This window comes from Salvelinus namaycush, chromosome 14, assembly GCF_016432855.1.
Source record: "Salvelinus namaycush isolate Seneca chromosome 14, SaNama_1.0, whole genome shotgun sequence".
NCBI lineage: Eukaryota > Metazoa > Chordata > Actinopteri > Salmoniformes > Salmonidae > Salvelinus > Salvelinus namaycush.
The window spans coordinates 13084149-13156237 of record NC_052320.1 but is presented as its reverse complement, the minus strand read 5'-3'; the positions used below and the strand labels follow the sequence as shown (position 1 = coordinate 13156237).

The 72089-nt window shown below is 44.0% G+C and overlaps 2 protein-coding genes across 3 annotated transcripts; one reads left to right on the top strand and one right to left on the bottom strand.

The window, feature by feature from the left end:
* Positions 1-17102: 17102 nt before the first annotated feature.
* Positions 17103-39570, top strand: LOC120059164 (kelch-like protein 21). The gene is made up of 5 exons (XM_039008006.1): positions 17103-17214; positions 33687-34797; positions 36033-36444; positions 38597-38669; positions 38769-39570. The coding sequence occupies exons 2-5, from the start codon at positions 33738-33740 to the stop codon at positions 39087-39089; spliced, it is 1866 nt and encodes a 621-aa protein (XP_038863934.1). The 5' UTR covers positions 17103-17214; positions 33687-33737; the 3' UTR covers positions 39090-39570.
* A 3585-nt stretch (positions 39571-43155) lies between these two features.
* LOC120059163 (telomere zinc finger-associated protein-like) lies at positions 43156-55312 on the bottom strand. 2 transcript variants are annotated; one of them, XM_039008004.1, is made up of 11 exons: positions 55181-55312; positions 53922-54742; positions 53350-53678; positions 53035-53152; positions 47532-47624; positions 47099-47185; positions 46805-46959; positions 46537-46673; positions 46107-46271; positions 44823-44911; positions 43156-44687 (listed from the first exon to the last, which is right to left on the bottom strand). In XM_039008004.1, the coding sequence occupies exons 2-11, from the start codon at positions 54681-54683 to the stop codon at positions 44151-44153; spliced, it is 2472 nt and encodes an 823-aa protein (XP_038863932.1). In that variant the 5' UTR covers positions 54684-54742; positions 55181-55312; the 3' UTR covers positions 43156-44150. The 2 variants fall into 2 exon arrangements, with proteins under 2 accessions (XP_038863932.1, XP_038863933.1); XM_039008005.1 differs by having other exon boundaries at positions 43158-44687; positions 54672-54742.
* Positions 55313-72089: the final 16777 nt, after the last annotated feature.

The window sequence follows — 72089 nt, the reverse complement described above, 5'->3', positions numbered from 1 at the left end:
TCACCTGGAATGCATTTAAATTAACAGGTGTGCCTTGTTAAAAGTTAATTTGTGGAATTTCTTTCCTTCTGAATGCATTTGAGCCAATCAGTTGTGTTATGACAAGGTAGGGTTGGTATACTCAAGAAAGCCCTATTTGCTAACAGACTAAGTCCATATTATGGCAAGAACAGCTCAATTAAGCAAAGAGAAAGTCCATCAACTGTTCAGAGGAGACTGTGTGAATCAGGCCTTCATGGTCAATTTGCTGCAAAGAAACCACTACTAAAGCACACCAATAATAAGAAGAGATTTTCTTGGGCCAAGAAACACGAGCAATGGACATTAGACCGGTGGAAATCTGTCCTTTGGTCTGATGAGTCCAAATTTGAGATTTTTGGTTCCAACCGCCATGTCTTTGTGAGACCCAGAGTAGGTCAACGGATGATCTCTGCATGTGTGGTTCCCACCGTGAATCATGGAGGAGGAGGTGTGATGGTGTGGAGGTGCTTTGCTGTTGACACTGTCTGAGATTTATTTAGAATTCAAGGCACACTTAACCAGCATGGCTACCACAGCATTCTGCAGTCATAGGCCATCCGATCTGGTTTAAGCTTAGTGGGACTATCATTTGTTTTTCAACAGGACAATGACCCAACACATCTCCAGGTGTGTAAGGACTATTTGACCAAGAAGAAGAGTGATGGAGTGCTGCATCAGATGACCTGGTTCCACAATCACCCGACCTCAACCCAATTGAGATGGTTTTGGATGAGTTGGACTGCAGAGTGAAGGAAAAGTAGCCAACAAGTGCTCAGCATATTAACTCCTTCAAGACTGTTGGAAAAGCATTCCAGGTAAAGCTGGTTGAGAGAATGCCATGAGTGTGCAAAGCCGTCATCAAGGCAAAGGGTGCCTATTTTGAAGAATCTCAATTATAAACTATATTTTGTTTTCACTTTTTTTGGTTACTACATGATTCCAAATGTGTTATTTCATAGTTTTGATGTCTTCACTACTTTACTACAATGTAGAAAATATTACCAATAAAGAAAAACCCTTGAATGAGAAGGTGTGTCCAAACTTTGGACTGGTACTGTATATTTCCACACTATGAGGTTGGAATATACTGTGAAATTGTGAAAATTATGATGATTTCAGCCTGAAAAAAACCTCCAACCCTGGGTTACGGCCCTGGTTCCTCACCTCTCTGCCAATAACAGATAGTTTTCAGTTTTCCTCTCTCCACTCCATGACAGTCCTAGCAAAAAAATACTTTAAAAATTGCTTCTCTTAGAATCTATTTTTGTTTATTTTTGACAATTTTAATTTAAAACAATCACAGTAAGGTACTTAATTGTTACCCAGTAATAATTTGATATTGAGATAAATAATGGCTGCATTGGACCTTGAAGTAAGTGAGTCAAATAGATATTGGATTCATTCAAGTTTCCAATAGGAAGTGTTATGACAACATTGTAGAAAACTAAGCAGCACTGAAATCCAGACTGTGCAAATAGTTAGGCGGTAGGCTATTTTATGAGGGTTTTACAGACACTGCAAGTCCTTCTATACATGGGAGGGAGGTGAGTACACTCTTGGGGGGAAAAAGGGTTCTTCCACAGGGACAAGGATCAAACAAAAAGGTTCTAAATGCATGTATTTGCTGGGAGAAAAGATTATACTGTACCTAGAACCATAGAGGGTTCTTCAGAGATATGCTGAATAAACCTTTATGGTTGGTTCTTCCTTTTTTTTTTTTTAAGTGTAGACCCTGCTTGCCCTAGCTCTACCTGATGCATCATTTGTAATCTCTGATTTTCGGTGTGTGAAATCACTCTGGCAGAATGATTTGATGGTTGGCTCTGAAGCAGAAGTGTGAGATTTGTTTCTGTGTTGATAAACACAACCCTCACTGTTGTCTGACACTGTTGCAAACACTTTCATTTCAATTTTGGCAGGAAGTAATCACATCTTCCACAGACAGGAAAACAACTCACCTAGTCATTGTGATGTTGTTTTGCAACTTTTTCATTTGAATATTAAATTATGTGTATTTTGTGCCTAGCCAGTTGGCCTCTTAGTCATCCCTTAATATTGTTTTATTATGAATCTGCTCCACATGTACTAACAAAATATGCAATGTTTTGCCATGAGCAACATTTTACAATACTGCAGTACTAAGAATTTGTAAGCACCTACCCAAAGGGTACAAAAAGGGAGAAACTATTCAATATCCTAATGTTGGCCTACTAATTATTGACTTGCTTATAAAACAAACAGTCATACATTTTTCATGACATAATAGTCTATTGTCAGTTGTAATTTTGTCATCTAGTCACATGTTTGACACCAGTTGTAAAATATCTACATTGTAATCTCCAACGGTACACTCTTAGAAAAAAAGCTGCTATCTAGAACCTAAAAGGGTTCTTTGAAGAACCCTTTTGGTTCCAGGTAGAACACTTTTGGGTTTCACGTAGAACCCTTTCCCAAGAGCGTTCTACATGAAACCCAAAAGAGTTCTACCTGGAACCAAAAATGGTTATCTTATCGGGACAGCCAAAGAACCATTTTGGAACCCTTTTTTCTAAGAGTGTATAAGAGTTCTTCTGAGAGCCCTTGAAAGCTAATTGTACCCATGCAGCACCTCATCACAAAACACACCAGTACTTAGATAAGCAGTGTTCTTTTGTTCCTCGTTAATGACCAGTTTAGTCTGTCTCCAACCCACCAAGACTCAACCAGCTCCATCCACCATCCTAATAACACAGCTGCCTCTGCAATGTGGCAGGAGCCACAATGGTAAGTGTCTTTAGGGTGCGTGTGTGTACGTCTCTGGTGATAAGAGGCGAAGCTGCAGTCTATAGACAGGCTGTGAAGCAGAAACATATGGCTCTTGACGCCTCCCGGGGTTTAATGTCTTGGTTTTTTCCACAGACTGAACCGAAAATGAACACTTTGGCAGCAGGGCCACTGTCAGGTTGCCGTCACTTCCTTTCACATGCAGGGAGTTAATCTGTTAGGAGGAACGCAGGGAACATATTTGCCTCGTGATTATGAGCTGCTCATATGGTTGACGTAGCATAACGAGGTCCAGCAGAGTTGTGGTTTTGCATAAAAATCTGGGATATTTGTTGTGAACTAATAGTTAGCCACTGAGAACACACACTACATTCCACCAACCTAGTAGCTTTCATTCAATGACTCTAAAGTTTAATACAGTGTACCATGGTAGTGTCTAATGCCCCTTTTCCACTGTGGAGATTTACACCAGTACTTGGCCAGTGTCAGAATGACATACAGTATAATGACACCCCTCTGTCTGTTGACCTTTACTGATGCCCTGTGTTTGGCCAGGTCATTGGCCGGGTCAGAGTACGTCAGTCAGTCAGCGTCCTTTGTAGTGGACGTTCGTTATTCTGCATCAGGTGAGTCATGGCAGAGGCTGGAGCTCAGCCCCATGCATCACTGCACCTTACTAAGTGGGTTTAACATGGTGAGTATTAGAAGCTCACACATCTCCTAGCGATTCCTTTCATTTTCCTTTTGTTTCAGTCAACTTCCTTCTCATTATACAGTCGCTTGACTTCTTCATGGAGTTTGATGTAAAAAATTGACTTTCTTTCACCTTGACTGTTGAGTGTTCCGTGTTCTGAATTCTGTAAATTCCACATTCTGAGGCGGGTCAGAGACGGAGTCTCCATTTATTAATCTCCTCAGTCGTTATCTCTCATTAAAGCGTCAATCAGCCCCTGTTTCGGTAAAAAGCTGAGGGATAGGGCTGGAGAAATGTAACAACTCTCAAATTCATAGACAGAGCTATGGATGCAAGTACTGACCATCCGTGATATCAAAATTATAGTTTTAACCATGTTTTGAAGGCTATATAGTGTTTGTTTACATTTACTTTGTTTACAAACATTGGAGTGTAACAAGCTTATATTTTGAGTTCTGATGGGATACAGCAGTTGAATTAAGCTCATGAGGCATTTAAAAGTTATATTCTTCAATAATAAATGGGTACATTTCATTAATTCAGAAATCCTAAAATGTATCAATCAACTGCGAATTGCCCCTTTAAGGCAAAATGTATAAATATGAATACATTGGATGTAATTATGAAAATTATGATGACTGACTTCATAAACTGCATACAACTATACAAGACTGTATTAGATTGTAACTCTTAAAAGGGCAATCTGCAGTTAGAACAATAACAAACAACACCCCACCATTGATTTGGTAAACAGCTGAGGGATGGGGCTGGAGAAATGTAACCCCTCTCAAACTCATGGACAGAGCTATGGATACAAGGCCTGACCATTCATGATATCAATATTATAGATTTAGCCATGTTTTGAGGTTATACAAGTCTTTGATTACATTTACATTGTTGACAAACAAAGGAGTAAAACAACCTCACATTTGGAGTTCTGATGGGGTATGACAGTTGAACTAAGCTTATTGTACTTATAAGTTATATTCTTCACGAATCAATGGGTAAATATGATTAATTTAAATGTGTAAAAATGGATGTAGCAACTTCAGATTGCCCCTTTAAAGTCACAGTCACTACACTAAATTCCACTTAAGGGTATAGTCACTATAGTGGTTGACCTCCCTTCACTATGTTGTATAATGTGTCACTCTGAGCTAGGTTACCCTGGGCCATCCACTACAGTTGCATTAATTATGTGACATGGATGATTAATTGTGCAGTGTTGTGGGAGAGGAGATAGGGATAATGTAAGCGATGGATGTCTGTTGAGTCTCTGTAGTGGGTGGGAGGCGGGACGGGAGCAGCAGTTACTCTTTAATCCCCATGTATAGATGATTGCTATTATGATAAATGTGTCTTTAAAACAAGAGAAAAGATTTTGGTGAGGTTTCAGAATAAAGCTATTGGGACTGGAGATAATGTAAAAAATATATAGGATACCAGTCAAAAGTGTGGACACACCAACACATTCAAGTTTATTATTATTATTATTTTACTATTCTCTACATTATAGAATAATAGTGAAGACATCAAAACTATGAAATAACACATATGGAATCATGAAGTAACCAAGTGTTAAACAAATCAAAATATATTTTATATTTGAGAGCTTTGCCTGGAATGCATTTCAATTAACAGGGGTGCCTTGTTAAAAGTTTATTTGTGAAATTTCTTTCCTTCTTAATGCGTTTGAGCCAATCAGTTGTGTTGTGACAAGGTAGGGTTGGTATACAGAAGATAGTTCTATTTGGACATGAAGCACAGTCAATACGGAAAATGCCAAGAACTTTGAAAGTTTCTTCAAATGCAGTCGCAAAAAACATCAATCGCTATGATGAAACTGGCTCTCATGAGGACCACCACAGGAAAGTAAGACCCAGAGTTACCTCTGCTGCAGAGGATAAGTTCATTAGAGTTACCAGCCTCAGAAATTGCAGCCCAAATAAATGCTTCACAGAGTTCAAATAACAGACACATCTCAACATCAATTGTTCGGAGACTGTGTGAATCAGGCATTCATGGTCGTATAGCTGCAAAGAAACCACTACTAAAGGACACCAATAAGAAGAAAATATTTGCTTGGGCCAAGAAACATGAGCAATGGAGTCCAAATTTGAGATTTTTGGTTCCAACCGCCATGTCTTTGTGAGATGCAGAGTAGGTGAATCCGCATGTGTGGTTCCCACCATGAAGCATAGAGAAGGAGGTGTGATGGTGCTCTGCTGGTGACACTGTCAGTGATTTATTTAGAATTCAAGACACACTTAACATGGCTACCACAGCATTCTGCAGCGATACGCCATCCCATCTGGTTTGTGCTTAGTGGGACTATCATTTGTTTTTCAACAGGACAATGACCCAAGACCCAAACTGTTACAGACCTATTTCCGTCCTGCCCTTTCTTTCTAAAGTCTTTTAAAGCCAAGTGAACAAACAGATCACCGACCATTTTGAATCCCACCGTACCTTCTCTGCTATGCAATCTGGTTTCCGAGCTGGTCACGGGTGCACCTCAGCCACACTCAAGGTACTAAACGATATCATAACCGCCATCGATAAAAGACAGTACTGTGCGGCCGTCTTCATCGACCTGGCCAAGGCTTTCGACTCTGTCAATCACCGTATTCTTATTGGCAGACTCAACAGCCTTGGTTTCTCTAATGACTGCCTCGCCTGCTTCACTAACTACTTCTCAGATAGAGTTCAATGTGTCAAATCGGAGGGCCTGGTGTCCAGACCTCTGGCCGTCTCTATGGGGGTGCCACAGGGTTCAATTCTCGAGCCGACTCTTTTCTCTGTATATATCAATGATGCTCTACGCAGACGAAACCATTCTGTATACTTCTGGCCCTTCGTTGGACACTGTGTTAGCAAACCTCCAAACGAGCTTCAACTCCATACAACACTCCTTCCTCCAACTGCTCTTAAATGCTAGTAAAACGAAATGCATGCTCTTCAACTGATCGCTGCCCGCACCTGCCCGCCCGACTAGCATCACTACTCTGGACAGTTCTGACTTAGAATATGTGGACAACTATAAATACCTAGGTGTCTGGCTAGTCTGTAAACTCTCCTTCCAGACTCACATTAAGCATCTCCAATCCAAAGTTAAATCTAGAATCGGCTTCCTATTTCGCAACAAAGCCTCCTTCGCTCATGCTACCAAACTTACCCTCGTTAAACTGACTGTCCTACCGATTCTTGACTTCGGCGATGTCATTTACAATTTAGCCTCCAACACTCTACTCAGCAAATTGGGTGCAGTCTATCACAGTGCCATCCGTTTTGTCACCAAAGCCCCATATACTACCCACCACTGCTACCTGTATGCTCTCGTTGGCTGGTCCTCGCTACATATTCATCGCCAAACCCACTGTCTCCAGGTCATCTATAAGTCTTTGCTAGGTATAGCTCCGCCTTATCTCAGCTCACTGGTCACCATAGCAACACCCACCCATATCACGCGCTCCAGCAGGTATATTTCACTGGTCATCCTCAAAACCAACACCTGCTTTGGCTGCCTTTCCTTCCAGTTCTCTGCTGCCAATGACTTGAACAAAATGCAAAAATCACTGAAGTTGGAGACTTATATCTCCCTCACTAACTTTAAGCGTCAGCTGTCAGAGCAGCTTACCGATTGATGCAGCTGTACACAGCCCATCTGTAAGTAGCCCATCCAACCAACTACCTACCTCATTCCCATATTTGTTTTTGTTTTTCTGCTCTTTTGCGCACCATTATTTCTACTTACACATCCTCATCTGCACATCTATCACTCCAGTGTAAATTTCTAAATTGTAATTATTTCACCACTATTGGCCTATTTATTGCCTTACCTCCTTACTTCATTTGCACACACTGTATACAGATTTTTCTATTGTGTTATTAACTGTACGTTTGTTTATCCCATGTGTATCTCTGTGTTGTTGTTTTTGTCGCACCGCTTTGCTTTATCTTGGCCAGGTCGCAGTTGTAAATGAGAACTTGTTCTCAACTGACCTACCTGGTTAAATAAACGGGAATTTTTTTGTTGTTGAAATAAAATAAAATAATTAAAAAACACTGTGTAAGGGCTATTTGACCAAGAAGGAGAGTGACGGAGTGCTGCATCAGATGACCTGGCCTCCACAATCCCACGACCTAGACCCAATTGAGATGGTTTGGGATGAGTTGGACCACAGAGTGAAGGAGAAGCAGCCAAAAAGTGCTCATCATATGTGGGAACTCCTTCAAGACTGTTGGAAAAGCATTCCAGGTGAAGGTAGTTGAGAGAATGCCAAGAGTGTGCAAATCTGTCAAAGCAAAGGGTGGCTACTCTAAAGAATCTAAAATCTAAAATATATTTTGATTTTATGTGAGCGCTATCAGAGTCCAAAAAATGCGACTTAAGATATGATTCCTCATGATAATAAAGCAGTATCAGGAATCAAGGTAAGACCCAGATGCAGACACATCGAATTGACAATGGTTTAATATTCCAACAGGGGCAGGCAATAGACAGGTCAGCAGGCAGGCAGGCTCAGGGTCAGGGTAGGCAGAGGTCAACAATCCAGAGGTGGGGCTAAGGTACAGGTTGGCAGGCAGGCTCAGGGTCAGGCAGAGTGGTCAGGCAGGCGTGCTCAGAGTCAGGACAGGCAAGGGTCAAAACCAGGAGGGCGAGAAAAAGAGAGACTGGGAAAAGCAGGAGCTGATATCAAAAACGCTGGTTAACTTGACAAAAAAGACAAAAAGAGAACACTGGTATAAATACACAGGGGATAATGGGGAAGATGGGCGACACCTGGAGGGAGTTGGAGACAATCACAAGGACAGGTGAAACAGATCAGGGTGTGACAAAGCTGTCATCAAGGCAAAGGATGGCTACTTTGAAGAATCTCAAATATAAAATATATTTAGAGATTTGTAAAACACTTATTTGGTTACTACATGATTCCAGATGTGTTATTCCATAGATTTGATGTCTTCACTATTATTCTACAATGTAGAAAATAGTAAAAATAAAGAAAAACCCTTGAATAAGTAGGTGTGTCCAAACTTTTGACTGGTACTCTATATTTTCACTAATTCCATCTATTCTTTACTTCCATGCAGTAGGACTCAGTGGCTGCAGATGTACCAGCAGAGAATATCCAAAGTGTTGTTTGGTATGATATCACAGAGGTAATATTAGTGGTGTAAAACGATATCACAGAGGTAATATTAGTGGTGTAATATGATATCAAAGAGATCATATTAGTGGTGTAATATGATATCACAGAGGATATATACCCAAGGTGTAATATGATATCACAGAGGTAATATCCAAGGTGCAATATGATATCACAGAGGTAATATTAGAGGTGTAATATGATATCACAGAGGATATATCCAAGGTGTAATATGATATCACAGAGGATATATACCCAAGGTGTAATATGATATCGCAGAGGTAATATTAGTGGTGTAATATGATATCACAGAGGTAATATTAGTGGTGTAATATGATATCACAGAGGATATATACCCAAGGTGTAATATGATATCGCAGAGGTAATATTAGTGGTGTAATATGATATCACAGAGGTAATATTAGTGGTGTAATATGATATCACAGAGGATATATCCGAGGTGTAATATGATATCACAGAGGTCATATTAGTGGTGTAATATGATATCACAGAGGATATATCCGAGGTGTAATATGATATCACAGAGGTCATATTAGTGGTGTAATATGATATCACAGAGGTAATATTAGTGGTGTAATATGATATCACAGAGGTGTAAGTTGATATTACAGAGGTAATATTAGTGGTATAATATGATATCACAGAGGTGTAACATGGTTTTTACGAGGTAATATTAGTAGTGTCATGAAATGCACATCAACTTGTGTGCAACTTTAGAGTCCAGAGTTCAGAAAATCTGACATAAGATATGATTTATCATGATAATTAAGCAGACTTGTGTCCTTTTTCATGAAAGACAACATTAGACTAGATTGTTGAATGGTTGTACTGAGATAAATAATTTCCATCCCATGTGGATGTGTCTAGTTTGAATTTAAACATGTACAGTCTATTGCCTTTAGGAATAATGAGCAATAAAGGTTAATAATGACTTTAAAACCAAGGACTGACAGTCAGCAATAGTCCACAAGGGTACAGATCTTTGGCTTATGATTGTCATCCAATGAGGCAACGCGAAACAAAAGCAGTGGCTTTGCCCTCTAAATGAAAGACATCATTTGTGACATGCTTGACAGAAAGCTAGCAGTATGGGCTAAGGCAGCACGGATCAACAAACAACCAATTGAGCACACAGGTTGCCCACCTGACCCTAAAGTTCAACAGCACATACAGTCATCGTCTTACTCAGGTGAGGTGGCGTCACTCCAACGCAATGTTTGTCCCTCAATCGACAGTTACAAGCGAAATCTTTGCGCTAAGACAATGCACATACACACAAGGCTAGTCAATAGCACTGGCTGAGCGCTATCCTCTTATACATACATGGCAACTATGGTAATTGAAGACATTAGGACTATTGTAAAGTATAAACATAAGTGCCTTATTATTATTAATAATAATAATATTTTCTGGGGTGCTTATATTTGTCCCGTTACAAACAAGTGTGTAACGGAAATGTTTTATCATTTATTTTTTTGCATATCCCAACTCTGTCACGCTCGTTGAGAGAATGAGACCAAGGTGCAGCGTTGTAGGCGTACATTTTTCCTTTATTAAAATGACACCAAAAAACAACAAAAAACAAAAACGAACGTAAAGCTATATGCAGTGCAGAAAGCAACTACACACAAACAAGATCCCACAACTGAAGGTGGGAAAAAGGGCTGCCTAAGTATGATCCCCAATCAGAGACAACGATAGACAGCTGTCTCTGATTGGGAACCATACCCGGCCAACAAAAAAATAGACAAACTAGAATGCCCACCCAAATCACACCCTGACCTAACCAAATAGAGAAATAAAAAGGCTCTCTAAGGTCAGGGCGTGACAGTACCCCCCCCCCCCCCCAAAGGTGTGGACTCCGGCCGCAAAACCTGACTCTATAGGGGAGGGTCCGGGTGGGCATCTATCCTCAGTGGCGGCTCCGGACGCTTATCCCTCCACCTCCGGACCGTGGATCGTCGCCGGAGAATCCGGACCGTGGATCATCGCTGGAGACTCTGGAATGCAGACCGTCTCAGGAGGTTCCATACTGTGGACCGTCTCAGGAGGTTCCGGACTGTGGACCATCTCAGGAAGTTCCGGACTGTGGACCGTCTCAGGAGGTTCCGGACTGTGGACCGTCTCAGGAGGTTCCGGACTGTGGACCGTCTCAGGAGGTTCCGGGCCATAGATCATCACTGCAGGCTTCGTGCCATGGATCATCACTGGAGGCTTCGGGCCATGGATCAACACTGGAGGCTTCGGGCCATGGATCATCACTGGAGGCTTCGGGCCATGGATCATCACTGGAGGCTTCGTGCCATGGATCATCACTGGAGGCTTCGGGCCATGGATCATCACTGGAGGCTCCGGGCCATGGATCATCACTGCAGGCTTCGGGCCATGGATCATCACTGGAGGCTTCGGGCCATTGATCATCACTGGGGGCTTCGGGCCATGGATCATCACTGGAGGCTTCGGGCCATGGATCATCACTGCAGGCTTCGGGCCATGGATCATCACTGGAGGCTTGGGGCCATGGATCATCACTGGAGGCTTCGGGCCATGGATCATCACTGGAGGCTTCGGGCCACAGAAACAGATATTATTATTTTTTACCTTGTAGTCTCCGGTATTCGATTACTGGCCCAATGTTGCAGCCAACACCAATGCCTTCTCTTGAAGAGAATTATGTATTTATTAAAATTGGAATGTTATCCTAATAACAGGTTTGCTTAGATGACACTGTATGGACAAAAGAAGGAACCACTGGTAGGCCTAGCATTTGATGTTAAGTGTTTCAATGTCAAAGACAACACAATCATCTGTTCAATCTTCCCCCCTGTGTACATTCAATCTAACCTTTTACACAGATTGTCAATGTGTTTACAGAGGCTGCCATAGCGTTGTGGTGGAAATCCACACACTGCTTATTCCTCTTCTATATTGAACTAAGACACTATGTGCATCTATGATGGCAGGTGTAGCACTTTCCTGCAGGCAATGACCAAAAGTGCCCTCTTTAACCTCATGGGTGAAATGTTGTTAATATTTTTCCTAATTTCCTAATTCATGAAGATAAAAAAAAATATATACAAATAAGTGTTTCTATGTCAAACAGTTTTGTTATATTTCAGTCTTCTGTGATGTATATAAAGTGTATTATTGGGATGCAAACTCAAAATTGAATAAATGTAAACTATATCTGACATGGTACAGTTGTCTTCTTTTTTTAAGCCCATAACCATGTGTGTGAAATGTATACTTTTGCTTCAAAATAAAATCTGTTTAAGACGTTGATTAATGTGCACTGTCCCTGTAAAAATTGTAAAAATAAACTTCAACTACCAAGAATCACTCTGTGACCCTGATTTAGCCCACTACAGTAAAAGTTGAACATGACCAATTGAACAAGGCATTGTTTGGGTTTGATGAATAGTGAAAATGGTCCATTGATTCTCTACTTGGAATGGGAGCTCATAGAAATACGTTCTTCCTGGATGAGGCTTATGCACGCTAAAATTAACCACTTAAATTCCAGTAGGAGGCCATTAAAATGCACCACACTTGGGATCATACATAATAAGCATTTCTGTGGAAATTCACAGGAATTCACCCCTTTTTGTCTGCCTGGTAAAGGAAAGTCAAGGTGTGTTATTATTAAACTCCCTAAAGCTTCCACCCCATGGAAGAGCAATATTATAAAACAATTAGCAGGGAATATAATTAAGAAGATGATTATTATTGTCTGAAATTAAAGTGTGCTCAGATGAAACATGCATGGCCACATTCTGTGTATACTACTAGCTAAGCAGGCTATGATTGTCTGTCCCCTGTCCCTACCCCATACTGTGTCTTCTTTAGTTCCTCTCCTCTCCTCTCCCCTCCCCACCTCTCCTCTCCGCTCCCCTCCTGAGGTGTTTATTGATATTCAAAGCCACACTTGAACCGTCATATCAATAATTTACACATTGAGTGTGCTGAATTCTAAAACGTCTGGACTCAGTGTAAAGTTGTCATGAGGATGGACGTCTAACAAGCCTTACTTACATTAATCAGTCCTGCTGGACCATCCCACTACTTGCAGAGTAATGTGTGGTTTACAGATGTTTATAAAGTAGGTGGTTCGAGCCCTGAATGCTGATTGGCTAACAGCCGTGGTATATCAGATGGTATATTACAGGTATGACAAAACCTTTATTTTTACTGCTCTAATTACGTTATTAACCAGTTTATTATAGCATAAAGGCACCTCGGTGTTTGTGATATATGGCCAATATACCACTGCTAAGGGCTGTATCCAGGCACTCCACATTGCGTCGTGGAAAAGAACAGCCCTTAGCCGTGGTACTCCATCTTTTTCTGACATTTACTGAATTTTAACTAAATAGGGACTAATATTTTTTCATTAAATGCTCTTTGATCCTTGTCAGGTATTCTGGTACATTTCCATCAAACAGAGACATATTGCAGAGTGTCTGGTGATTAGTGAGGAGGACATCAGTCAAAGTTCTTAATGATGGGCTTTTTACCTCTGGTAATATCCTGCTGTCGGAATAAATTATTATCATCTACTCTATGTAGAATGTGACTAATGCAAACTAAGAGAAATACATCACTTTACAGATAAAATCTATATAATTGGCAATACACTTATGAGCCATACGTTTGAAAGAAAAATTTAAAGATGTAATTTTAGGGCATGTGAGTTTTGGACACGAATCAACTGCTACAATAAATTATGAGCCATTGGAAAATAAAATAATATAATCTACTTGGGAATTATTTTAGTTCACTGAACACAGCCGTATATATTTTCTGCTTGAAATAAATACTTCTCTTACAGCTCCTGATTCAAACCTGACCAGTCAAGAGAGACAAAGGTGTTAAAAACCACAAAGTGAAGAATATCTCCATCTAGTGTCCGAAAGGTAACATTTAGAAAATTCATCACATCTACTATTATTACATTTTGTTTATTAATTTACTAAATTCCCTGGACAGTGTTTGTCAGTCCAAATCTCTAAAATTCAGTATTTTGGATGATGCAAAGGGTTAGCATAATAGGCAGATAATGAGGTAAGTCTCACAGATACAAATTACACACATGCTTTGAACAAATAGGATTTGGAAAATATTTTCCCAAAGGCAAATCTAAACCAGGATTTTAATTAGGAATCTTACAAATTGAAGAATAGCAATAAACAAAAACTACAATCTGTTGTCAGTATCTTGATGTGTCATAAGTAATTGATTGGGAACTGCAGTGATAGTGCAATCAATGTTTCTTCTATAAGTAGAGCCTGTATTGTGGTCAGCATTTCCCTGGCCTACACGACCTGAGGAACCCTCAAGTGAGGCCAGAGGAAGTTCATGGAGAGGCTAGTTATAATTGCACTGCAAGGGGTGATTTAAAGCTAGAATACTTCATTTAAACAATAACAAAAGGTCCTCCCCGGCTCTGTTTTTTTTTAAAGCGAAAGGATGGGCCTGGAGAATTGTAACCACTCTCAAATTCATAGACAGAGATATGGATGCAAGGACTGACCATCCATAACACCAAAAGGTATAGTTTTAATCATGTTTTGAGGCTATACAGTGTTATTTACAAACATTGGAGTAAAACAAGGTTATATTTTAGGTTCTGATGGGGTACGACAGTTGAACTAAGCTCAAGCGGCATTTATAAGTTATATTCTTTAAGAATCAATGGGTATATATCATTAATTTATAAGTCCAAAAATGGATGTAGCAACTAAGGTTTCCCGCATGAAGCCTTTTTCTAGATTAAAGAATGCATTTTATTCGCTCATTATACTATTTTTGCTCACTTATGATTGAGTGGTAGTGGTACAAAGAATGCTCTGAATTTTAAGCAGTTCTGTAAATTAAGCATAGAGGTCATGATTATCATATTGTTGTCCTTCATATGCTTAAAAAATCTAATTGAGTGACTAGTGAGGCCTATACACGCTATATTTCCTGATTCCTGAGATGTTTACAAAGAGAATTAGCTTTTGATTGACCATCAACGGTGTCTATCAGTGTCAAAACATTAAACCATTCATTAAATTGTGATGTGATCCTAATTGAAGATATGGTAATACAAATTTCTGTATTGATATCGTTAAAAAAATTCAACCAAAATCAAGATAGGGTTGGATATGCCTTCAAGCAGAGCTTTTATCTGAGTAAATATTTTTTTCCAAGCTGGGCCCTGGCTGGGAGAAAGCCATGATAATGAGGCCTGGTTTAGTTGCAGTCCAGACATTCATTACACAATGTGTGTAGGGGGGATTTTATAAGGAAATTTTGTCAAAATACTGTACTTTTAATATTATTATTTTCCATGTCGGCTCTATGCCTGGAAATGCCCTTGTCTGGAGGAAATGATCCCAATTTCAAACTTTAGAAAAAAGTATTTAACATTCTAACATATAATAATAATAATAATAATAATAGATAACAAATATTAACTGAAAAAAATAGCTTATATAGTTTCTTGTAACAGCCCTCTGTGACTTTAAAGAATATTTCTCTCAAAACTGTGATTCCTAAAAGATTTGGCCAGAGATTTGGCCAACTCTCTCAGATTTGTCTAAAATCCTATATTATAATCAGGAATGAGCAGGGTCAGCTTTTCCATCAGGACCCCTTATTCATGTCCTCACTACATGTAGTGTAACAAGACCACTCATGGTCTGTAAAGTTCTCTACTTTTGACAGATTTAAACAAACAATATTGAAATCACCATGGTCACAACCATACACTGTCAGCTCCATCTGCCTGATAGAATATGAACTTTGGTTAAAATATGTTGCATTTTATTAGGTTTTAGAATCATAAAGCAACTGATGAAAAACAAAAATTGCTACTGTGTATACTTAAAAAATATATTTAACTTTTATCTAACTTTGAAACAAATTCTTATTTACAATGATGGCCTATCCCCCCCGGCCAAACCCTCCCCTAACCTGGACAACGCTGCGCCGCCCTATGGGACACAGCCTGGGAACGAACCAGGGTCAAACATAAAACATAATTGTCAAGGAAACATACGGTAAAATGTTCAAGAACCTACTATTTAGACAAAAAATTTAATAATTTCCAGTGGTTTCAGTTCTTTCTACATTGTAACTACATTGTAACAAATTGCAGACTGGTCTCATAGACTACACATAACAAATTAAATGTAAATCTGGGACACTCAAATTGGTATGGTTTCATTATATAGAAGGTTAATTACGGCAAAAATGAAAGAAGGGGGTTGGTTGGGGTGAGTGGGTGCATAATGGTCTAGCAACCAAAAGGTTGCGTGTTCAAATCTCATCACGGACAACTTTAGCATTTTAGCTCATTTGCAATTTACCTTTTAACGGTTTTGCAACTATTTAGCATGTTAGCTAACCCTTCCCCTAACCCCAGTCCTAACCATTTTAGCTAACCCTTTCCTTAACAAAGCTAACATTAGCCAGCTAGCTAGCGTTAGCATTAGACACCTAACCACCTAGCTAACGTTAGCCACAACAAATTGGATTTTGTAACTTATCATACGTTTTGCGAATTTTGAACATATTGTACATTTAGCAAATTCGGAACATATCACAGAAATTGTAATCCAAATCATAACATAGTGTAATGACCCTGGGTTTATAAGCGCGGATATTGACTCTGCCGCTTGAGCATGCTTTTGCTGCACAGTCGATAGCGCGCTGGACTTCGGGCTAGAAGGTCAAGGGTTCGAGACCTGCTCCCTGTCTGTTTCATTACATTGGTGTCAGAAGTGATCGGACCTTGCATCCACGACAGTGTGTGTGCTTGGCCGGTGAGCGCGTTCCTATAAGACGTTGAGTCGCAAGCTAGCGCGAGGACGCACTCTTTGAAAGGATGGAGTACTGTAACGACCCTGAGTTTATAAGCACGGATATCGACTTTCCCGCTCGAGCATGCTTTTGCGGCACAGTCGATAGCGCGCTGGACTCCACTCCGGGCTTAGAAGGTCGAGGGTTCAAGACCTGCTCCCTGCTGTTTCATTACAATACCATACGAAATGGACGATGGACATCCACAAATTAACACATACCATATGAAATGTAACATATCATTTTAATTGGAGTATATCGGAGTACCACAGCGGTCTAAGGTACTGCATCTCAGTACAAGAGGCTTCACTATGGAACCTGGTTCGAATCCAGGCTGTAACACATCTGGCCGTGATTGGGAGTCCCATAGGGCAGTGCACAATTGGCCCAGGTCGTCGGGTTTGGTCGGGTAGGCCGTCATTGTAAATAAGAATTGTTCTTAACCGACTTGCCTAGTTAAAAATATATACCGATTTACTTACAGAATAATACGAAATTATCTGAGACCACGTTGAAAGTTGTGACGTCACACTGTGTCAACTACTGTATCCAATGAGAAGCATTTAGAGGCTATACCAATTCTTCACACGACGCGGAATCATGACGCAGATGACTGGAGAAGAGAAGCAACATCAACGTTTATTTTCAGATACGAAATGTGAACAACTTTTAAGCGTTTAAAACTATAACCCGTTCGTTGACTAGAATACGTTACATTTGGTAAGTATATTTACTTAATGATTGATCTGTTTTATGTCTGCGAAGATTTTTCTTCGGTGGAAAGGATATATACAGTTGTGATTGGACAGTAGGCATGTCTGATATAAAATAATAACTGAGTTCTGCATGTTAGTCCCTTTGTTTCTACCAGATATTGCTGCTCGTGTTTCTACTTAGACACACCCGTCAATACATAATAGTTTTCCTTGTTGATGATTAACAGAATCTAAATAAGAATAGACCTACTGTACTGACAGACCAAAAAAAGATTCATGGAATTTACGATAATTTAGCTATGTGGACTTTTTTTCATTATCATAAATTCAAACAATTACAGTGCTCATGGGCACAACTATGTTTTACTGTAGATTTGGGTTGGTGGACTAGAACGTAAACAATGAAATGAAAGCAGTATGTTTGTTGCAGGTACATACAGTTAGTTGTAAATATATGTCCCTAACTATGGACATTATTCTTATCCATCGGCGTTATGGAAAAGTACATTCAAGTTATACGTTGGTGTGAGCAAAGACAATGTGCCCATCTGTCAGCATACCAGACTTTGTCCTCCACCTCCAACGGTGTTACTCTTATCTAAGTAGCCCCACATGCAGGGATCAAACTGTCCCTCTTCTCTCCAGATGGAATGTGACCAGTGGTTGACTAGCCTGCCTTTTTATGGCTAAACGAGCCTGCATGGGGATCAGCTATGGAGAACCCGGAGCTTTAGCTCACTCCACTCAGTTGGTTCTCATGGCCCCTGGTATGCAGGCCCTGTAGCAGCTGTGTTGTCATGGACATTTGCCTACCAGGTGCAATATTAGCCTGGTCCCAGATTTGTGATGTCTTGCCTAATCATATATATATATATTTTTTTTCCCCCTTATTTAACTAGGCAAGTCAATTAAGAACAAAGTCTTATTTTCAATAACGGCCTAGGAACAGTGGGATAACTGCCTTGTTCAGGGGCAAGGGATTCTTGTCAGCTCAGGGATTCAATCTTGCAATCTTTCAGTTACAAGTCCAATGCTGTAACCACCAGGCTACCTGCCGACCATAAGAGTTGGCAAAAGAGATAGTGATGCACCAATATGCCATTTTTGGCCGATACCGATATCCAATATTTTCCTTGCAAAAAAACCCGATATCGATAACCGATATTTAACATTTTAGTGGCCTTTTAAGCATTATAGTACAGTTAAATAGTTAACACACACACATGGATGCAGCGGTCTAAGGCACTGCATCTCAGTGCAAGAGGTGTCACTAGTCCCTGGTTTGAATCCAGGCTGTATCACACCAGGCCGTGATTGGGAGTCCCATAGGGCGGCACACAAATGGCCCAGCGTCGTCCGGGTTTGGCCAGGGTAGACCGTCATTGTAAATAAGAATTTGTTCTTAACTGACTTGCCTAGTTAAATAAAGGTTACACACACACACCACACTGACCAGAAAGTTATTTTGTTGGCATTTACCAGAGGTGGGACCAAGTCATTGTTTTACAAGTCACAAGTCTTGGCACTCAAGTTCCAAGTCAAGTCCCAAGTCAAGACAGGCAAGTCCGAGTCAAATCTCAAGTCAAGACCGTCAAGTATCAAGTCAAGTCTCAAGTCCTAAACTTTGAGTTTCGAGTCCTAAACAAGTCATAATGTGCTCTTCGCCAAATGTAATACCATTTCATATTTTTAACAAGAGTAATAGTTAGTATATTACATTTACGCAAATCACGAATGCTTTTAAAAATATCTATATATTTACTACTTTCCAAATAAACATTATATTTCCATGGAAATACATGGGTAGCCATGAGAAAGACACCCCCAATAGTGATCGACGATCGCTATGGGGCGCAATCAGGCGATGTAGGCTTGTACACAATCGCCCAACCTTAACACACACACACTCTTTCTCTCTGTGTGGTTACAGTAGGCTAACGTGTGTCAATGGTTTTAGGAACAGTAGTAACATCGGGCAGGATTTAGGGTACCAACTGCCTAGCCAATTGTAGCTCAATCTTGGGTGACTTGACTTGATACCCTCCCCAAGTCCAAATATTAAAAATGATGCTATTTAAAAAAGTGTGCAGCACATCAACTCTTCATTGCGGGAACTTGATCATTTATTTATTTTTTTATTTTACCTTTATTTAACTAGGCAGGTCAGTTAAGAACAAATTCTTATTTTCAATGATGGCCTAGGAACAGTGGGTTAAACTGCCTTGTTCAATCAATCAATCAATCAATCAAGTTTATTTTATATAGCCCTTCGTACATCAGCTAATATCTCGAAGTGCTGTACAGAGACCCAGCCTAAAACCCCAAACAGCTAGAATGCAGGTGTAGAAGCACGGTGGCTAGGAAAAACTCCCTAGAAAGGCCAAAACCTAGGAAGAAACCTAGAGAGGAACCAGGCTATGAGGGGTGGCCAGTCCTCTTCTGGCTGTGCCGGGTGGAGATTATAACAGAACTATGCCAAGATGTTCAAAAATGTTCATAAGTGACAAGCATGGTCAAATAATAATCATGGATAATTTTCAGTTGGCTTTTCATAGCCGATCATTAAGAGTTGAAAAACAACAGGTCTGGGACAGGTGGCGGTTCCATAACCGCAGGCAGAACAGCTGAAACCGGAACAGCAGCAAGGCCAGGCGGACTGGGGACAGCAAGGAGCCACCACGCCCGGCAGTCCCGACGTATGGTCCCAGGGCTCAGGTCCTCCGAGAGAAAGAAAGAGAGAAGGAGAAAATTAGAGAGAGCCAAGATTTTCAAAATGTTCATAAATGACAAGCATGGTCAAATAATAATCAGGAATAAATCTGTTGGCTTTTCATAGCCGATCATTAAGAGTTGAAAACAGCAGGTCTGGGACAGGTAGGGGTTCCGTAACCGCAGGCAGAACAGTTGAAACTGGAATAGCAGCAAGGCCAGGCGGACTGGGGACAGCAGGGAGTCGTCATGCCCGGTAGTCCTGACGTATGGTCCTAGGGCTCAGGTTCTCAGAGAGAGAGAAAGAAAGAGAGAACGAGAGAATTAGAGAAAGCATACTTAAATTCACACAGGACACTGGATAAGACAGGAGAAGTACTCCAGGTATAACCAACTGACCCTAGCCCCCCGACACAAACTACTGCAGCATAAATACTGGAGGCTGAGACAGGAGCGGTCAGGAGACACTGTGGCCCCATCCGAAGATACCCCCGGACAGGGCCAAATAGGAAGGATATAACCCCACCCACTTTGCCAAAGCACAGCCCCCGCACCACTGGAGGGATATCTTCAACCACCAACTTATAATCCTGAGACAAGGCCGAGTATAGCCAACAAAGATCTCCACCACAGCACAAACCAAGGGGGGGCGCCAACCCAGACAGGAAGATCACGTCAGTAACTCAACCCACTCAAGTGACGCACCCCTCCCAGGGACGGCATGAAAGAGCACCAGTAAGCCAGTGTTCAGGGGCAGAACGACAGATTTGTACCTTGTCAGCTCGGGGATTTAAACTTGCAACCTTTCGATTGCTAGTCCAACACTCTAACCGCAGGGTAGCCTAGCGGTTAGAGCGTTGGACTAGCAATCGAAAGGTTGCAAGTTCAAATACCGTTCTTTGTGCAGCTTCAAATGTCGAACAAAGTTGGAAATTTTGCGCTTCCGTCTATAATTTTCTTCCCGCATGTTTTGCAAGTTGCAATTCATTTTGTGTTGATACAGCGTATATATCCGAAAATAATAATTTTGGGTATCATCTTTCCAAGGGTTCCATCTGAATTCACCCGCCGACGTTCCTCTGCACTGCCACGCACAACTTTTTCTCAGCTGGCACAATTTGATTGGCTGCTGTCTGATTCAAACTGTAATCTGTTAAATGAAGAGTTGATGTGCTGCACACTTTTTTTAATAGCATCATTTTTAATATTTGGACTTGGGGAGGGTATCAAGTCAGGTCGAGTCGGCTCAAGTCCAAGTCAAGTCACGAGTCATTGGTGTTAAAGTCAAAGTCGAGTTGAAAGTCATCATATTTGTGACTTGAGTCTGACTCGAGTCCAAGTCATGTGACTTGAGTCCACACCTCTGGCATTTACGTATGTCTCCATTACCAGTAAAACATAATCAAAACCTATTTCTTTCACTTACTTGCTGTGCTGTGCTGTTTCGTTGTTCATTTGTTCAGTCGTTTCATTCTCAACCAGGATTTCTATGGAACGCTGTTTGGGTCTTTGCGTGTCAAAAAAGATACAGTGTCAAATAACCCTATTTGACGAGTCAAATAAGCTTGTTGACCAATCAGGACCTGAATATGACTGCACGTCACATAATAATTTAATGCGTTCATACATTTCTTTATGTAGTTATTACACATTGATTACACAATCACTCGTATTTCATATGTCACAACGATTCATCGATGCGTATGCTATGATGCTGGTAAAGTTGTCTAGCGCACCTACAGTGCTGGTCATAAAAAAAGCTATAGTTAACTCATGGATGCAAACAATGTTCTTCCCCAAAAACATAGCAAAACAACATAATCGGTTTCAGTAGCTATAGTTAGCGAGCTAACTATATAGCTAGGTGTCATTATCTAAAATAACCCTTAATTATAAGACAGTTCTCATTTGATGAAGGTAGCTGGCTGCTTATAACGTTAGCTTTGGGCAACAGGGTTAAGTAGCTGGCTAGCTATTTATTTTCATGAACTGAAGTTTAATTTCAATAGGCGAACAACAAGTGGCTACCGAGCTAATACCTACTCACAAGGATTCCTAAATCATTGCTAAGAATAATGAAAATAACTGCAGTTTATGCTGGTCATTGTGTTCAGACTTGTGGATTAACAAATAATGTTTTATTACCAACGCGGTATTGTAAACACATCGTTCCTGGCCGGTGTTTGCTTGTGTGCAGACTTTTTTGTACAGCTTTGACAGTGCTACTGATAGTAGTGGTGGCGCTTGGCTTGCATGTGCAAATTCAGAACATACAACATTCTATAATAGAACTGTGTAATTGACGTGTGAGATTAAAAACGTATTTAACGGGTTAAATAGTGTTATTTGATGCATCAAATAGTGTTATTTGACGTGTATCTTTTTTGACATGCAAAGACCCAAACGGCGTTCCATAGTATGTATGTCGTGAAGCTAATAGCAGTGACGCTATTACTGTGTTACTCTGTAACTCCAGTAGGGCAACATCTGAAAAATAGTACACTTGGTAATGTGTACCGTGCTCGACCAGTCGGTGAAAGCCAACATCACCCACGACAGAGAACGGTTGATTGTCAAGGGCAATGAATTCCATTATCTTGGCGTTAATGTATTTCGCCTTTGAATTGTCTCACAAAAATGTTCTTACTCTTTCAAATGACTGCTCGACTTGTTGACTGCTCGATCCACACAGCAGACATTGTGGGCTAGGTTAGGAATGCTGTGTTGCACGTGTAGCGCAACATTTTACATGGCGTCATTACGTCATGTACCTACGTTATATAGGTATGCACGTCAGCTTTGACATCGGTTTTGCACATCGGCGTTAAACTAGACATCAGGCTTTTTAGAATGCATCCTGGGTTTTTAATCACTGTTCTTTCTTTTTAATGGGTCTTTGTGTCTGTGGAAGCTCATTTTGAGTGGTGACTAGGCACTTTATGGAGCCATGGTTTTGGTTTTGAACCGAGCGTAATTAGATAAATGGTGTTGCTAAGTTGGTGTTTACCATGTCCTATCAGCAGGGGTCAACAGATGTTGTTTTGGCTGAATAGTCTAGTAGAAGGACCTGCTCTAAGCAAAACGGTTCAGTCTGGTTTTGATTTTCTCCATCCATGTACACAGAATAGGCTTAGCTTCCAAAAAAACATTCCATAGCTGGATTTGAGAACTTTCTGAAACCACACTTAATAACATTATTAATATTTTGGCTGTAGGCTACATGTTCATGAAGAACAATCCAGCCTTCTTCTCTGGGAGCTTTTCATATCATTTGAGGACTTAAACATTGTTTTGTTTACATTTACACCCTGTAGCTTCAGCCATATTATAAAAAGAACCTAAAGAAGACTTTCAGGCTGAAAGTGAGGCCTTGTTCTTTTATCTTCTTGAGAAACCACGTGGTGACATTTTCCTCTACTGTCAACCCTACATTAATTTATGTCAAATAGTGTATTTAGAAGGAAATTATACCTAGCAACTCATATATTACCATTATTACCAAGCTTAGCTCATCATCAGCCATTCCTCATTTCCACCCAAGACTGCTGTAAATAGTCCAGAAACTTTTTAGATGATGACTGGCTGTTTATCTAGATCTATGACTGACCATGTTAGCCCTATCTTAAGGGGTTTCGCCAAGGAGGCCATACTCCCTAACTATAGAGCATGAGTCAAGTTCCTAGTTCCTGGGCCAGTCACACAGGCAACTACTGTAATGAAATGTGGTGAGGGTAGTGGCATGCATCAGTCTGCATTCTAATATACATTATATGCTTTCTGTTGGTGGGTAAGTTCTAGTCACATGGTGCCTGATGGTCACACTACTCTCTGTATTCCTCTCACGGTCCTGACATACCGTCCAGTTTGTCCACCCACCTCTGCTCTCTTTCTCCCTCTGAGTGAGGCAATCGCTTTCTCTCTGCTATTTTAGGATGGTAAACACACTACCCATAAGTTGCTCAATACCCCTCTCGGGTCTTTGGGAAACACTTACCTACTCTTTATGTTGTGACCCACTGATCTAGTTCTAACAGATATGTTCGTTTTTGGACAGTTGTTGTTCATCTACAGTTACAGAGTAGGGTATCATACTGACTTGCACACAAGACGTGGGCAAGAAGGACTAGTAGTGTGGATTGATATTATCCTATTTAATTTACAACCAGAAAGGCACTACAGTAGTTAGTTTGTATAATAATACTGTACCATATGAATTAACACATTGACCTCATAAACGTATGTACAATTGATCAACCAGAACCTTCTGCAAGGAAATGCAATAATCCCTTTTAACCTGACAATCACTTACCCAGGAGTATAGAACAGCTGAAGTTAAACTCCAGAGCAGGTTTCAGGCCTGCTTCTGTAGAGTAACCTTTAGGGCAGGGTTTCCCAACTGGCGGCCTGCGGCCAAATTTGCCCCGCAGGTGATTTATTTGGCCCCCCAAGTTACAGTGCATTTGGAAAGTATTCAGACCCCTTGACTATTTCCACATTCTGCCTTATTCTAAAATTGATTACATTGTTTCATCAATCTACACACAATACCCCATAATGACAAAGCAAAAAAACATTTTTTTGAAATGTTTGGAAATGTATAATTAAAAAAGAACTGCAAATATCACATTTACATAAGTATTCAGACCTTTTACTCAGTACTTTGTTGAAGCACCTTAGGAAGCGATTACAGCCTCTAATCTTCTTGGGTATGACCCCTACCTGCCCTTCGCTCTCTCCTGGCCCCTTACACTAAGTCTGAATTTGTCCTGCTAGGTGACCTAAACTGGGACATGCTTAAACCACCTGACAAGTCCTAAAGCAATGGGACTCCCTAAATGTTTCTCAGATTATTACCAATCCCACAAGGTATGACTCCAAACACCCAGAAAAGGCTACACTCCTCAATGTTATCCTCACAAATAATCCTGATAGGTATCAGTCTGGTGTTTTCTGTAATGACCTTAGTGATCACTGTTTTACAGCCTGTGTTCGTAATGGCTGCTCAGTGAAACGACCTGTCCTGATTTGTCATTAACGCTTGCTAAAAAAAACTTTAATGAGCAAGCCTTCCTTCATGAACTGGCCTCTGTAAAATGGTATAGAATCAGCTTGATCCCCTCTGTCGAAGACGCTTGGACCTTCTTTTTTTATATCTTCAGTGGTATTGTTAACAAACACGCCCCCATAAAGAAATGAGAAATAAAAAACAGGTTCAGCCCCTGGTACAACACCCGTTCTGCCAGTCACATTCTGTTAAAAGTCCCCAAAGCACATACATCCCTGGATCGCTCCTCTTTTCAGTTTGCTGCAGCTAGCGACTGGAACGAGCTGCAACACACACTCAAACTGGATTTTTTTTCTCTTCAATCTCTTCATTCAAAGACTCAATCATGGACACTCTTACTGACAGTTGTGGTTGCTTTGTGTGATGTTGTCTTTTGTGCTTTTTGTGCTGTTGTCTGTGCACAATAATGTTTGTACCATGTTTTGTGTTGCTACCTTGTTGTGTTGCTACCATGTTGTTGTTTTTATTTTTATTTCACCTTCATTTAACCAGGTAGGCCAGTTGAGAACAGGTTCTCATTTACAATTGCGACCTGGCCAAGATAAAGCAAAGCAGTGCGACAAAAACAACAACAGAGTTACACATAAACAAATGTACAGTCAATAACACAAAGAAAAATAGAAAAATCTATGTACAGTGTGTGCAAATGTAGAAGAGTAGGGAGGTAGGCAATAAATAGGCCCTAGAAGCGAAAATAATGACAATTTAGCATTAATACTGGAGTGATAGATGTGCAGATGATGAATGTGGAAGTAGAGATACTGGGGTGCAAAAGAGCAAGAGGGTAAGTCATTATATGGGGATGAGGTAGTTGGGTGTGCTATTTACAGATTGGCTGTGGACAGGTACAATGATCGGTAAGCTGCTCTGACAGCTGATGCTTAAAGTTAGGGAGGGAGATATAAGACTCCAGCTTCAGTGATTTTTGTATTTCGTTCCAGTCATTGGCAGCAGAGAACTGGAAGAAAAGGCGGCTAAAGGAAGTGTTGGCTTTGGGGATGACCAGTGCAATATACCTTCTGGAGCGCGTACTACGGGTGGGTGTTGCTATGGTGACCAGTGAGCTGAGTTAAGGCGGGGCTTTACCAAGCAAAGACTTATAGTTGACCTGGAGCCAGTGGGTTTGGTGACGGATATGTAGTGAGGGCCAGCCAACGAGAGCATACAGGTCGCAGTGGTGGGTAGTATATGGGGCTTTGGTGATAAAACGGATGGCACTGTGATAGACTACATCCAGTTTGCTGAGTAGAGTGTTGGAGGCTATTTTGTAAATGACATCGCCGAAGTCAAGGATCGGTAGGATAGTCAGTTTTACGAGGGTATGTTTGGCGGCATGAGTGAAGGAGACTTTGTTGCGAAATAGGAAGCCGATTCTAGATTTAATTTTGGATTGGAGATGCTTAATGTGAGTCTGGAAGGAGAGTTTACAGTCTAACCAGACACCTAAGTATTTGTAGTTGTCCAGAACCGTCCAGAGTAGTGATGCTAGTCGGTCGGGAGGGTGCGGGCAGCAATTGGTTGAAGAGCATGCACTTAGTTTTACTAGCATTTAAAAGCAGTTGGAGGCCACGGAAGGATTGTTGTATGGCGTTGAGGCTTGTTTGGAGGTTTGTTAGCACAGTGTCCAAAGAAGGGCCAGAAGTATACAGAATGATGTCATCTGCGTAGAGGTGGATCAGAGAATCACCAGCAGCAAGAGCGACATTATTGATATATACAGAGAAAAGAGTCGGCCTGAGAATTGCACCCTGTGGCACCCCCATAGAGACTGCCAGAGATCCGGACAACAGGCCCTCCGATTTGACACACTGAACTCTATCTGAGAAGTAGTTGGTGAACCAGGCGAGGCAGTCATTAGAGAAGCCAAGGCTATTGAGTCTGCCGATAAGAATGCGATGATTGACAGAGTCGAAAGAAAGTATTTTATCGATGGCTGTTATGATATCGTTTAGGACCTTGAGCGTGGCTGAGGTGCACCCATGACCAGCTCGGAAACCAGATTGCATAGTGGAGAAGGTAAGGTGGGATCTGGTATGGTATGGTCAGTGATCTGTTTATTAACTTGGCTTTCAAAGATTTTAGAAAGGCAGGTCAGGATGAATATAGGTCTATAACAGTTTGGGTCTAGAGTGTCTCCCCCTTTGAAGAGGGGGATGACCGCGGCAGCGTTCCAATCTTGGGGGATCTCAGACGATACGAAAGAGAGGTTGAATAGGCTAGTAATAGGGGTTGCAACAATTTTGGCGGATCATTTTAGAAAGAGAGGGTCCAGATTGTCTAGCCCTGATTTGTAGGGATCCAGATTTTGCAGTTCTTTCAGAACATCAGCTGTCTGGATTTGGGTGAAGGAGAAGGGTGGGGGGGGGGGCAAGTTGCTGCAGGGGGTGCTGAGATGTTGGCCAGGGTAGGGTTAGCCAGGTGGAAAGCATGGCCAGCCGTGGAAAAATTGTTTTTGAAATGATCGATTATTGTAGATTTATCAGTTGTGACAGTGTTTCCTATCCTCAGTGCAGTGGGCAGCTGGGATGAGGTGCTCTTATTCTCCATGGACTTTACAGTGTCCCTAAGTTTTTGGGAATTAGTGCTACAGGAAGCAAATTTCTGTTTGAAAAAGCTAGCCTTAGCTTACCTAACTGACTGAGTGTATTAGTTCCTGATTTCCCTGAAAAGTTGCATATCGCGGGAGCTATTCAGTTGTAATGTTGTGTTGCTACCATGCTGTGTTGTCATGTGTTGCTGCCTTGCTATGTTGTTGTCTTAGGTCTGTCACGATTCCTAATGAAGGTGGCTCCCCTTCCTGTTCGGGTGGCGCTCGGCGGTCGTCGTCACCGGCCTACTAGATGCCACTGATCCTTTTTTCCCCTTTTCTGTTTATTGGCTTCACCTGTTTTGTGTTTGGTTAATTAGTTGGGCTATATTACCCAGCAGGCCCGCCTGCTATTTGTGCGGGATTCTTTGTGTAATTAGGGTGCACGTTTGAGGTATACGTGTTTTGTGGGTTTTGCTGGACTGTTGCAGTCCCCGGTTTTGGGGCATTTGTTTTGTGTGCGCCCTGTGTTTTGTGGGGTGGCTTTTGTTCACCGTTTTGTGCATTAAATTTGCACTACCACTGAACTCTCTGCTTCCTGCGCCTGACTTCACACCCACTACACCCAGATCGTTACAAGGTCTCTCTTTATGTAGTGTTGTGTTGTCTCTGTTGCGTGATGTGTTTGTGCTATATTTATATTTTATACATTTAGTATTTTTAACCCCCTGTCCCCGCAGGAGACCTTTTGCCTTTTGGTAGGCCGTCATTGTAAATAAGAATTTGTTCTTAACTGACTTGCCTAGTTAAAGGTTAAATAAATAAAACATTTAAATAAAAGCTTGGCCCACCTGTATTTGGGGAGTTTCTCACATTTTTCTCTGCAGATCTTCACATGCTCTGTCAGGTTGGATGGGGAGCGTTGCTGCACAGCTATTTTCTGGTCTCTCCAGAGATGTTCGATCGGGCTCAAGTCCGGGCTCTGGCTGGGCCACTCAAGGACATTCAGAGACTTGTCCCGAAGCCACTGCTGTGTTGTCTTGGCTGTGTGCTTAGGGTCGTTGTCCTGTTAGAAGGTGAACCTTCACCCTAGTTTGAGGTCCTGAGCGCTCTGGAGGTTTTCATCATAGATCTCTCTGTACTTTGCTCCGTTCATCTTTTCCTTGACCCTGCCTAGTCTCCCAGGTTCTGCTGCTGAAAAACATCCCCACAGTATGATGCCGCCACCACCATACTTTATCGTAGGGATGGTGCCAGGTTTGCTCCAGACGTGACACTTTGTATTCAGGCCAAAGAGTTCAATCTTGGTTTCATCAGACCAGAGAATGTTGTTTCTCATGGTCTGAGAGTCCTTTAGGTGCCTTTTGGCAAACTCCAAGTGGGCTGTCATGTGCCTTTTATTGAAGAGTAGCTTCCGTCTGGCCACTCTACCATAAAGGCCTGATTGGTGGAGTGCTGCAGAGATGGTTGTCCTTCTGGAAGGTTCTACAGCTGCACCATTGAGAGCATCCTGACTGTTTGCATCGCCACAGAGGAACTGGAGCTCGGGTCAGAGTGACCATCGGGTTCTTGGTCACCTCCCTGACCAAGACCCTTCTCTTCCAATTGCTCAGTTTGGCTGGTGTTGTAACCAACTTCAGTGGGCAAATGCTCACCTTTGATTGCCACTGCACACTGGAGAAGTGTGCTCTTCACGGATGAATCCCAGTTTCAACGTTGTGATGTCAATGTTTTGAACAAAGTGCCTCATGGTAGGGCAGGCATAAGATACGGACAACGAACACAATTGCATTTTATTGATGGAAATTTGAATGCACAGAAATACTGTGATGAGATCCTGAGGCCCATCTCATTCATCCGCCGCCATCACCTCATGTTTCAGCATGATAATTGTTACGAGAATTATGTTCTCCTGTTCATTAACCAATTCAATTTAATTACTCAGTCTGCTCTATCAGGATTTGTATGATACTGATAGAAATGAAACAGACAGAGGCCCAGTCTACAATAGTTAAATGTTTATTCACGGAACGTTCTAACGTGCACAGTACAAAGACCTTCAATTTATAGTGACACACATACTTCCACACAAACCATCAAATCCGCCCGCCAATAGAGATTAGGGGAGTCCGTGAAAATAGAGTCTTCCTGCCCTCCCCTAAGATAGGGAGAGACCTGGTACTGGGAAGTTCTCAGTGTCCCAGCCAAGGTCGGCCCCGAATCTGGCTCAGACAGACAGTCTGTTATCAAAATTGTCCCCAAAACGTTGATTCTGACTAAGAACTACACTCCAGGATATATTATTATTCCACTGACTAAAACCACACACAGTATTATAATAATCGAATGATTCTAATCACTTACATACATGCATTATAATAATCTAATGATTCAAATCAATTTCATACAATCATATGGCTAATCAATTTCATACAATCACATGGTTTCAGACTTATGGTTTCAGGAGTGTAATATTCTAATCATTTATTAAAACACAATTAAAACATATTTCCTTATCAATAATGCACGGCACCATGTTGCAAGGATCTGTACACAATTCCTGGAAGCAGAAACTGTCCCAGTTCTTCCATGGCCTGCATACTCACCAGACATGTCACCCATTAAGCCTGTATCAAATCAAATTTTATTAGTCACATGCGCCAAATACAACAGGTGTTGACCTTACAGTGAAACGCGTACTTACGAGCCCCTAACCAACAATGCAGTTAAAAAAAATATATGAGTAAGAATAAGAAATAAAAGTAACAAGTACTTAAAGAGCAGCAGTAAAATAACAATAGCGAGACTATACACAGGGGGGGGTACCGGTACAGAGTCAATGTGCGGGGGCACCGGTTAGTTGAGGTAATATGTACACGCAGGTAGAGTTATTAAAGTGACTATGCGTAGATGATAACAACAGAGTAGCAGCGGTGTAAAAGGGGGGATGGACACCAAGGAACCTGAAGCTCTCAACCTGCTCCACTACAGCCCCGTCGATGAGAATGGGGGAGTGCTCAGTCCTCTTTTTCCTGTAGTCCACAATCATCTCCTTTGTCTTGATCACGTTCAGGGAGAGTGTTGTTCTGGCACCACATGGCCAGGTCTCTGATCTCCTCCCTATAGGCTGTCTCGTCGTTGATCAGGCCTACCACTGTTGTGTCATCGGCAAACTTAATGATGGTGTTGGAGTCGAGCCTGGCCGTGCAATCATGAGTGAACAGGAAGTACAGGAGGGGACTGAGCACGCACCCCTGAGGGGCCCCTGTGTTGAGGATCAGCGTGGCGGATGTGTTGTTACCTACCCTTACCACCTAGGGGTGGCCCGTTAGGAAGTCCAGGATCCAGTTGCAGAGGGAGGTGTTTAGTCCCAGGGTCCTTAGCTTATTGATGAGCTTTGAGGGCACTATGGTGTTGAACGCTGAGCTGTAGTCAATGAATAGCATTCTCACATAGGTGTTCCTTTTTTCCAGGTGGGAAAGGGCAGTGTGGAGTGCAATAGAGATTGCATCATCTGTGGATCTGTTAGGGTGGTATGCAAATTGGAGTGGGTCTAGGGTTTCTGGGATAATGGCGTTGATGTGAGCCATGACCAGCCTTTCAAAGCACGTCATGGCTACAGACGTGAGTGCTACAAGTCGGTAGTCATTTAGGCATGTTACCTTAGTGTTCTTGGGCACAGGGACTATTACAGACTCGGACAGGGAGAGGTTGAAAATGTCAGTGAAGAAACTTGCCAGTTCGTCAGCGCATGCTCGCAGTACACGTCCTGGTAATCTGTCTGGCCCTGTGGCCTTGTGAATGTTGACCTGTTTAAAGGTCTTACTCACATTGGCTGCGGAGAGCGTGATCACACAGTCTTCCGTTACAGCTGATGCGCGAGCATAGAAGTAGTTTAGCTCGTTTGGTAGGCTCGTGTCACTGGGCAGCTCTCGGCTGTGCTTCCCTTTGTAGTCTGTTATGGTTTGCAATCCCTGCCACATCCGACGAGCGTCATAGCCGGTGTAGTACGATTCAATCTTAGTCCTGTATTGACACTTTGCCTGTTTGATGGTTCGTCGGAGGGCATAGCGGGATTTCTTATAAGCTTCCGGGTTAGAGTCCTGCTCCTTGAAAGCGGCAGCTCTAGCCTTTAGCTCAGTGCGGATGTTGCCTGTAATCCATGGCTTCTGGAATGGGTATGTACGTACGGTCACTGTGGGGACAACGTCATCAATGCACTTATTGATGAAGCCAATGACTGATGTGGTGTACTCCTCAATGCCATCGGAGGAATCCCGGAACATATTCCAGTCTGTGCTAGCAAAACAGTCCTGTAGCTTAGCCTCGGTTTGGGATGCTCTGTCTGGATCAACGTGTACGATAGCGTGTTCCAGTTCCCGCCAATATCCAGCAACTTCACACAGCCATTGAAGAGGAGTGGGACATCGTTCCACAGGCCACAATCAATAGCTTGATCAACTATGGAAAGGAGATGTGCCATTCTGCATGAGGCAAATGGTGGTCACAGTAAATACTGACCGGTTTTCTGATTCACGCCCCTACCCTTTTTTTTTTTAAAGGTATCTGTGACAAACAGAAGCATATCTGTACTCCCGCTGATGTGAAATACATAGATTTGGGCCTAATCAATTTATTTCAATTGACTGATTTCCTTATACACTGCTCAAAAAAATAAAGGGAACACTTAAACAACACAATGTAACTCCAAGTCAATCACACTTCTGTGAAATCAAACTGTACACTTAGGAAGCAACACTGATTGACAATAAATTTCACATGCTGTTGTGCAAATGGAATAGACAAAAGGTGGAAATTATAGGCAATTAGCAAGACACCCCCAAAAAAAGAGTGATTCTGCAGGTGGTGACCACAGACCACTTCTCAGTTCCTATGCTTCCTGGCTGATGTTTTGGTCACTTTTGAATGCTGGCGGTGCTCTCACTCTAGTGGTAGCATGAGACGGAGTCTACAACCCACACAAGTGGCTCAGGTAGTGCAGTTCATCCAGGATGGCACATCAATGCGAGCTGTGGCAAAAAGGTTTGCTGTGTCTGTCAGCGTAGTGTCCAGAGCATGGATGCGCTACCAGGAGACAGGCCAGTACATCAGGAGACGTGGAGGAGGCCGTAGGAGGGCAACAACCCAGCAGCAGGACCGCTACCTCCCTGCGCTGTCCTTGGTGGGAGTTGGCTCATCGCTCACAGGGCTCTGTTGACCGACCAACGGCTGACTCCATTGTTTAATCCTGGTGTGGAATGTGAGCTGTCTACTAGGCTGAGACTCAATGCTCGTCAGCTTGTTGTTTTTTCTGCCGTAGAAGGCCAGACTCTGCTCGTCAAGATGGGGTATTTCTCTGTGTATGGCCTTATTACAGCAGCTGGTAATAACTTTTCAGTGAGAAACCAGGGAGCTCTCATTATATTGTGACATGACGCAGTGATTTATAGTGTTAAACCAGTTGTCAAATAACTAAGACTTTCTCTTCGTCAAGTAGAGGTATTTCTTGTGTGTGGCCTGATTAAAACAGATGGTTGATTTAGTTTGTCAGTTGTTTTTAGGAAGCTGATTTGTGGATATTATGAGTGCAGTGTTTGAGTCTGAGGGTGACTGTGAGCAGGCCAGAGGCAGGCTGGCAGGCTCTAGTTTGACGACTACCTCATGGGGGCGGATAGGAGGACGTACGATAGGCAGACAGGTATATGAGAAGAGGGGGGATTTGATGTGGGGTGTACCACCCCCCTCCATCCAATGGAAATGGACACTGCCTGTCAAAGTATATTTAGACCCACAGCACAGGAAAGCTCTCTTTCTTTAACACGGACAGGGAGCTGCTCATAGTCACTGGAGCTGTACTGTTTGTTTATTGTGTTGTTTTACCGCCTATTACGCCCAGTAGGGCTCTTCAGTTAGGGGATCCTCACCATTGGCTTTACTGTAATTCAGCTGGTTGTTATTTGTATTGAAAATACCAGAGGTTTCTGTAAGTAGCTGAACTTGCTAATTCTTATGCTAACTCTGTTGAATACCTACACAGTGTTGCTCATTTAGTTGTTGTTATTTTGGTTTGTAGGCTTCATATTTAGATTGTGTGGTACAGTGTTTGTGAATCTGTGAACCTGAACCCATTTAGAAGTGATTGTAACAGAAATTATAATGGTGTTTCTGTTTTCAGATTAACCCTGTCTTCTAAGTACAACCTCTTCGAGAGATCCAGACAAAAGAGATGGAGGGAGGAGTGATGGAGAGAGAAGTGATGTCTGAGAAGCCAATCATGCAGACACAGCCATCCACATTGCCCTTCTTCGACACGGCCCACGCCTTTAACCTGCTCCGGGGGATCCATGAACTCCGCGCAGAGCGCAAGTTCTTTGACGTCACGCTCTGCGCCGAGGGCCGCGAGTTCCACTGCCACCGGACTGTGTTGGCCGCAGCCAGCACCTACTTCAGGGCCATGTTCGCCGGGACACTTAGAGAGAGCGCCATGGACCGTGTGGTCCTTCACGAGGTGTCTGCTGAACTACTGGGCCTGCTGGTGGACTTCTGTTATACAGGCCGAGTCACAGTCACCCAGGATAATGTAGACCTCCTGCTGAAGACGGCCGACCTGTTCCAGTTCCCCTCCGTTAAAGAGGCCTGCTGTGCCTTCTTGGAGCAGAGATTAGACGTCTCCAACTGCCTGGAGATCCAGGACTTTGCAGAGGCCTACGCCTGCCGTGACTTGGCCGTCAGCGCCCGCCGCTTCGTCCTCAAGAACATTGTGGACCTAGCCAAAGGCAAGGACTTTGAGCGGTTGCCCTGGAAACGGCTGCTGGAATTCGTGTCGGACGATGCGCTGTGTGTGGACAAGGAGGAAACGGTCTATCAGATCGCGGTGCGCTGGGTCAAAGCAGACTTACAGAGGCGGCTCCACTACTGGCCCACACTGCTGGAGCAGGTCAGACTACCCTTTGTACGTCGGTTCTATCTACTCGCCCACGTGGAAAGCGACCCCCTGGTTTACCTCTCCCCCTCCTGCCTGAGGATGGTGAGCGAGGCCCGGAGCTTCCAGTCGTGTGAGTACGACCGCCACGACAGACCCTGCCAACGCATGCGGCCACGGCCCTCAACCGGACTGGCTGAGATCCTGGTGGTGGTGGGAGGCTGTGACCAGGACTGTGACGAGCTGGTCACTGTGGACTGTTACAACCCTCAGACTGGACAGTGGCGCTACTTGGCCGAGTTCCCCGATCACCTGGGAGGGGGCTACAGTATGGCCGCCCTGGGCAATGATATGTATGTCACAGGTAGGTTGACAATGCTCGTTATACACTCTTGTACACACTATTTATGTTGTTTGGTAACACATAACTATCAAGGTATATTTTATATTGGATTAATGAAGGGTAATTGGTAGTTTATAAATGTGAAAAGGTATAAAATGTATTGAATTTCACTGGATCCATCAGCATATAATCTTTCTTTATACTGTAGGTTAGTCTATATGTTTAAAACACAATCTACATCAGTGTGATGTGTTTATATACAACGCACAGCAGTTTACATAAGTGGTTACAGTTGCTGTGTGATGTCTTAGTCACTGTTACCAGAATGCTCTGCAGCCTTCCAGTCAGTGAATCTTATGAAATAGCAGGCAGGCAGTAAGAGTTTAAATAAACCACAGCCAGCCACTCTGGCTATATGAGAGGGAGGAGCGTTGAGGTGAGCTAGCTAGGTGGGAGGATCATGCTGTCCTGCCAAGACTGCAGCAGTGGTTGGTGGGCTCACTGAGACACAGACCTGGGTTCAAATACTATTTGAAATATTTTATATACTTTGAGTGTGTATTTGAACCCACCTGGAGATGGTCAGTTTTGACCGTTTTAGGGCGATCCTATTGGTTCATTAATTAAGCCAGGCTAGCTCAATCAATCACCTATTTTAAATAGTACTTGAAACTAGGTCTCTCAAAGAGGCCATCATCATCAGCGAATGGCTTTCAGGATCAGGAAGAGTGTTTCCATTGAGAAAACATCTCAGGCCCTCACACGCTGCCTGTAATTCTGTCAGGACAGTGATGGGGGTCATAAATCATTAGCAGTGCTCTCATACCTTACAGCAGGGGGCTGCAGCACAGAGCACATGGTTGGGAGATGGGCTAGTGTTATGAAAGGTGACAGGTTGATTCAACGTCCTTACTGTCATTAAACCTACAAGGTGAAGCTACAGCTGCTAAACAGACATAGAATGAGTACAACACATGTTGAGGAAACTGAAAGAAGTATTGAAATGAAGATATATTATTCAGTTGCCAAGTTATTCAGCATATAAAATGTGGCAAGTATTCTTCCAAATAAAGCCTTTACCCAGATCTCATGTCTGACCTATTGGTGATTTCCTCTGTGCTAGAACACCCAAGGGTGATGCATGGGTTTTCAATTAGCACCACTTAGCTGTAACCTGACCACATGTGAAGAACAGCATGTCTTTTGTGGATCTCTTCCATCTCAAACACACCTCTCTCCTGTCCTTTGCACCCTAGGAGGATCTGACGGTTCGCGTCTCTATGACGGCGTGTGGCGCTACAACTCCAGCGTTAACGAGTGGACCGAGGTGTCGCCAATGCTCAAAGCCCGGGAGTACCACAGTTCCTGTGTCCTCAGAGGTCAGCTGTATGTGGTGGCGCCAGACAGCACGGAGCGCTACGACCACGCGCTGGACTGCTGGGAGGCCCTGCCCCCCATGCTGCACTCCATGGACAACTGCTCCACCACCACCTGTAAGGGGCGTCTCTACGCCATCGGCTCCATGACCACAACAGGGGAGGACAACATGGCCATACAGTGTTACGATGTGGACACCAACCGCTGGACCCTGGTCAACTGTGGCGAGCTGCCACCGTGGTCTTTCGCTCCCAAGACGGTCACTCTCAATGGGCTCATCTACTTTGTCAGGTGAGGAGAATATGGACAGGAATGTGGGACAGTGAAAAAGTATTTGAAAATTATTTTAAATCTAAATGGGATCAACTTTATAAAAGGTTGGATGAGATAGAAACTTGCTAAATAATGTGGAAGTACATAGAGGTCAATATTTCTGTCCTAATGTTAAGGACAGCTGTAGCTGTTAAACAGAAAGCTAGGATGTATGGTATATGGTTTTACATTTAGTCATTTAGCAGACACTTTCCAGAGCGACTTATAGTATTGAGTGCAATGTTGTGTTCGAGACCACCTAGCGAGACCGAATCAAGACCAAGACCGGGGCAAATCGAGTCCTAGTCAAGACCAAGACAAGACAGGGTCAAGACCGGGACGGGGGCGAGACACATTCAAGACCAAGACAAGACAGGGTCAAGACTGGGACGGGGGCGAGACACAGTCAAGACCGGGACGGGGGCGAGACACAGTCAAGACCGGGACCAGAACAATGCGATTCCAATTTAAGACCACAGTAATAAGAGCTCAAAATGTACAGTATTTCTGTGTCAATATTTCAGAAGAACATATGGATTCTTTAGCCATTCAGAATGTAAAAATGACTGATGTAAATGTAAGAATGTAAAAAATTTGATTATAAGGGCAAATAGAGAGCCACGACAAATCATCACTAACCATGGTCTCTAAATAACAGATACAAATTCTAAATGTTACAATTTCGCCCGGCCTACCCTAGGCGAGTGCACAACTCTCAAATAATTTCCCCGTCTCCTCTTCTAGGGGAGCAAAGAAATTCCAAAGAGCGTGACAAGGTTTTAGGATATGTTTCAACAAAAGTAAAGGACAGTAATGTTATGAGTAAAGTAGAAAGCCCAGGTTTTAATAGTCTATAAGATATAAAAATGTGTCATGAAAGGAGTGTGGATATCTGGCCTGGCAAAGCAGACTCATGTGCTGACTGAACAGGGGCTGATAATTCATTTTTTCCTCCACTGGTCTTGGCTGGTCTCAGGAAGAAATGACGAGTCCTCATTGTCCGAGACCGAGTACAAATGTATCAAGACCAAGACAATTAATATGTGATCTCGAGACTGGTCTCGAGTACTACAACACTGATTGAATGCATCAAATCAAATTTTATTTGTCACATGTGCCGAATACAACCTTACCGTGAAATGCTTACTTACAAGCCCATAACCAACAATGGAGTTCAAGAAAGAGTTAAGAAAATATTTACTCAATAAAGTAAAAAAGAAAAGGTAACAATAAAATTACATAACAATAACGGGGCTATATAGAGGGGGTACCGAGAATGTGCGGGGATACAGGTTAGTCGAGGTAGTTTGTACATGTAAGTTGGGGTAAAGTGACTATGCATAGATAATAAACAGCGAGTAGCAGCAGTGTAAAAACAAGGGAGGGTGGGGGTGTCAATGTAATTAGCCCGGGTGGTCATTTGAATACTTGTTAAGCAGTCTTATAGCTTGGGGGTAGAAGCTGTTAAGGAGCCTTTTGGACCTGGACTTGGCGCTCCGGTACCACTTGCCGTGCAGTAGGAGAGAGAATAGTCTGACTTGGGTGACTGGAGTCTGCCAATTTTTTGGGCCTTCCTCTGACACCATCTATTATATAGGTCCTGGATGGCAGGAAGCTTGGGCCCAGTGATGTATTGGGCCGTATGCACTACCCTCTGTAGCGCCTTATGGTCGGATGCAGAGCAGTTGCCATACCAGGCAGTGATGCAACCAGTCAGGATGCTCTCGATGGTGCAGCAGTATAACTTTGCGGATCTGGGGACCCATGCCAAATCTTTTCAGTCTGAGGGGGAAAAGGTTTTGTCGTGCTTTCTTCACAACTGTCTTGGTGTGTTTGAACCATGATAGTTTGTTGGTGATGTGGACACGAAGAACTTGAAACCCTCGACACACTCTACTACAGCCCCGTCGATGATAATGGGGGCCTGTTCGGCCCTCCTTTTCCTATAGTCCACGATCAGCTCCTTTGTCACACTGCCAGGTCTCTGACCTCCTCCATATAGGCTGTCTCAGTTTGTTTCATAATTGTCCCGTGTGAATCGATTCCACGACCCTGGCATTGCAAGCGCCATGCTCTACAAACAGCCACAGGCTAGGCGTGACATTTCTCACTCTGGATTCTTGCTTTCTAGGGATGACTCGGCAGAGGTCGACATCTATAACCCTCAGAAGAATGAATGGGACAAGATCAGCCCCATGACACAGGTATGTGACACACAGGAGGTGCTAATGTTATGGCCTGCCAGATTTTTCCCTCTGCCTTTATAGTATTTATATCAAAATATGTACTGTTTCCTTCTTCAGGTCCATGTAGGAGGCAGTGTGGCAGTCCTGGGTGGTCGTCTCTTTGTGTCTGGTGGCTATGACAACACATTTGAGCTGTCTGACATGGTGGAGGCCTACGACCCCTCCACTCATACCTGGACACCCGCAGGCCACCTTCCCCAGCCCACCTTCTGGCATGGTAGTGTCAGCATCTTCCGCCAGCTCATGCCCGCCGTATCCAACGCTTTCGAACCCATCGACCTGCCCGAGGCTAACTCCATCCACCTGCACCGACACCACCGCAACCAGGCCATGCACAACCACAACCTCAACCAGAACCACGACGTCAACCCAGTGTAACACACTCCATGGACAAATGGGTCAGGGAATATCATACTGACCACTGTTTCAGCCATTTTAGGTTTACTGTGAAAACATACACCTCATTATGATGCTAAAGAACAAAAGGTGGAAAGACAGAGTGATCAAATGATCCTGCATGGATGTGATCACTATAGGACTGTAATTACATTACATTGTGCTTATGTGACTGAACATGTGTGCAATTTTGTGATCCCCATGTAATTCACTTGCCTACCACACTGTCATTGATCATGATCAATGGGCATATTATTGACTGGACTAATAGACTGTCTGGGTATGAAGGTCTCATGTTGGGGAAAGCACAATCTACACATACATGGACATCTACGGCAGGCAGTAGTGTATTATCTAGATTATGGTTATACAGTTGAAGTTGGAAGTTTACATACACCTTAGCCAAATACATTTAAACTCAGTTTTTCACAATTCCTGACATTTAATCCGAAAAACATAACAATTTCCTGTCTTAGGTCAGTTAGGATCACCACTTTATTTTAAGAATGTGAAATGTCAGAATAATAGTAGGGAGAATGATTTATTTCAGCTTTTATTTCTTTCATCACATTCCCAGTGGGTCAGAAGTTTACATACACTCAATTAGTATTTAGTAGCACTGCCTTTAAATTGTTTAACTTGGGTCAAACGTTTCGGGTAGCCTTCCATAAGCTTCCTATACGTTGGGTGAATTTTGGCCCATTCCGTCTGACAGAGCTGGTGTAACTGAGTCAGGTTTGTAGGCCTTCTTGCTCGCACACGCTTTTTCAGTTCTGCCCAAACATTTTCTATGGGATTGAGGTCAGGGCTTTGTGATGGCCACTCCAATACCTTGACTTTGTTGTCTTTAAGCCATTTTGCCACAACTTTGGAAGTATGCTTGGGGTCATTGTCCATTTGTAAGCCCATTTGCGACCAAGCTTTAACTTCCTGACTGATTTCTTGAGATGTTGCTTCAATATATCCACATAATTTTCCTGCCTCATGATGCCATCGATTTTGTGAAGTGCACCAGTCCCTCCTGCATCAAAGCACCCCCACAACATGATGCTGCCACCCTCATGTTTCACGTTTGGGAGGGTGTTCTTCGGCTTGCAAGCATCCCCCTTTTTCCTCCAAACATAACGATGGTCATTATGGCCGAACAGTTCCATTTTTGTTTCATCAGACCAGAGGACATTTCTCCAAAAGTACGATACAGTGGGGCAAAAAAGTATTTAGTCAGCCACCAATTGTGCAAGTTCTCCCACTTAAAAAGATGAGAGAGGCCTGTAATTTTCATCATAGGTACACTTCAACTATGACAGACAAAATGAGAAGAAAAAATCCAGAAAGTCACATTGTAGGATTTTTAATGAATTTATTTGCAAATTATGGTGGAAAATAAGTATTTGGTCACCTACAAACAAGCAAGATTTCTGGCTCTCACAGACCTGTAACTTCTTCTTTAAGAGGTTCCTCTGTCCTCCACTCGTTACCTGTATTAATGGCACCTGTTTGAACTTGTTATCAGTATAAAAGACACCTGTCCACAACCTCAAACAGTCACACTCCAAACTCCACTATGGCCAAGACCAAAGAGCTGTCAAAGGACACCAGAAACAAAATTGTAGACCTGCACCAGGCTGGGAAGACTGAATCTGCAATAGGTAAGCAGCTTGGTTTGAAGAAATCAACTGTGGGAGCAATTATTAGGAAATGGAAGACATACAAGACCACTGATAATCTCCCTCGATCTGGGGCTCCACGCAAGATCTCACCCCGTGGGGTCAAAATGATCACAAGAACGGTGAGCAAAAATCCCAGAACCACACGGGGGGACCTAGTGAATGACCTGCAGAGAGCTGGGACCAAAGTAACAAAGCCTACCATCAGTAACACACTACGCCGCCAGGGACTCAAATCCTGCAGTGCCAGATGAGTCCCCCTGCTTAAGCCAGTACATGTCCAGGCCCGTCTGAAGTTTGCTAGAGAGCATTTTGATGATCCAGAAGAAGATTGGGAGAATGTCATATGGTCAGATGAAACCAAATTAGAACTTTTTGGTAAAAACTCAACTCGTCGTGTTTGGAGGACAAAGAATGCTGAGTTGCATCCAAAGAACACCATACCTACTGTGAAGCATGGGGGTGGAAACATCATGCTTTGGGGCTGTTTTTCAGCAAAGGGACCAGGACGACTGATCCGTGTAAAGGAAAGAATGAATGGGGCCATGTATCGTGAGATTTTGAGTGAAAACCTCCTTCCATCAGCAAGGGCATTGAAGATGAAACGTGGCTGGGTCTTTCAGGATGACAATGATCCCAAACACACCGCCCGGGCAACGAAGGAGTGGCTTCGTAAGAAGCATTTCAAGGTCCTGGAGTGGCCTAGCCAGTCTCCAGATATCAACCCCATAGAAAATCTTTGGAGGGAGTTGAAAGTCCGTGTTGCCCAGCAACAGCCCCAAAACATCCCTGCTCTAGAGGAGATCTGCATGGAGGAATGGGCCAAAATACCAGCAACAGTGTGTGAAAACCTTGTGAAGACTTACAGAAAACATTTGACCTCTGTCATTGCCAACAAAGGGTATATAACAAAGTATTGAGATAAACTTTTGTTATTGACCAAATACTTATTTTCCACCATAATTTGCAAATAAATTAATAAAAAATCCTACAGTGTGATTTTCTGGATTTTCTTTTCTCATTTTGTCTGTCATAGTTGAAGTGTACCTATGATGAAAATTACAGGCCTCTCTCATCTTTTTAAGTGGGAGAACTTGCACAATTGGTGGCTGACTAAATACTTTTTTGCCCCACTGTATTTGTCCCGATGTGCAGTTGAAAACAGTAGTCTGGCTTTTTTATGGTGGGTTTTGAGCAGTGGCTTCTTCCTTGCTGAGCGACCCTTCAGGTTATGTCGATATAGGACTCGTTTTACTGTGGATATAGATACTTTTGTACCCGTTTCCTCCAGCATCTTCACAAGGTCCTTTGCTGTTGTTCTGGGATTGATTTGCACTTTTTGCACCAAAGTATGTTCATCTCTAGGAGACAGAACGAGTCTCCTTCCTGAGCGGTATGACGGCTGCACGGTCCCATGGTGTTTATACTTGCATACTATTGTTTGTACAGATGAACGTGGTACCTTCAGGCATTTGGAAATTTCTCCCAAGGATGAACCAGACTTGTGGAGGTCTACAAAAAAAAAAATCTGAGGTCTTGGCTGATTTCTTTTGATTTTCCCATGATGTCAAGCAAAGAGCCACTGAGTTTGAAGATAGGCCTTGAAATACATCCACAGGTACACCTCCGATTGACTCAAATTATGTCAATTAGCCTATCAGAAGCTTCTAAAGCCATGACATAATTTTCTGGAATTTTCCAAGCTGTTTAAAGGCACAGTCAACTTAGTGTATGTAAACTTCTGACCCACTGGAATTGTGATACAGTGAATTATAAGTGAAATAATCTGTCTGTAAACAATTGTTGGAAAAATTACTTGTGTCATGCGCAAAGTAGAGGTCCTAACCGACTTGCCAAAACTATAGTTTGTTAACAAGAAATGTGTGGAGTGGTTGAAAAACAAGTTTTTATGACTCCAACCTAAGTGTATGTAAACTTCCGACTTCAACTGTATATCTTTTATTTTTTTATCTTACTTAATCAACTAACTACAGAGTTGTTTTCCACTTTCCGGTTGTTTAGCGTGAGAGCCAACATTATCGCTCATAATCAGTGGCATGACCCCATACATTCCAAAAGCTAATACAACCACCACAATGTTTTCCAGCACTAACCAGCTTTGATAACGGTTGAGAAATTAATCTGGAGACTTGTCCAGTGCTGTACAACTATGGAACCGTAGGATGGAATCAGAGCATGTGATTCAACTGGGACTGGGTTGCTAAAACCACATCAAAGTGATAGATTAAATAGATGTGTCCCTGTTCTATTGATATGATAGATTATCAGATGCTGATCACCGTTTTGCTCTCCCTCAGCCAGACTGACTGTTTACACCTAATTGGCACGACTACCAATCTAGCCTGCATGAAGTACTGGTCATATTTTCTTTCAAGGTACATTTATTTTATTATAGATGCTTTAATATTTTATTAGAATGGTTTAGTTTTATTTATGAAAATGTATTTGTAGTGTTAGTTCATATAATGTTAGTGTGTTTTCCTAGTGCAACAGGAGACAGAGGTACATATGAAGATAGATACCGGTGACAACCGCTGTTATGATAACTGGAGGTGGTAACACATTCTCAATTTATTCATGCAACATGTGTTTGACTAAAGTTAATTTTAGTATTGTTTACTTACTGTAATTCCATTCGGTTGTGTGTTTTCTTAGTTTTCATACAAGTTGTTTGTGTTGTCCAAACAGTTTTTCATATTTGCGTTGTTTGTATACTGTAGTGAGGTCATCCTTACAGTGTGATTACAATAAAACTGCAGGCAGGACTGCCACTTTATTCTGTTTACCGTTTGACTTGATGCAAGACAATCCCATTGATTTACATTCACTTCTCACAACCTGACCTATTGCCTTATCTCATCAAATTGTGTAAAAACACAACAAACTTCATAAAACCTAAGCCAACTTATATTACATTGTCAGACCCAATGCACAGGCAAAATGAATATGATGTCCACAGAGTAGGGGAATGTCTTGAGGGGTTCATCATCTACTGGGCTGAGTGGGAACCAGTTCTTCTGTACAGTAATTTAGACAGAAAACATGGTTACAATAATGACTGAAATTAAAGGAATGCTTCGACTGCAGAGCAGAGCGAGTAGCCACACTGGGAGTTCTTGAAGTCTTGCAGTACTCAAGCTGCTCTAGTGTTCTCCAATGAGAATGTCTAGTGGTGTGAGATACTAACCAGTCTGTCCTGTCCTCAGGTCTTGCTCTTAGTCCTCAGGCCTTGCTCTTAGTCCTTGCTCTTAGTCCTCAGGCCTTGCTCTTAGTCCTCAGGCCTTGCTCTTAGTCCTCAGGCCTTGCTCTTAGTCCTCAGGCCTTGCTCTTAGTCCTCAGGCCTTGCTCTTAGTCCTCAGGCCTTGCTCTTAGCAGGAGGATCCTCCTGTATGTCCTCCAGCTCCACTGTGGTCTCAGGGATGGGGTAATCTGCGACCAGGAGAGTCTGCTCCATCACATCTGTCACATTGAAGCTATGCCCCGCCAAAGTCAAACCCTGGCTGATGGACATCACATCCACCTGGCCATGTCCCTGTGCCACCCCAACCTGGGTAAAGCCCACTTGGTCCTGGTTAAAGCCCACCTCCATCTGCCCTTGGCTGGACACCACCTCCTCTGTAAGGGGCTGGATCACCACCCTGAGGATGTCACTGGCTCCTAGTACAGTTCCAGGTCCAGGTATAGGTCCAGAGACAGGAACAGAGACTGGGACACTGGGTCCAGAGACAGGCGCTGGCCCCTCGGGTGTCTCCTTCTCAGTGGGTGGTATCTGTGAGGGGCTAGTCTCATCAGGCAACCCCACATCCTTCACTATCAGGTTCCGTAGCTTTCTCTCCCGTGGATTGTAGTTCTCTGTACGGGTGTGGACCTGAACATGACGCCGTAAGTGAGCCTGGAAAAAAAGAGGAGACTTCAGCGTTCATATAAATTGAATACAAATTTAATGATCCCCTCAGTGGCTGGGTGAGCAGTAGGCGTGCATGAAATTTGAAGAACCAAGCTAGCACACTGGAAATGCATGGCCTACCTGTCTGGTAAACTTGTAGCCACACTTTTCGCACTCAAACTTCCTCATGCCCTGATGGCGACGCACATGTACGTGGAGCTGCTCGATGGCTGGCGGATAGCGGAGTAAACAAGACAATAAGAAAACATATGGCAAACTTGTCTTGTTCAACTGAAGTCGGGATGGAATCACTTCTGGAAGCAATCTACTGATTAGGTGTGAGATTCCCAAACATTTTGTAGCACTATGATAATGGCTCCCGAGTGGCGCAGCGGTCTAAGGCACTGCATCTCAGTGCTAGAGGCGTCACTACAGACCCTGGTTGGATTCCAGGCTGTATCACAACCGGCCGTGATTGGGAGTCCCATAGGCGGCGCACAATTGGCCCAGCGTCGTCCGGGTTAGGAGTTGGCCGGGGTAGGCCGCCATTGTAAATAAGAATTTGTTCTTAACTGACTTGCCTAGTTAAATAAAGGCTACCGTAATTGCTGGACTATTAAGCGCACCTGAATATAAGCCGTACCCACTGAATTTTTTACAAATATGTATTTTGTACATAAATAAACCGCACATGTCTATAAGCCGCAAGTGCCTACCGGTACATTGAAACAAATGAACTTTACACAGCCTTTAAACGAAACACGGCTTGTAACAAAAATAAATAGGCTTTTAAACGAAACACGGCTTGTAACAAAAATAAATAGGCTTTAACGAAACACGGCTTGTAACAAAAATAAAAAATAAATAGCAGTAAACAGTAGCCTACCAAGAAAGTCAAACTTCATTGCGGTGGCGATTGTTTTGGCTTTCAGTCGGATCTGCACAGTTCCAACGTCTTATCATCGACTCATTAAGGCCAAGCTCCCGTGCAGCAGCTCTATTTCCTTTTCCAACAGCCAGATCGATCGCCTTCAACTTGAAAGCTGCATCATATGCATTTCTCCGTGTCTTTGCCATGATGAAGGTGACAAAATGACTACCGTAATCAGAATGATGGCAAGTTTGAGCGCGCTCGATTTACGTCACATTATGTGACGGTGCTCAGTTTTTTGGCGGCATGAATCTTGTGAAAAAAAAAAAAAAACATAAATTAGCCGCGTCATTGTATAAACCGCGAGGTTCATAGCGTGGGAAAAAAGTAGCGGCTTATAGTCCGGAAATTACGGTAAATAAAATATTAAATAAATAATCTTAAGCCTGTTTTAGGCAAAGATCTTAGTACTACAAAGCTTTTTGTAAACTCAACATGACAGGAAATAAATATATTTTAACTGTGGTGCCACGATCTCATGTGGCCATTCTCACCCTTGAAGGTCTTGCCACATATCTTGCAACAGTGAGGGCGGTCCTCCTGGTGCTTGCTGGCAACATGGCGGAGCATTGGTCCTTTCTCTGTGAAACGCTGGTTACAGAACTCACAGCTGTAAGGACGCTCTCCCGTGTGGGTGCGGTGGTGCTTGTCAAGACTGGCTGAAATCACACAATGAACAGACATAAGCATTGGCACAAGCACAATGTTGAGCATTGGAATAGACAGTGTGAAAGCACACTGGATGTTAATGTGAGAGTTTGTGTTAGTCTGTGAGACAGAACCGGTGTGTATCTAAACGATTACTATGAGACTAAATCATAACATATGATCTGAGCAGCTACGTTTGTTGTTAGAAATGGGTTTGTCCTACTCTGCCATCTACAGGGCCTAGTGAGAGGATGGCGGGCAGGAGGAAGTTGTTACCTTGTGTCCGGAAGGTCTTCCCACAGAGGTGGCACTGATGGGGCTTCTCTCCAGTGTGAACCCGCAAGTGCATGTTAAGGTTAGCCTTTTGGGTGAACGCACGGTTGCAGTACTCACACACAAATGGACGCTCGTTTCTGAGAAATTAAGACAAACAGGGACGTCACATTATTTAACACGTCACACGACAGTAAGGCTGAGTCAAACATTCTAGCTCCCCCATGGTAACAAACCCCTCTTCCACTACCATGGCCAGTCTCAGCCCCACCTGTGAATTGCTTTGATATGCATCTGCAGGCCGTGTCGGCTGGAGGCTCGATGGTCACACTCCTCACACACAAAGAGCTTCTCGCCGCGATGCTTGGACGCCTCATGCAGACGCAGCTCTGTTTTAGACAGGTATGCTTTGCTGCACAGAGAGCACTGTGGGAAAAAGTATTATCACAGGTTAGAAGGTGATCAGCAAGCAAGCAGTCATAAATCTTGACAATAATGCAGAAGGAATAAAGGATTGAATACATGAAAAAGCCGACCAATTAACACAAAGGAGAGAGAGACTTACTGCATGTGGTTTGGGTGCACCGTGGATTTTGATTTCATGACTTCTTAAATCTTTTTTATGCATGAACTGTTCCGAGCATGACGTACACTGAAAAAGATACAACATCAAGCGATGAGTCAATATGAGTTTGATACAAAATACACCAGTGATAAGTCTTACAATGTCAATTAATGGCATGTTCACAGTACTGTGTATCGGGGCGGCAGGTAGCCTAGTGGTTAGAACGTTGGGCTAGTAACTGAAAGGTTGCTGGATCGAATCCCCGAGCTGACAAGGTAAAAATCTGTCATTATGCCCCTAAACAAGGCAGTTAACCCACTGTTCCCCGGTAGGCCGTCATTGTAAATAAGAATTTGTTCTTAACTGCCTTGTCTAGTTAAATAAAAGGTTACATTTAAAAAATAATAATAATAATTTGTGGTAGGTACTGGACCTTATTGGGCATTTCCCCTGTATGGGAGACCGTGTGCAGACGTAGATCCCCCAATCTGTCAAATGACATGTGGCATTGAAGGCAGTTGTGTACCTGTAGTAAAAACAAGAATACACACATACAGTACATGAGGGGAAACCTAAAGCATTGTATCATTTATGGTATTTCCTATTGGACAAGTCAGTGGCCTTGGGGTTAGAATGTTCATCCTGAGATTGGGAGTTCAATCCCTGGCCGAGTCATACCAAAGAGTAAAAATGGGACCTGATGAGTCTCCGCTTGGCACTTAACATTAAGGAGATTGGGGGTAAGGCCCTGCGATAGACTAGCGTCCGGTCCAGGAGGTGTACTTGTACATCAAGCTGCCTCACGCTACACAAACAGGAGATCGGCTCCTGCCATATAAGCCTTTCCAGCTTGCATTAGCCAAGGCTTGTGCAAGGCTACTTACTTATTGGACATTTTAACTTTGGAACACATTCAAGAACCCCCAGTAGCTAACCAGCTAATCAGCTACAAGCTATTTAGTCATTTCTAGCCGCTGCTAGCAGCTTTTACCTTCTGCACAGACACCAGCCCTGTTATTAGCCTGGATATTACTCACCAATTTACCAGCATCGGACTGTCTCTCGACAACAACGCCGGATTCCTGCCGTAATCCCTGAGCCACTACTTCTGATCCTCACAGCTAGCTTGCAGCTAGCACAGCTAGCGCAGCTAGCGCCACTGCCACGAAGCTAGCACCAGTTAGCAAACACAATTCTACAATTACAACCTCTCTTTCGCCATCGCCATCCGGCTTGGATTCTCTGTCGACACGACCACGTCTGGTCTGCAGACGAATACCCCATCCGCTGTGCCCTCAACCGGCCTCCGTCTGAGCAGACCACCCCCCGGGCTACTAACTTTAAACGCCGCGTGCTAGCTTAGTGGCGGCTTCCCTGCTCCATCTACGGCTGCCCCCTTGACACTATGATCACTTGGCTACATAGCTGATGCCTGCCGGACTGTCCATTAATTCACGGTACTCCATTCTGTTTATTTGTGTTTTATCTGTCGGCTCTGTGTTTTAACTCAGGCTCTGTGTGTAGTTAATCCGACCCTCTCTGCCTAGTCGTCGCCATTTTTACCTGCTGTTGCTGTGTTAGCTGACTAGCTGCTGTTATCTCACCTGTTGTTTTAGCTAGCTCTCCCAATCAAGACCTGCAATCACTTTATGCCTTACTGTATGTCTCTCTCAAATATCAATATGCCTTTGTAACAGTATAACTTTAAACCGTCCCCTCGCCCCGACACGGGCGCGAACCAGGGACCTTCTGCACACATCAACAACAGTCACCCACGAAGCGTCGTTACCCATCGCTCCACAAAAGCCGCGGCCCTTGCAGAGCAAGGGGAACACTACTTGTAGGTTTCAGAGCAAGTGACGTAACTGATTGAAACGCTAGTAGCGCGTACCCGCTAACTAGCTAGCCATTTCACATCCGTTACACCTTGTATACTGTTGTTCAGGCTAGTTATCATTGTTTTGGTTTGCAATGGACCCCGTAGTTCCACTCTCCGTACCTCTGATACCTCCTTTGTCCCACCTCCCACACATGCGGTGACCTCACCCATTGAGACCAGCATGTCCAGAGATACAACCTCTCTTATCATCACCCAGTGCCTGGGCTTGCCTCCGCTGTACCCGTGCCCCACCATACCCCTGTCTGCACATTATGCCCAGAATCTATTCTACCACGCCCATAAATCTGCTCCTTTTATTCCTTGTCCCCAACGCTCTAGGCGACCAGTTTTGATAGCCTTTAGCCGCACCCTCATCCTACTACTCCTCTGTTCCTCGGGTGATGTGGAGGTAAACCCAGACCCTGCATGTCCCCAGGCACCCTCATTTGTTGACTTCTGTGATCGAAAAAGCCTTGGCCTCATGCATGTCAACATCAGAAGCCTCCTCCCTAAGTTTGTCTTACTCACCGCTTTAGCACACTCTGCCAACCCTGATGTCCTTGCCGTGTCTGAATCCTGGCTTAGGAAGGCCACCAAAAATTCGGAGATTTACATACCCAACTATAACACTTTCCGTCAAGATAGAACTGCCAAAGGGGGAGGAGTTGCAATCTACTGCAGAGATAGCCTGCAAAGTTCTGTCACACTTTCCAGGTCTATGCCCAAACAGTTCGAACTTCTAATTTTAAAAATGAATCTCTCCAGAAATAAGTCTCTCACTGTTGCCGCCTGCTACCGACCCCCCTCAGCTCCCAGCTGTGCCCTGGACACCATCTGTGAATTGATCGCTCCCCATCTAGCTTCAGAGTTTGTTCTGTTAGGTGACCTAAACTGGGATATGCTTAACACCCCGGCAGTCCTACAATCTAAGCTAGATGCCCTCAATCTCACACAAATCATCAAGGAACCCACCAGGTACAACCCTAAATCCGTAAACATGGGCACCCTAATAGACATTATCCTGACCAACTTGCCCTCCAAATACACCTCTGCTGTCTTCAATCAAGATCTCAGCGATCACTGCCTCATTGCCTGTATCTGCTACGGGTCCGCGGTCAAACGACCACCCCTCATCACTGTCAAACGCTCCCTAAAACACTTCTGCGAGCAGGCCTTTCTAATCGACCTGGCCCGGGTACCCTGGAAGGATATTGACCTCATCCCGTCAGTTGAGGATGCCTGGTCATTCTTTAAAAGTTACTTCCTCACCATATTAGACAAGCATGCTCCGTTCAAAAAATGCAGAACTAAGAACAGATATAGCCCTTGGTTCACTCCAGACCTGACTGCCCTCGACCAGCACAAAAACATCCTGTGGCGAACTGCAATAGCATCGAAGAGCCCCCGCGATATGCAACTGTTCAGGGAAGTCAGGAACCAATACACGCAGTCAGTCAGGAAAGCAAAGGCCAGCTTTTTCAAGCAGAAATTTGCATCCTGTAGCTCTAACTCCAAAAAGTTCTGGGATACTGTAAAGTCCATGGAGAACAAGAGCACCTCCTCCCAGCTGCCCACTGCACTGAGGCTAGGTAACACGGTCACCACCGATAAATCCGTGATAATCGAAAACTTCAACAAGCATTTCTCAATGGCTGGCCATGCCTTCCTCCTGGGGACTCCAACCTTGGCCAACAGCCCCGCCCCCCCCGCTGCTACTCGCCCAAGCCTCCCCAGCTTCTCCTTTACCCAAATCCAGATAGCAGATGTTCTGAAAGAGCTGGAAAACCTGGACCCATACAAATCAGCTGGGCTTGACAATCTGGACCCCCTATTTCTGAAACTGTCCGCCGCCATTGTCGCACCCCCTATTACCAGCCTGTTCAACCTCTCCTTCGTATCATCTGAGATCCCCAAGGATTGGAAAGCTGCCGCAGTCATCCCCCTCTTCAAAGGGGGAGACACCCTGGACCCAAACTGTTACAGACCTATATCCATCCTGCCCTGCCTATCTAAGGTCTTCGAAAGCCAAGTCAACAAACAGATCACTGACCATCTCGAATCCCACCGTACCTTCTCCGCTGTGCAATCCGGTTTCCGAGCCGGTCACGGGTGCACCACAGCCACGCTCAAGGTACTAAACGATATCATAACCGCCATCGATAAAAGACAGTACTGTGCAGCCGTCTTCATCGACCTGGCCAAGGCGTTCGACTCTGTCAATCACCATATTCTTATCGGCAGACTCAGTAGCCTCGGTTTTTCTAATGACTGCCTTGCCTGGTTCACCAACTACTTTGCAGACAGAGTTCAGTGTCTCAAATCGGAGGGCATGTTGTCCAGTCCTCTGGCAGTCTCTATGGGGGTACCACAGGGTTCAATTCTCGGGCCGACTCTTTTCTCTGTATATATCAATGATGTTGCTCTTGCTGCGGGCGATTCCCTGATCCACCTCTACGCAGACGACACCATTCTGTATACTTCTGGCCCTTCCTTGGACACTGTGCTATCTAACCTCCAAACGAGCTTCAATGCCATACAACCCTCCTTCCGTGGCCTCCAACTGCTCTTAAACGCTAGTAAAACCAAATGCATGCTTTTCAACCGTTCGCTGCCTGCACCCGCACGCCCGACTAGCATCACCACCCTGGACGGTTCCGACCTAGAATATGTGGACATCTATAAGTACCTAGGTGTCTGGCTAGACTGCAAACTCTCCTTCCAGACTCATATCAAACATCTCCAATCCAAAATCAAATCTAGTCGGCTTTCTATTTCGCAACAAAGCCTCCTTCACTCACGCCGCCAAACTTACCCTAGTAAAACTGACTATCCTACCGATCCTCGACTTCGGCGATGTCATCTACAAAATAGCTTCCAATACTCTACTCAGCAAACTGGATGCAGTTTATCACAGTGCCATCCGTTTTGTTACTAAAGCACCTTATACGACCCACCACTGCGACCTGTATGCTCTAGTCGGCTGGCCCTCGCTACATGTTCGTCGTCAGACCCACTGGCTCCAGGTCATCTACAAGGCTATGCTAGGTAAAGTGCCGCCTTATCTCAGTTCACTGGTCACGATGGCTACACCCACCCGTAGCACGCGCTCCAGCAGGTGTATCTCACTGATCATCCCTAAAGCCAAAACCTCATTTGGACGCCTTTCCTTCCAGTTCTCTGCTGCCTGCGACTGGAACGAATTGCAAAAATCTCTGAAGTTGGAGACTTTTATTTTACATTTTACATTTTAGTCATTTAGCAGACGCTCTTATCCAGAGCGACTTACAGTAGAGTGCATACATTTTATTACATTTACATACTGAGACAAGGATATCCCTACCGGCCAAACCCTCCCTAACCCAGACGACGCTATGCCAATTGTGCGTCGCCCCACGGACCTCCCGGTTGCGGCTGGCTGCGACAGAGCCTGGGCGTGAACCCAGAGACTCTGGTGGCGCAGCTAGCACTGCGATGCAGTGCCCTAGACCACTGCGCCACCCGGGAGGCCAGTGGTCTTTTATCTCCCTCAACAACTTTAAACATCTGCTATCCGAGCAGCTAACCGATCGCTGCAGCTGTACATAGTCCATCGGTATATAGCCCACCCAATTTACCTACCTCACCCCCCATACTGCTTTTATTTATTTACTTTTCTGCTCTTTTGCACACCAGTATCTCTACTTGCACATGATCATCTGATGATTTATCACTCCAGTGTTAATCTGCTAAATTGTAATTATTCGATTTATTGCCTACCTCCTCATGCCTTTTGCACACATTGTATATAGATTCTCTTTTTTTCTACCATGTTATTGACTTGTTTATTGTTTACTCCATGTGTAACTCTGTGTTGTTGTCTGTTCACACTGCTATGCTTTATCTTGGCCAGGTCGCAGTTGCAAATGAGAACTTGTTCTCAACTAGCCTACCTGGTTAAATAAAGGTGAAATAAATAAAACAATAAATAAAAAATGTCAAGGTAGTCCCTCCCCTTTATGCTCAGTTTCCTTCCTATTGATGCCTAGTAAACAAGGCCTTGGTCCTGCTGGTCACTCACCGCTTTTATTTTTTCACCACAGTTGCAGTTTCTGGCCTGGTGGTCCATCAGATTCTCCTTCCTGTAGTACCTCCTCCCACACTTAGAGCATGGAAAGGGCTTCTCACCTGTATGACACCTGAGGAACACAGGAAGAACAGAAAACACACACGATTCACACTAGTCATTCAATAATACTGGTATTTTTCATTATTCAGGTCTCTCTTGCAAAATATAAGTTATCTAAATAGAACAAACCTGTAAAGACAAAGGTGGTTTAATATAGACATGGTGATTGGCAAAGTCAATACAATATGATAGCAGTTATGTATATACCTGTTGTGTACTTTGAGGTAATACTTGCTGAGGAAGGTCTTATTGCAGGTGGGGCACTGAACAGAGCCCTTTGTAGACCCCTTGGCTGCCCGTTCACCGTTCTCTTTATTGACAGCTTTGGTTGGTCCTTTACGTCTGCCTTTGGGGCTGGAGGAGGTAGACGGCAGGGCATGGGGCACATACTCTTCATCAGTGTCCTCAGCTACCCCCTCCACCAAATCACCACCACCGCCATCATCATCATCATAGTCTTCTTCATCAAGAGGCTGCAGATGAGAATTAGCTTTGTAGCTCAAATCTGGTACAAGGCTGCCGAACACATCTGTTACCTGTCAAATACAATGAATCATCATCATCATCTCTACGGTCATTCATCACATCTTCTGGCCCATCCACCTGCAACTGGGAGACAATATTTGATGCATCATATAGTAGCTATAGCCTAAGTGCTTGTAGTAAGGTATAGGCCAACTGTATAGTTCTAGTATAAAACCTACAAATCTGTAGGCACATTCCCTCCACACTCAATCTTACATTAACACTTTAGGATAAGGTAACATATTGTAGCCTACCTCTGTTGTATCTGTAGGCTGAGGGAGGCTTTGTCCCTCCTCAGCCTCTTCACTCCTATCCTTTAGGCTAATAACTAGTGGTGGAGTCCCCCTGCTAGTGGTCTCCCCATGGAGCAGGAGACGCACACCAGGGCCCTCTCCAAGCGGGCATCTGGAGGCCTTCACCCTACTCCCAGAGCGAGTTGTGATGGCAGTTGTGGTGGCGGTAGCTTCCAGACGATCCTTCTTACTTGAGCCACTACTAGGGGTTTGGGATTTTTTGGGCCTCTCTCTTTTTTTAGGGGGCCTCCCTCTTTTTAGGGTGACCTTGGTTTCCACATAAGTTACAGCTGAGATTGGCTGAAAATGATGTCTCAGAAGACATGCAGACTGCAGTCCTTCTGGAGAAACTGTCCCTTCTGTGGCAAACTGCTGACAAAGTGCGAGCGCATCTGGTACACATAAGCTGTCTGCAGCCTGTCGTACATTCTCCAGATTCAGAGAGTCAAGGTTTAACTCCCCTGTATAGAAAAAGTCTAGAAGCAGTTCCAGGCCATCAGTGGGGAACTCCTCTGGGAGGGAGACCTCCTTAACCATGGTGGTGGTTGGCTCGGACTCCTGGAACCGCCCACTGAAACAGGCCAGGATATTGCGATGGGCATTGTACACCCTCCCACCTCCTCCTACAGTCAGCTTGGCATCACAGAAGGAGCTGAGACTCCTCTGCTCATTCAGAAAGGACAAAACCCGTTGGGCATGGTTGCTACTCACCTTCGTATGCATTTCTCACCCTTGACAATAGATTGCTGCTTGCAAGGGACACTGGATTCAGTGTAATGCAGCTGAAAGGGTCATAAAACAGATGAAAATTCAGAAAAACTGATAGAAAATAGGTTATTTTCTGTAACTTATATTAATATCATTAGGCTATTAGCATTCTTGAAAATGCAATAGCATCATCAGCAATTCATAATGTATAAATTAGTCCAGACTTCAGATGAAGTGCATTATTAGCTAGATATTCACTTTATGGGACATTTGCACAAGGGTGTTGAGCAGTTTCAAATATACCAACATGTGGCTATATGAGATAATAATTTAATAGTCAAATAAATAGAATTAGTTGAAGATTAGACACAGACAAATGCAATACTTATACATTATTAGCTAACGTTAGGCCTATACCCCTAGCTAGCTACGCACCTCGACGTTTCAGACATTACACAGACGCTCCCTAAACTCATCTGTCCAGCAGAAACAGAGATGCGAGTCACCCTCACCTTTGCAGGATGCTGACATTCGTATCACTGCTATCAGTTGTCGGAATGGTGCAGTGAATATAATATAATGTATAAAAAGTTATTTTGACTAACGTCTCAGGAACAAGAATTGCGTTCTTTTTAGTCCAGGCCAGGCGGTTGGGACCGGATGTGACGTTTAGGCTAGCGTCGTGCTGTGAAATTGAAATGAAATCGTGTGTAACTTAGCATGTAAACATCACGTTTAAATTATACGATCGTATAGCTATAGAATTGCATTAGTTTGGGTTTGACTGGATAATTCTCTCTCGAGTTTATGTTCAGTTTTGTGGATGCATGGTCAGCTGTCTGTCTACTCCACTAGTAGCTAGCTACGGGTGTGTTCGTAAATTCAATCTGTAGTGCACTCAGAGTGCGCTCTGGGCGTTCGTAAATTCAGAGCGTTGTCAGATTGTCCTTTCGTAAATTCAGAGCGTTTCGTACTCGGAGCGTACACTGGACGCTCTGGCTGAGGAGTAGAGTTGATTCGAGCGTTCTGACCACACAACAGCAGTCAAGCACCCAAGCTAGCCACTTCCAGACACAAATTAGAGAACACTTCACTCTGACCATTTTACTTTACTCGCCCTAGCAGAGCTGGTTAGGCTGTTTCCATGTTATCCAGAGCGTTGGTGTCTGTAACTGTGCTGCTGGCAACCATTTAATTACGTTTTTTTGCCGACGTTTACTGACACCGGCCATATTCTACGGGTGTTGAGCGTTCGTAAAGTCATCAGTTACTCTGAAATTGGAATAAATAGCCAGACCGAATATACGAACGCACCCTACGTGAACAGCTGAGCATGCGTGAACTCCTTGAAGGTTCATTATATTTGAGCAATATCCCTAGTTACCACAGGAACAAAGTCAAAATGGCCGTAAAAAATTCTGAAAACAAAAAAATAGCTTTTTGGTCTTCGTACGGGTACGGTTAGGCATACTGTTAGCAGTGTGGTTATGATTATATTTCAATGAGAGAAATAGGCGGGGTTTAGCCATAATCATGACTTTGTGGCTGTGGTAACGAGCGAAGACTCGACATTTTTGTTTTGACCGTGTAGTAGTCTGAGCTATAGTAAATCTTTTGTCCAGATTGCGTTGCTGGTTATTGTCACAAATTATCCCTATTTTAAGTATCTTAACTATGAGGTAGACAGCAAGCTCGTTTTGCAGTTAAAGCGCCGGTGTTTATGGTGGGATGCCGGTTAGCCAAATTTATTTTATTTTATTTTTATTTCACCTTTATTTAACCAGGTAGGCAAGTTGAGAACACGTTCTCATTTACAATTGCGACCTGGCCAAGATAAAGCAAAGCAGTTCGACACATACAACAACACATAGTTACACATGGAGTAAAACAAACATACAGTCAATAATACAGTGAAAAATAAGTCTATATACACTGCTCAAAAAAATAAAGGGAACACTAAAATAACACATCCTTGATCTGAATGAATGAAATATTCTTATTAAATACTTTTTTCTTTACATAGTTGAATGTGCTGACAACAAAATCACACAAAAATTATCAATGGAAATCAAATTTATCAACCCATGGAGGTCTGGATTTGGAGTCACACTCAAAATTAAAGTGGAAAACCACACTACAGGCTGATCCAACTTTGATGTAATGTCCTTAAAACAAGTCAAAATGAGGCTCAGTAGTGTGTGGCCTCCACGTGCCTGTATGACCTCCCTACAACGCCTGGGCATGCTCCTGATGAGGTGGCGGATGGTCTCCTGAGGGATCTCCTCCCAGACCTGGACTAAAGCATCCTCCAACTCCTGGACAGTCTGTGGTGCAACGTGGCGTTGGTGGATGGAGCGAGACATGATGTCCCCGATGTGCTCAATTGGATTCAGGTCTGGGGAACGGGCGGGCCAGTCCATAGCATCAATGCCTTCCTCTTGCAGGAACTGCTGACACACTCCAGCCACATGAGGTCTAGCATTGTCTTACATTAGGAGGAACCCAGGGCCAACCGCACCAGCATATGGTCTCACAAGGGGTCTGAGGATCTCATCTCGGTACCTAATGGCAGTCAGGCTACCTCTGGCGAGCCCATGGAGGGCTGTGCGGCCCCCCAAAGAAATGCCACCCCACACCATGACTGACCCACCGCCAAACCGGTCATGCTGGAGGATGTTGCAGGCAGCAGAACGTTCTCCACGGTGTCTCCAGACTGTCACATGTGCTCATCTGTGAAGAGCACAGGGCGCCAGGGGCGAATTTGCCAATCTTGGTGTTCTCTGGCAAATGCCAAACGTCCTGCACGGTGTTGGGCTGTAAGCACAACCCCCACCTGTGGACGTCGGCCCTCATACCACCCTCATGGAGTCTGTTTCTGACCGTTTGAGCAGACACATGCACATTTGTGGCCTGCTGGAGGTCATTTTGCAGGGCTCTGGCAGTGCTCCTCCTGCTCCTTCTTGCACAAAGGCGGAGGTAGCGGTCCTGCTGCTGGGTTGTTGCCCTCCTATGGCCTCCTCCACGTCTCCTGATGTACTGGCCAGTCTCCTGGTAGACACATCAAACCTTCTTGCCACAGCTCGCATTGATGTGCCATCCTGGATGAGCTGCACTACCTGAGCCACTTGTGTGGGTTGTAGACTCCGTCTCATGCTACCACTAGAGTGAAAGCACCGCCAGCATTCAAAAGTGACCAAAACATCAGCCAGGAAGCATAGGAACTGAGAAGTGGTCTGTGGTCACCACCTGCAGAACCACTCCTTTATTGGGGGTGTCTTGCTAATTGCCTATAATTTCCACCTTTTGTCTATTCCATTTGCACAACAGCATGTGAAATTTATTGTCAATCAGTGTTGCTTCCTAAGTGGACAGTTTGATTTCACAGAAGTGTGATTGACTTGGAGTTAAATTGTGTTGTTTAAGTGTTCCCTTTATTTTTTTGAGCAGTGTACAATGTGAGCAAGTGAGGTGAGATAAGGGAGGTGAAGGCAAACAAAATATATATATAAATAAATAAAAATATAAAAAAGGCCATGGTGGCGAAGTAAATACAATATAGCAAGTAAAAACACTGGAATGGTTGGTTTGCAGTGGAAGAATGTGCAAAGTAGAGATAGAAATAATGGGGTGCAAAGGAGCAAAATAAATAAATAAATACAGTAGGTAAAGAGGTAGTTGTTTGGGCTAAATTATAGATGGGTGCAGTATGTACAGGTTATGTACAGGTGCAGTAATCTATGAGCTGCTCTGACAGCTGGTGCTTAAAGCTAGTGAGGGAGATAAGTGTTTCCAGTTTCAGAGATTTTTGTAGTTCGTTCCAGTCATTGGCAGCAGAGAACTGGAAGGAGAGGCGGCCAAAGGAAGAATTGGTTTTGGGGGTGACCAGAGAGATATACCTGCTGGAGCGCGTGCTACAGGTAGGTGCTGCTATGGTGACCAGCGAGCTGAGATAAGGGGGGACTTTACCTAGCAGGGTCTTGTAGATGACCTGGAGCCAGTGGGTTTGGCGACGAGTATGAAGCGAGGGCCAGCCAACGAGAGTGTACAGGTCGCAGTGGTGGGTAGTATATGGGGCTTTGGTGACAAAACGGATGGCACTGTGATAGACTGCATCCAATTTATTGAGTAGGGTTTTGGAGGCTATTTTGTAAATGACATCACCGAAGTCGAGGATTGGTAGGATGGTCAGTTTTACAAGGGTATGTTTGGCAGCATGAGTGAAGGATGCTTTGTTGCGGAATAGGAAGCCAATTCTAGATTTAACTTTGGATTGGAGATGTTTGATGTGAGTCTGGAAGGAGAGTTTACAGTCTAACCAGACACCTAGGTATTTGTAGTTGTCCACATATTCTAAGTCAGAGCCGTCCAGAGTAGTGATGTTGGACAGGCGGGCAGGTGCAGGCAGCGATCGGTTGAAGAGCATGCATTTAGTTTTACTTGTATTTAAGAGCAATTGGAGGCCACGGAAGGAGAGTTGTATGGCATTGAAGCTCGCCTGGAGGGTTGTTAACACAGTGTCAAAAGAAGGGCCAGAAGTATACAGAATAGTGTCGTCTGCGTAGAGGTGGATCAGAGACTCACCAGCAGCAAGAGCGACATCATTGATGTATACAGAGAAGAGAGTAATAATGTAACTTTAATCAGATGGCGACTGGCTGCTTCACATGGTGGAACCGTTACGTTAGTTAACAATAAAGCAATGTGTCAACCTGATTTGCATTTGTTAGCTATAGGGGGCCGTCGAGCATCTTTCTGAGAATCAACGGAGAGGTACTGCTTGGTATTCAACTTTTGCTGATCAGGGTGTAAACGGGTATCCTAGTACTTCTTATGTCAGAAGATTTTGGAGTGAGTTAGAAGATTTAATTTGAAAAGAAACGACTATTAATGTTAATCTGAGAGACTCTGATATTATGTTTTATTTTGATTCAAATGATATGGACCCTGATTTAACGTTCATTGTTAATTTGTTTATCTTTCATGGAAGATTCCTTATCCATAAAATTAAGTGGGCAGAGAACAAACCCCTCTTCACATTATTTAAGATATAATTTAAATATTATTTTGAAATGATCAGTATAAACAAAAAAGCAATACTCACCATAAAACTATTTAACAAATTGAAAATGAATCTTGATTTGTAATACCCCTGTCTGTTAGGTTTACTATTGTTTGTATATTTTTGTTTTTTGTATTTTTTGTGTTCCTAATAATAAATAAAATAAATATATATATATATATTTTTTAAAGTAGCCTAGTAAGAGCGTTGGGCCAGCAACCAGTGACCGAAAGGTTGCTGGATCGAATCCCCGAGCTGACAAGGTAAAAATCTGTCATTCTTCCCATGAACAAGGCCGTTAACCCACTGTTCCCCGGTAGGCCGTCATTGTAAATAAGAATTTGTTCTTACTGACTAGTTAAATAAAGGTTACATTTAAAAAAAGATATCCATCACAATAACGTTTGCTGGCTAGGTAGCTAAGCTAACAGCTAGCTGCCTCAGATACCTGTGACGTTAGTTGGCTAGCTAGCCAGAGATTCATTCAACTGCAGTATTGGGCAGCATCTGTGTTCATTCAACTTAGCTAAGAAACTCAATTGATGTTACTGACAGTAGCTAGTGAGCTAAGTTAACTTATAGATAACTTATCCAGCTCACGTTTTATTTACAGTAACGTTAACTAGCTAACATCAGCTAAAAACAATCAATGTTAGCTTGCTAACTATGTAACGTTAGCCTAGTAGTGTGTACATATGCTGGCTCATTGCATTACTTGTTGTGTTCATTTTGTACTCTTCTCTTCAGAGTTCCCCCATATTCATCATACTTGCAAAAGGAAAGCCATAAGGAACCATGAAAGTGCGCAAAGCTCAATCGAGGCCAAGCAGATGTCCATGAGGCAACACTGTAAGGACAAGTGGTTCAAGCCCAACAGAATGTTGGGCTTAGGTTTGACTCTTCAAACCTAAGCCCAAGCACTGCCATGGCCAAGCTACAGCACCAGGCATCTAACCTTAGAAAGGACCAGCATAACCTGGAGAAACTAAAGAAGAAGGCCAAGGCTGTGTGTTTCACAGGTCAAGGTTCTGGCAGACACAGGGATGACCCCCCAGTCACCCCATGACCAACAGGGGAGCAGGTGGATCAGAGCAGGGCAGTAAGTCAGATGAGTCCCAAGACTGGAGCTCCTTTGCCAAGTCTGTTCTACATCAGAATGGTGATGGAGAGAGTATGGAGGGCCAGGAGAGTTCTGTCTCAGCCAATGCAGCTCCTGGCTGGATAGAGGAGCGGCTTTCGTTCACTGTGCAGAGCAAGACCACGTCCATAATCGTACAGTGCTGGTCATGCAACAGAGTCAGGTACGGGCGCAGGCTTTTAGGCTACACTTTTGACTTTTCAGTGGCAACTACACTCCCGGCTATAAGCTACCTGCTCTGACCCCCCCCCCCCCCCCCCCCCCCACTATTACCATCAGTGTTGTGTTTCTTATATATTTTATTATTAATTTGGCCATGCTGTGGGATTAAAGTTCTATAAATCATCTTGATGTCTTTCTCCTGCAGACCCTGTGTTTTAGGGGGAAGTGCCTTCTATCATGTTTGTACGGTCGACTGGAGGTGTATGGTTTCACCATTGAGGAGGGTCAGCAGTCCTACCCGCGGTTCTCTCCCTCCTCACATTGCCCCCTCACCATCACAACACTGGGGGACTGCCCTAACCCCAACAAGACCAAGAAAGCAGGCCGTCTAGTGGCCAAAGCCATTGTCCGCAAGTACCTCTCAGGTAAGGAGAGAATTTGAATGACACCATCCACCCTTGAAATTATTTGCATAATACTTTACTCGGCTGACTTCTTTTAGTGATTGTTTACAGTTCTAGACCTAGTTAGATCACCTTTGAAGCAGTAGATTGTTTTGTTTAGAGTTCAAATGCTACTCTTTATTTTTTGTGTTCTGTTTAGAGACACGTAAGAGGCTGTTTAGTGAAGTAGATTCAGACTCCAGTGTGATCCTGCTGGTGCCCTTGGATACTCTTCTGACGTGGTTCCTCACTAGTTTCTCAGACCTCAACGAGCTGTTTGGACTCAGTTCGGTGGGTTGACACTGACAGTAACATCTATCTCTAAAGCCTTTTCATATAGACTTTTATTGTACAGGCCTCTTCTTTGTAGAGTTACTGTGACAACTGCTGATGTCAAAATGGCTTTATAAATACATTTCATTGATAGAGAGACAGCTCAGACTTGCTGGACACATCGCTCTCTGGCATCATTTACAAAATAGCCTCCAACACTCTACTCTGCAAACTGTATGTAGTCTATCACAGTGCCATCCGTTTTGTCACCAAAGCCCCATATACTACCCACCACTGCGACCTGTATGCTCTCATTGGCTGGCCCTCACTACATATTCGTCGCCAAACCAAACTGGTTCCAGGTCATCTATAAGTCTTTGCTAGGTAAAGCCCCCCTTATCTGAGCTCACTGGTCACCATAGCAACACCCACCCGATTTTTCATCTATTGTGTTATTGACTGTACGTTTGTTTATGTGTAACTCTGTGTTGTTGTTTGTTTTGTTTTTGTTTTTTTTTATATTAAATTTTACCCCCTTTTCGTGGTATGCAATTGTTAGTAATTACTATCTTGTCTCATCGCTACAACTCCCGTACGGGCTCGGGAGAGACGAAGGTCGAAAGCAATGCGTCCTCCGAAACAGAACCCAACCAAGCCGCACTACTTCTTAACACAGCGCGCCTCCAACCCGGAAGCCAGCCGCACCAATGTGTTGGAGGAAACATCGTGCACCTGGCTACCTTGGTTAGCACGCACTGCGCCCGGCCCGCCACAGGAGTCGCTGGTGCGTGATGAGACAAGGATATCCCTACCGGCCAAACCCTCCCTAACCCGGACGACGCTAGGCCAACTGTCAAAACTGCCACGCCAACCGAGAGCCCCCACACAGAGCCGGAAAAGCTATCTTTAGTTCCTCCGTCCTGACTGCTGATGCACTCTTAAAGTGGCAGTGCACGGTGAAGGCTCCGTACAAGATTTCGCCACAACGTTGTATTCCACATGAGGGATACTGAGATGTTTTAACTAGATGACTTATTGATTGTTGTTATTTTCCATTTACAGAGGAGCTAGATGGCTTACCCCAGGTAATCTTAGGTTTCATTACATACAGTCGGGAGGAACTACTGAATATAAGAGCAATGTCAACTCACCATCATTACAACCAGGAATATGACTCTCCCGAAGCGGATCCTGTGTTTTGCCTTCCACCCAGTACAATGGATCTGATCCCAGCCGGCGACCCTAAACAACGACGCCGTAAAAGGGGCAAACGAAGCGGTCTTCTGGTCAGGCTTCGGAGACGGGCACATCGCGCTCCACTCCCTAGCATACTACTCGCCAATGTCCAGTCTCTTGACAACAAGGTTGATGAAATCCGAGCAAGGGTAACATTCCAGAGAGACATCAGAGACTGTAACGCTCTTTGCTTCACGGAAACATGGCTCACTCGAGAGACGCTAACAGAGTCGGTGCAGCCAGCTGGTTTCTTCACGCATCGCGCCGACAGAAACAAACATCTTTCTGGTAAGAAGAGGGGCGGGGGTGTATGCCTTATGATTAACGAGACGTGGTGTGATCATAACAACATACAGGAACTCAAGTCATTCTGTTCACCTGATTTAGAATTCATCACAATCAAATGTCGACCGCATTATCTACCAAGGGAATTCTCTTCGATTATAATAACAGCCGTATATATTCCCCCCCAAGCAGACACATCGATGGCCCTGAACGAACTTTATCTGACTCTATGTAAACTGGAAACAACACACCCTGAGGCTGCATTCATCGTAGCTGGGGATTTTAACAAGGCTAATCTGAAAACAAAACTCCCTAAATTCTATCAGCATATCGATTGTGCTACCAGGGCTGGTAAAACCTTGGATCATTGTTATACTAACTTCCACGACGCATATAAGGCCCTCCCCCGCCCTCCTTTCGGAAAAGCTGACCACGACTCCATTTTGTTGCTTCCAGCCTACAAACAGAAACTAAAACAGCAAGCTCCCTCGCTCAGGTCTGTTCAACGCTGGTCCGACCAATCTGATTCCACGCTTCAAGACTGCTTCGATCACGTGGATTGGGATATGTTCCGCATTGCGTCCAACAACAACATTGACGAATATGCTGATTCGGTGAGCGAGTTCATTAGAAAGTGTATTGACGATGTCGTACCCACAGCAACGATTTAAACATTCCCAAACCAGAAACCGTGGATTGATGGCAGCATTCGCGTGAAACTGAAAGCGCGAACCACTGCTTTTAACCAGGGCAAGGTGATCGGAAACATGACCGAATACAAACAGTGTAGCTATTCCCTCCGCAAGGCAATCAAACAAGCTAAGTGCCAGTATAGAGACAAAGTAGAGTCGCAATTCAACAGCTCAGACACAAGAGGTATGTGACAGGGTCTACAGTCAATCACGGATTACAAAAAGAAAACCAGCCCCGTCGCGGACCAGGATGTCTTGCTCCCAGACAGACTAAATAACGTTTTTGCTCGCTTTGAGGACAATACAGTGCCACTGACACGGCCCGCTACCAAAACCTGCGGGCTCTCCTTCACTGCAGCCGAGGTGAGTAAAACATTTAAACGTGTTAACCCTCGCAAGGCTGCAGGCCCAGACGGCATTCCCAGCCTCGTCCTCAGAGCATGCGCAGACCAGCTGGCTGGTGTGTTTAAGGACATATTCAATCAATCCTTATCCCAGTCTGCTGTTCCCTCATGCTTCAAGAGGGCCACCATTGTTCCTGTTCCCAAGAAAGCTAAGGTAACTGAGCTAAACGACTACCGCCCCGTAGCACTCACTTCCGTCATCATGAAGTGCTTTGAGAGACTAGTCAAGGACCATATCACCTCCACCCTACCTGACACCCTAGACCCACTCCAATTTGCTTACCGACCCAATAGGTCCACAGACGACGCAATCGCAACCACACTGCACACTGCCCTAACCCATCTGGATAAGAGGAATACCTATGTGAGAATGCTGTTCATCGACTACAGCTCAGCATTTAACACCATAGTACCCTCCAAACTCGTCATCAAGCTTGAGACCCTGGGTCTCGACCCCGCCCTGTGCAACTGGGTCCTGGACTTCCTGACGGGCCGCCCCCAGGTGGTGAGGGTAGGTAACAACATCTCCACCCGGCTGATCCTCAATACTGGTGTCCCACAAGGGTGCGTTCTGAGCCCTCTCCTGTACTCCCTGTTCACCGACTACTGCGTGGCCATGCACGCCTCCAACTCAATCGATGAGACGGCCTACAGGGAGGAGGTGAGGGCCCTCGGAGTGTGGTGTCAGGAAAATAACCTCACACTCAACGTCAACAAAACAAAGGAGATGATTGTGGACTTCAGGAAACAGCAGAGGGAGCACCCCCCTATCCACATCGACAGGACAGTAGTGGAGAAGGTGGAAAGTTTTAAGTTCCTCGGTGTACACATCACGGACAAACTGAATTGGTCCACCCACACAGACAGCGTTGTGAAGAAGGCGCAGCAGCGCCTCTTCAACCTCAGGAGGCTGAAGAAATTCGGCTTGTCACCAAAAGCACTCACAAACTTCTACAGATGCACAATCGAGAGCATCCTGTCGGGCTGTATCACCGCCTGGTACGGCAACTGCTCCGCCCACAACCGTAAGTCTCTCCAGAGGGTAGTGAGGTCTGCACAACGCATCAGCGGGGGCAAACTACCTGCCCTCCAGGACACCTACACCACCCGATGTCACAGGAAGGCCATAAAGATCATCAAGGACAACAACCACCCGAGCCACTGCCTGTTCACCCCGCTATCATCCAGAAGGCGAGGTCAGTACAGGTGCATCAAAGCAGGGACCGAGAGACTGAAAAACAGCTTCTATCTCAAGGCCATCAGACTGTTAAACAGCCACCACTAACATTTAGTGGCCGCTGCCAACATACTGACTCAACTCCAGCCACTTTAATAATGGGAATTGATGGAAATTATGTAAAAATGTATCACTAGCCACTTTAAACAATGCCACTTAATATAATGTTTATATACCCTACATTACTCATCTCATATGTATATGTATATACTGTACTCTATATCATCTACTGCATCTTGCCATCTTTATGTAATACATGTATCACTAGCCACTTTAAACTATGCCACTTTATGTTTATATTCCCTACATTACTCATCTCATATGTATATACTGTACTCTATACCATCTACTGCATCTTGCCTATGCCGTTCTGTACCATCACTCATTCGTATATCTTTATGTACATATTCTTTATCCCTTTACACTTGTGTGTATAAGGTAGTAGTTGTGGAATTGTTAGGTTAGATTACTTGTTGGTTATTACTGCATTGTCGGAACTAGAAGCACAAGCATTTCGCTACACTCGCATTAACATCTGCTAACCATGTGTATGTGACAAATAAAATTTGATTTGATTATTCTAGTATGTGGTGCTAAGAATGTTGGGAAGTCCACCTTCAACCGTCACCTCATCAGTACCTTACTAAACCAGTGAGTAGTGTTTGTTACTTTGTTTGTTTGGTTGAAAGGTTCTGCAGTGATACAATGCCCATAGCAATAACCGTGTGTGTGTGTGTGTGTGTGTGTGTGTGTGTGTGTGTACGTGCGCAGCACTGCAAGTGTAGAATACCTGGAGTGTGACCTGGGCCAGACAGAGTTCACTCCCTCAGGTTGTCTCTCCCTGTCTACTGTCAGAGAGCCACTTCTGGGTATGTACTGTACTGCCTTCCATCACAATCACATGTGCAATACATTTTAGTGCAGTAAATACAATTTCCAATGCATTCATTACTCAAATGGCAAGTACACTTGAACTACCTGCATTTCGGCAATATTTTCATCAGTCCTATAAATGTTAGGGGTCTTAAATAACCCTAATGAACCCTTGTCTGTCTGTCTTGTGGTTTCTAGGTCCCCCCCCTTCACACACCAGTGGGCCCCAGAGCACATGATCTTCTAAGAAGATGGCACCGAAGAACATGGCTGATGTTTTACATTCTCCCAACCAATTGTGCTATTTAAAAAAAAAAAAAAAAAATGTTTTGTGTAAATACTTTTAAAACTTATTTTGTACATAATGTTGCTGCTACTGTCTCTTATAACTGAAAATAACTTCTGGACATCAGAACCACGATTACTCATGGTGGACTGGAATAAACTTTTTCCTTTAACAAGTCCAACAAGAAGGATATACTGCTTTCACTGGAACAGGCCCAGATCCCCGTAATTTGCTTGAAGAAAAGACACAGGAAAAGGGGCCGTGGATCGGGGTGCCTTCTGAGAATCCGTAGGCGAGCGAGTAAACTCCCACTGCCATCCATTCTTCTTGCTAACATGCAATCATTGGAAAATAAAATTGATGACCTACGATTAAGATTATCCTGCTGTTCTAATTTTTCAGAGTAAATAACTCAGACACTAGAGAAGCTAAACCAAGTTTCATTCTTCCCAAAGGGTCGACACAGCTGTATTCAGACAAAGACATGTTTTCACCATTACAAGTATATATACTCCACTTTAGGCTCCTTCTCTCTGATCCTTACATCTTATGGTTCGACAGGAAGACGAAGTGATAAAGTAATAAACCGTTCTGTCTCCCTTAAGGTGACCTGACCTGACTTCAACCCCCTTGAGGTCTAATCCAAAGCTCTCCACCAGTATCACCTATCGCACTCCTGTGACTCCCTCCCGTCCACCCAGCACATTCCACAGCCACTCTGTCTTTCTACAGAGAACCATTAACTTCTGACATAAAAACCAGTCTCTTCCACTCCTTTATATATTATGTGTATAAAAATGTTCAAAGTTTACCTCGAGTCCAACACTACCAACAGGACATTAAAAACTGTAATATCTTATGTTTTACCTAGACGTGGCTGAACTATGATAATATAGACTTGGCGGTATTTTCCATGCCCTGGCAGAACAGAGAAGCTACGTCTGGTAAGACGAGGGGTGGGGATGTGTGTCTATTTGGCAATAACAGCTGGTGCGCGATGTCTAATATTAAAGAAGTCTTGCTCGCCTGAGGTAGAGTACCTTATGATAAGCTGTAGACCACACTATCTACCAAGAGAGTTCTCTATATTATTTGTAGCCGTCTATTTACCACCACAGAACGAAGCTGGCACTAAGACCGCTCTCAAACAACTCTATAAGGCCATAAGCAAAGAAGAAAATGCTCGCCCAGAAGCGGCGCTCCTAGTGGCTGGGAACTTTAATGCAGGCAAACTTAAATCAATTTTACCACATTTTTACCAGTGCAACCAGAGGGAAAGAAATCCTAGACCACCTTTACTCCACACACAGAGATGCATACAAAGCTCTCCCCCGCCCCTCTATTTGGCAAATCTGACCATAATTCTATCCTCCTGATTCCTGCTTAGAAGCAAAAACTAAAGCAGGAAGTACCAGTGACTCGCTCAATATGGAAGTGGTCAGATGACATGGATGGTACATTACAGGACTGTTTGCTAGCACAGACTGGAATATGTTCCGGTATTCATCCAATGGCATTGAGGAGTACATCACCTCAGTCATTGGCTTCATCAATAAGTGCATCGACGACGTTGTCCCCACAGTGACCGTACGTACATATCCCAACCAGAAGCCATGGATTACAGGCAACGTCCGCATCGAGTTAAAGGCTAGAGCTGCCGCTTTCAACCAGCGGGAGACTAATCCGGACGCTTATAAGAAATCCCGCTATGCCCTCCGACGAACCATCAAACAAGCAAAGCGTCAATACAAGTTTAAGATTGAATCGTATTACACTGGCTCTGACGCACGTCGGATGTTGCAGGGCTTGAAAACTATTACGGTCTACAAAGGGAAACCCAGACACGAGCTGCCCAGTGAAGCGAGCCTACCAGACGAGCTAAATGCCTTTTTATGCTTGCTTCGAGGCAAACAACACTGAAGCATGCACGAGAGCACCAGCTGTACTGGATGACTGTGTGATAACGCTCTCGGTAGCCGATGTGAACAAAACCTTTAAACAGGTCAAGATTCACAAAGCCGCTGGGCCAGATGGATTACCAGGACGTGTACTCAAAGCATGCGCGGACCAACTGTCAAGTGTCTTCACTGACATTTTCAACCTCTCCCTGACCAAGTCTGTAATACCTACATGTTTCAAGCAGACCACCATAGTTCCTGTGCCCAAGGAAGCGAAGGTAACCTGCCTAAATGATTACCGCCCCGTAGCACTCAGGTCGGTAGCCATGACGTGCTTTGAAAGGCTGGTCATGGCTCACATCAACAGCATCCTCCCGGACACCCTAAACCCAATCCAATTCGCATACCGCCCCAACAGATCCACAGATGATGCAATCTCAATCGCACTCCACACTGCCCTTTCCCACCTGGACAAAAGGAACACCGATGTGAGATTGCTGTTCATTGACTACAGCTCAGCGTTCAACACCATAGTGCCCTCAAAACTCATCACTAAGCTAAGGACTCTGGGACTAAACACCTCCCTCTGCAACTGGATCCTGGACTTCCTGACGGGCCGCCCCCAGGTGGTAAGGGTAGGCAACAACACGTCTGCAACGGTGATCCTTAACACTGGGGCCCTTCAGGGGTGTGTACTTAGTCCCCTCCTGTACTCCCTGTTCACCCACGACTGCGTGGCCAAACACGATTCCAACATCATCATTAAGATTTCAGATGACACAACAGTGGTAGGCCTGATCACCGACAACGATGAGCCAGCCAATAGGGAGGAGGTCAGAGAACTGTCAGTGTGGTGCCAGGACAACAACCTCTCCCTCAATGTGAGCAAGACAAAGGAGCTGATCGTGGACTACAGGAAAGGGCAGGCTGAATAGGCCCCCATTAACATGGGCTGTAGTGGAGCAGGTCGAGAGTTTCAAGTTCCTTCGTGTCCACATCACCAACGAACTATCATGGTCCAAACATACCAAGACAGTCGTGTAGAAGGCACAACAAAACCTTTTCCCCCTCAAGAGACTGAAAAGATTTGGCATGGGTCCCCAGATCCTCAAAAGGTTCTACAGCTGCACCATCGAGAGCATCCTGACCGGTTGCATCACCACCTGGTATGGAATATGCTCGGCATCTGACCGTAAGGCGCTACAAATCAAATCAAATCAAATTTTATTTGTCACATACACATGGTTAGCAGATGTTAATGCGAGTGTAGCGAAATGCTTGTGCTTCTAGTTTCGACAATGCAGTAATAACCAACAAGTAATCTAACCTAACAATTCCACAACTACTACCTTATCCACACAAGTGTAAAGGGATAAAGAATATGTACATAAAGATATATGAATGAGTGATGGTACAGAACGGCATAGGCAAGATGCAGTAGATGGTATAGAGTAGATGGTATATGCAGTAGATGGTATACAGTATATACATATGAGATGAGTAATGTAGGGTATGTAAACATAAAGTGGCATAGTTTAAAGTGGCTAGTGATACATGTATTACATAAAGATGGCAAGATGCAGTAGATGATATAGAGTACAGTATATACATATACATATGAGATGAGTAATGTAGGGTATATAAACATTATATTAAGTGGCATTGTTTAAAGTGGCTAGTGGTACATTTTTACATAATTTCCATCAATTCCCATTGAGGAACTTAAAACTTTCCACCTTCTCCACTACTGTCCCGTCGATGTGGATAGGGGGGTGCTCCCTCTGCTGTTTCCTGAAGTCCACAATCATCTCCTTTGTTTTGTTGACGTTGAGTGTGAGGTTATTTTCCTGACACCACACTCCGAGGGCCCTCACCTCCTCCCTGTAGGCCGTCTCGTCGTTGTTGGTAATCAAGCCTACCACTGTAGTGTCGTCCGCAAACTTGATGATTGAGTTGGAGGCGTGCATGGCCACGCAGTCGTGGGTGAACAGGGAGTACAGGAGAGGGCTCAGAACGCACCCTTGTGGGGCCCCGGTGTTGAGGATCAGCCGGGTGGAGATGTTGTTACCTACCCTCACCACCTGGGGGCGGCCCGTCAGGAAGTCCAGGACCCAGTTGCACAGGGCGGGGTCGAGACCCAGGGTCTCGAGCTTGATGACGAGTTTGGAGGGTACTATGGTGTTAAATGCTGAGCTGTAGTCGATGAACAGCATTCTCACATAGGTATTCCTCTTGTCCAGATGGGTTAGGGCAGTGTGCAGTGTGGTTGCGATTGCGTCGTCTGTGGACCTATTGGGTCGGTAAGCAAATTGGAGTGGGTCTAGGGTGTCGGGTAGGGTGGAGGTGATATGGTCCTTGACTAGTCTCTCAAAGCACTTCATGATGACGGAAGTGAGTGCTACGGGGCGGTAGTCGTTTAGCTCAGTTACCTTAGCTTTCTTGGGAACAGGAACAATGGTGGCCCTCTTGAAGCATGTGGGAACAGCAGACTGGGATAAGGATTGATTGAATATGTCCTTAAACACACCAGCCAGCTGGTCTGCGCATGCTCTGAGGACGCGGCTGGGAATGCCGTCTGGGCCTGCAGCCTTGCGAGGGTTAACACGTTTAAATGTTTTACTCACCTCGGCTACAGTGAAGGAGAGCCCGCAGGTTTTGGTAGCGGGCCGTGTCAGTGGCACTGTATTGTCCTCAAAGCGAGCAAAAAAGTTATTTAGCCTGTCTGGGAGCAAGACATCCTGGTCCGCGACGGGGCTGGTTTTCTTTTTGTAATCCGTGATTGACTGTAGACCCTGCCACATACCTCTTGTGTCTGAGCTGTTGAATTGCGACTCTACTTTGTCTCTATACTGGGACTTAGCTTGTTTGATTGCCTTGCGGAGGGAATAGCTACACTGTTTGTATTCGGTCATGTTTCCGGTCACCTTGCCCTGGTTAAAAGCAGTGGTTCGCGCTTTCAGTTTCACGCGAATGCTGCCATCAAGCCACGGTTTCTGGTTTGGGAATGTTTTAATCGTTGCTGTGGGTACGACATCGTCAATGCACTTTCTAATGAACTCGCTCACCGAATCAGCGTATTCGTCAATATTGTTGTTGGACGCAATGCGGAACATATCCCAATCCACGTGATCGAAGCAGTCTTGAAGCGTGGAATCAGATTGGTCGGACCAGCGTTGAACAGACCTGAGCGAGGGAGCTTGTTGTTTTAGTTTCTGTTTGTAGGCTGGAAGCAACAAAATGGAGTCGTGGTCAGCTTTTCCGAAAGTAGGGCGGGGGAGGGCCTTATATGCGTCGCGGAAGTTAGTATAACAATGATCCAAGGTTTTACCAGCCCTGGTAGCACAATCGATATGCTGATAGAATTTAGGGAGTTTTGTTTTCAGATTAGCCTTGTTAAAATCCCCAGCTACGATGAATGCAGCCTCAGGGTGTTTG

Coding starts and splice junctions, on each gene's coding strand:
- LOC120059164 (XM_039008006.1), top strand. CDS start 33,738: ATGGAGGGAGGAGTGATGGAGAGAGAAGTGATGTCTGAGAAGCCAATC. Junction 36,445..38,596: donor GGGCTCATCTACTTTGTCAG/GTGAGGAGAATA, acceptor CTTGCTTTCTAG/GGATGACTCGGCAGAGGTCG. Junction 38,670..38,768: donor AGATCAGCCCCATGACACAG/GTATGTGACACA, acceptor TTCCTTCTTCAG/GTCCATGTAGGAGGCAGTGT.
- LOC120059163 (XM_039008004.1), bottom strand. CDS start 54,683: ATGCATACGAAGGTGAGTAGCAACCATGCCCAACGGGTTTTGTCCTTT. Junction 53,679..53,921: donor AGCCTACAGATACAACAGAG/GTAGGCTACAAT, acceptor TGTATTTGACAG/GTAACAGATGTGTTCGGCAG. Junction 44,912..46,106: donor ATGTGGCAAGACCTTCAAGG/GTGAGAATGGCC, acceptor GCTATCCGCCAG/CCATCGAGCAGCTCCACGTA.